This window comes from Dermacentor variabilis, chromosome 2 (genome assembly GCF_050947875.1).
Source record: "Dermacentor variabilis isolate Ectoservices chromosome 2, ASM5094787v1, whole genome shotgun sequence".
In the NCBI taxonomy this organism is placed as follows: Eukaryota; Metazoa; Arthropoda; class Arachnida; order Ixodida; family Ixodidae; genus Dermacentor; species Dermacentor variabilis.
Genome location: NC_134569.1, coordinates 24,195,945 through 24,265,800, shown reverse-complemented (window position 1 = coordinate 24,265,800; position 69,856 = coordinate 24,195,945). Strand labels below are relative to the sequence as shown.

At 42.8% G+C, this 69,856-nt stretch overlaps 1 protein-coding gene across 1 annotated transcript; it reads right to left on the bottom strand.

Annotated features, from left to right (window-relative positions):
• Nucleotides 1-14,133: 14,133 nt before the first annotated feature.
• Nucleotides 14,134-57,941, bottom strand: LOC142571517 (advillin-like). The gene is made up of 24 exons (XM_075679940.1): nt 57,786-57,941; nt 55,696-55,771; nt 55,531-55,605; nt 55,083-55,121; nt 54,907-54,972; nt 52,253-52,383; nt 45,326-45,428; nt 44,668-44,781; nt 44,219-44,320; nt 40,782-40,891; nt 39,158-39,236; nt 38,690-38,788; nt 38,047-38,200; nt 35,974-36,074; nt 35,477-35,614; nt 35,287-35,373; nt 34,844-34,915; nt 28,852-29,126; nt 21,054-21,147; nt 16,501-16,704; nt 15,339-15,461; nt 15,168-15,236; nt 14,970-15,086; nt 14,134-14,459 (listed from the first exon to the last, which is right to left on the bottom strand). The coding sequence occupies exons 2-24, from the start codon at nt 55,765-55,767 to the stop codon at nt 14,346-14,348; spliced, it is 2,538 nt and encodes an 845-aa protein (XP_075536055.1). The 5' UTR covers nt 55,768-55,771; nt 57,786-57,941; the 3' UTR covers nt 14,134-14,345.
• Between the last annotated feature and the right edge of the window lie 11,915 nt (nt 57,942-69,856).

Here is a 69,856-nt window from a genome sequence, read left to right as displayed (position 1 = left end):
CAGTTGCGCAACTAGTTGGCAACATCTTTGTTATCGCGTAGCGTGTCGCGTAATCACTAGTGACAGCGATCCACTTATTCGCTCTAGTTGTCGTCGGGAAAAGGGCCAAGCAGGTCAAGGCCTACGCGAAAGAGCGGTTCAGAGGGAACTTCAATTGGATGGAGTCGTCCGACAGGTGGCAGGGGAGGTTTCTTCCGGCGCTGACACAATTCGCAAGTTGAGACATAGCGACGCACGGAGTGGTAGAGACCCAGCCAGAAGAACTGGTGTCGGACGCAGTCGTATGTACGCAAAACTCCAAGGTGTTCCACCGTCGGTGCATCGTGAAGTTGTTCGAGAGCGATGGATCGCAGACGACGGGTTAGGACAAGGAGCAACTCAGGGCTGTCAGGGGTCATATTGTGGCGGTAGAAGATGCCGTCGTGCAGCACGAACATGCGGCACGTGCCGTCAGTGCTGCCAGATTGCACTCCGGCTATGATGGATTGTAAAGATTCGTCGCATTGTTGTTCAGTGCATATGCTGGTCATGTCAGTGAAAGTCATCACACAGGTCACCGGATCATGCACAGCAGGATCAGGGGGATCCATGGGATGACGAGAGAGGCAGTCAGCGTCCTTGTGGAGGCGTCCAGTCTTGTAACTGACAATAAATGAAAATTCCTGGAGCCGCGAAGCCCAGCAACCAAGCTGTCCTGTCAGGTCCTGTAGAGAAGACAGCCAGCAGAGTGCAGGGCGCTCTGTAAGGACCGAAAATGTGCGGCCCTACAAATATGGCCGGAACTTGGCGACAGCCCAAACTAAAGCCAAGCACTTCCGCTCGGTGACGGAGTAATTTCTCTCGGCAGGTGACAACAGGCTGCTGGCGTTAGCTATCACGCACTCAGTACCATTCTGGTGTTGGGCAAGGACAGCGTCGATGCCATTGCCGCTTTCGTCAATATGGACTTCAGTCGGTGCAGACGGATCAAAGTGGGCAAGTATGGGAGGGGTGGTCAGAAACCCGATGAGGGCGGCGAACGCATGAGCCTGCTCCGGGCCCCATGAGAATGGCGTGTTCTTCTTTAGAAGATCTGTCAAAGGCCGAGCAACGTCAGCAAAGTTTTTGACGAAACGGCGAAAGTAAGAACACAGGCCGACGAACCATCGCTCGTCAGAAGCAGAACGTGGCACAGCGAAACTGCGTACGGCACGAACTTTTTCCGGGTCTGGTTGAACATCGGATGCGTCAACCAGGTGTCCCAACACGGTAATCTGACGCCTGAATTGACACTTCGTGGAGTTCAGTTGGAGGCCGGCTTTTCGGAAGACTGCAAGAATGGCAGCGAGTCGTGTAATGTGGCTGCTGAATGTGGGAGAAAAAGCAATAACATCGTCAAGGTAACAAAGACAGGTGGTCCATTTGTAGCCTCGCAGAAGAGAGTCCATCATACGTTCAGATGTCGCAGTAGCATTGCATAGGCCAAAGGGCACGACTTTGAACTGATATAAGCCATCCGGCGTGATGAAGGCCGACTTCTTGCAGTCCATTTCATCAACTCAAATCTGCCAGAAGCTGAATCTAAGATCGATAGACAAGAAGTATTTAGCTCCGTGCAAGCAGTCCAAGGCATCATCAATGCGTGGTAGTGGGTAGACGTCTTTTCGCATGATCTTGTTTAAGTGGCGATAGTCGACGCAAAAATGCCAAGTACAATCTTTCTTTTTCGCAAGGACGACAGGCAAAGCCCAAGCGCTGGCTGATGGCTCGATGACCCCCTTTGCGGAGCATTTTGTCCACTTCTGATTGGATGACTCAACGTTCAGCATGCGATACACGATATGGACGCTGACGAATAGGATTTGTGTCTCCAGTGTTGATACGGTGGTGAACAACAGATGTTTGGCCTAAAGGCCTGTCGCCGATATCAAAGATGTCACTGTACGATTCAAGCAGGAGACATACGTCCGTGGCCTGTGCCAAGGTGAGGTCAGGTGCAATCATTTTCGCGAGGTCATCCGTTAAGGAACCAGAGCTGTGAGCTGCAATTGGCGCCAAGAAACCACTCTCGGCATTCAGACTCTCAAATGTCAAATTCGGAACCACTAGAAATTCTGGCCAAGAACGTGCTGGCTGGGATCACTTGAGAGCACAGGCTGAAATTCAGAAGCGGTAGAACGGCGTTGTTATTAGTAACCATGACCAGCATATGCGGAACACCAACGTTTTGGTTCAAAAGCGTGTCGACGATGGGGCGAAGCACATATTCACCATCAGGAACCTGTGGCTGAGCAGTCAAAGTGACGTAAGTAACTGCCTCGGGTGCCAGACGCACATCATGAAGCGAGCACAAGTGTGGTGGGGTGGTGCTCGGAGCAGCGGCGAGTTGGGGCAGTTCTAACTGAAGAACACCGGTCGCGCAGTCGATGAGAGCAGAATGAGTGGATAAAAAGTCTAATCCAAGGATAACGTCATGAGGGCAGTTGTCGATCACAGCAAACAGAACAGAAGTAGGGCGGCCGGCTATACTTAAACGCGCAGTACACATTCCAAGAACAACCAGCACACCGCCGTCGGCCACACGAAGCACTCAGGCAGCTGCTGGGGTGAGGACCTTCTTCAAACGTCTACGTAAGCTAGCACTCATCACAGAAACTTGGGCTCCAGCGTCGATGAGTGCTTGGACAGGTATGCCGTCTATTTTGACGTCAGTTATGCAGTAGTAGGCAATGCAGCACCACCTCCGAGGGCTGCATTTCTTAGTTTTCCGAAAAGTTGCGGCCAAAAGCCACGGGGGACGAAAGGCGACGTGGCTGCAGCGAACGGTAAGATGGGCAACGTGTTTGTGGTGAGCGCAACTAGTGGCCGTGCGGCGATGGTGAGCGACTGTATCATGTGTTCCTAGCAGTGTTGTCGCCGCTGTTGGATTTGGCGGTGGGCGAAACATTGCGGGCATTTCCATTAAAACGGCTCAGGTTGGTCAGCGTGCGAGGTGTTGAGGGCCACGAGTTGCAACAGTATCGGGCGACATGACCAATGTGGCGATAGGTGAAACATTTCGGCTGGTCGTCCGCAGTTCTCCACTCAGTTGAGTTGCGATAACGCGGAGAGAAGTGTCGGGGTCGAGCGAAAATAGTAGAAGGGCGTTTGTTATATCTGGGATTGGTGACAGCATAGACAGAATGTAATCCAATGTTTTCAAGTTCCTGGCGAACGATGGCTTGGACGAGGGGAAATGAAAAAGTGGTAGCATCAGGGCTACGCGAACAGAAAGCTGCGGGTGCCATCGCATCCAGTTCACGTTGAACGATTCGCACCACGTCCTCTGATGGCGACACATGCTGGTGTGCGGGTTGATCTTCACACGTCGACGTTGCAGCAGTATTGGAAAGTCTGGCGAATGGTTGCAAGACGCGTTGGCTTTTTGCCTGCTCGACTTGTCGGCACTGTTTAATGATGGGATCAACTGTAGAACAGCTTTTGCACATGCGCAGATTAAACGCGTCGTCAGCAATGCCCTTAAGCACGTGCCCAATATTTCAGCTTCTGTCGTGTTGCGATCGTTTTTACAACAAAATGCCAGCCTGTCCTCGATGCACAAGACATAGGACTCCGTGGAGGTTGGGCACAGGAGGCCAGTTCCTGCTTTGCGGAAATTTTACGGCCGGCTGGTTTGCCAAGCAACTCTGTCAACTTCTCTTTGCATTGGCCCCAGCTGGTGAGCTCCTCTCCGTGTTTTTCGTACCACACCTTTGCTGTGCCTCGTAGGTAGAACAACAGGTTGGCTAGCATAAGCGTAGGGTCCCATCTGTTGATTCCACTCACGCGTTCATACATAGCCACCCACTCTTCAACGTCGGCGCCATCGGTCCCGCAGAAAGTTCCAGGATCCTTGGGTTGCACAACCACAACCGAAGGTGACAGCGATGTAGGTGGTGACGTTGGAGGCGGCAACGACGTTGATCCTGCATGCTCACCGTCATTCATGGTGCGGATGGTGACGCGACGTCCGCTGCGGAGCTCCGTTTTCAGCCGTGGCACCCCGCACCTCCCACCAATATGTTACCGGGGATGTTAGGAGTATATAAAGACTGTATTTACAATATATATACAGGATGAGTCAGCGTAGACAAGATGGCTGACCACCAACAACACGCAGCAGCCAGCGTCTCGCGATCTTCTTCCTCTGTCTTCTTTCATCCTTCTGTAACAGTACTGTATGTGCTTATCAGCTCAAAATGGCCAGATCTAGTGAGGGGGCACCTTAAAGGGACACTAAAAGGAAAAATGATATAACTTGTATTAGTAAATTACCCTTCCACTATACCAAAAATGCCACTTTAACCGTGAGAGGAGGTTGTGGTAAGACGTGCAAAAGAAAGACTGACGGTGAGGCTGCCTTGAAAATCCTGCATCAGCTTGCTGGGATGTCATGTATTTTAACGGCATCTGCTAGGGCTTAGTTAATTGTTTAGAAGAAAAAATTGTCAACATTGTCTTCTAAAAAAGTCATAGGTGGAACATGTAAAGTTTAACTTGTATTGAGCCAATGTGGCCTAAATGCCAAAAGTTCCCTTGAAATTCTTGATGTCATACTTATTAACCACCTGCTAAAATTTTGCCGTGAAATTAAAAAAAAATAGACCTCAATTTTCTCTTAGTAACATACAGATTATGAGTTTTCAAATAGGTACTTTATGAGACTAAGCAGACTTAGTGTTTTTTTTTCTTTTCTCTTTAATGTAACTCTTCAAGGTTGGTATCTGACAAAGGTGCCAGAGAATAATTAAATGCCACTTCCTTGTTTGCTAGAAGAGTGGAGGGGTGTGCATGCATAATTCATGAACGATCACCCAATGGCTGGCACCTACGGGCTGTTGCGCTGGCTATGATATCGTTGATGGTGGCGAAAGAGAAGGAGCCTCAGGAGAGCAAGCAATCTATTTCGAAAAATTTTGAGTTCCCAACTGCATGCAGTGGAATAATATTTGGCTTGCATGTTCATCGCAGCATTGTCTAGAGATTGCAAACATTTTCTTATTTTGTTAAAATAGTGTTTGCTGCGCCTTTAGCAGCACCGAATGCATTTTCTTTGGACAGCCTCGGTGCTGGGACACGTCCGAAGTAGGTGCAGGTCTTCTGCAGATGCAGGGGCAGAACATCTTAGACATTGGACCAACCTTCATATGGTACACCCCAGGTCCAAGTGATGACAAGTGGGAGAGCCATCCCTGCTCACAAGTCTCCAGACAGAGAATCCCTCCACCTGAGGGATATTGTGGGGAAGGGAGCAAACGTGCAAAGGTACTGGGACATGTACGTTGCTAGAGGGGCTTGATCTTTTTGTTGGTTACAACCATATGTAGGAAACAGACAATTAAGCCAGAGAAACCATGGGGGAAATTAATTGTTAAATTTAATGGAAATGCAAAAACTTTTTTTAAATGCGAAATGAAAGTGGACAAAAGACCATGGGTGGGAGCCAAACCTATATCTTCTGCATGATGTGTGCAGTGCTTTACCATTAAGTTATAGAGGCATCCACCCTCCCACTATTTCTTTTTTTTTCTTGGGTATTTATGTTTGCGTAGAAGATTAATATAGGAGCATAGGCCACCACCACTCAATGGGCATGGCGGTGGATGTGGAACAATCTTTCAAATGCAAGCTTTGTATAGTATGTAAAGTTGGAACACAGCTGGCGAATAAACCTTTGTATGTTACCTCATGGCATCAGGGCTGCCAAAGTCAAGGACCTCACTGTGCAGTGAGCAAGAAGAGTAACTGAAACCAAGCTAGGGGCTCGATTTTGTAGGATAAAATTTTGTCTAATGAGGACAGTGAAACTCGGCTGCAGTGGTAATGGAGGGGCTCCCAGCAACAACTAAAGTGAGCATTGCTGTCCACGAGGTCATTTGATTGTTCCTCACCATGTGCCTGCACCAAGCATACTCTAATGGCAGCACACAACTTTTATGGTTTGATTATAAAATTTTCCATTTTGAGACCTTGTTTAGGATTGTTGTATTGATACCAACAGTTTTAAAAATTTTCATTTGCACCCAGTTCAGGGTTAAAAAAAAAAAAAAAACATGCAAACAGTTCCTCGGTCAGTTTATCGGTCTGATTTCTCAGACTTGCTAGATTATTTGGACCAACTCGCAGCAGTGCCCCTACTCATTGTGTATAAAGGCAACTCAATTTTCAGCCGCTGTTTATGTTTCTGAATAACCTTCATAGACATTTCCATGTGTCTGTGGCGAAGATCATTCTTGCTGGGATTATATAGAGATAAAGAGTCGATATAGACCAGCGTCCCTCTCAAAACACACTAATTTTTTTTTTTTTTTGTAGAACCAGCATCTCTGGCAGTAAATTAATGTTTAGCTGTTTTTCTTTTTCTAATTTTAGTACTTTTTCAGTTGTTAAAATTGCCAGGTCTGGTAACACATAAAGACTTGTTAAGCATATGAATTTGTTCACAGATGCCCAATTGCACTGAGTAATAGTCAAAATAAAAAGAAGATGCTTACCACAAACAAAAATGCATGAAAACGACGTTTCAGCTTCCACACAGGAGCCAAAAAGAGTTGCATGAGCATTCCTTGTCAAAAAAATATGATATTCACTGGGATAGGGCACACATGCTAGCCGTTGAAAGATATCTAAACTTGCATCTTCATCTTGAGTCAATACTGATCCAGACAACTGATACCACACTCCATCACAATGATGGCAGCTTTCCTTCTGTTTATGCCCTCTGCCTGTGCCATCTATTCATGCATACATAATCATTTGTGATTTCCTTATATTGTGAACAAGGTTTCCGTATGGAAGCTAAAACATCTTGTTTTTATTCATTTATGATTGTGGTTGGCTTTTGCTTTTTATTTTGACTATAATTAATCTCTACCAGACAAGTTTTTTGTCAAACACTGCATTGATCGAGCGGGTATACATAGATGTGAAGCTCGTTGGTCTAAGACAAGCTGAACAAAAAATCATGAGCCATTCCACTATATGAAGGTGGTTGACCAGCAAAGCTTCTTAGCACCTGACACGAAGGTGACACATAATTTTGAACAAAGGTACAATATCATTTTTTGTCTTGATCGGTGTTCATTATTTCACTCACAACTGCAGTCACATTCTTTGATAATGTCAAATTGATGCACGTACACTGCTGGGTGGTCGGTTTGCCTAGGTCGGTGTGGCATCGCAAGGGATATGTCTGCAACATGGAACGTGTAAACTGCTCCCTTTTTGTTACCGACACACATTTAGATCACCAACTATGACAACAGGGGTAGTGTCATTGCAGCTAATTCATACAAAGTGAGTAGCCATGAACCTTACGGAAGTATGAGTTGTTGCATTTTTTTGCTTGCTTACGGGGGTATGAGCCATTGCTCACGGGGGCATGAGCCATTGATAGCGACAGTTTTCGACATGCTGTATGCGTGATTAGAAAGAATGTAACACTGTTCACTTCACTTTGCTGAGTGCTCGTAGCCTCTGCCTTATGGGGCTGTGAGACATCACATTTTTTGCTTGCTTACGGGAGCATGAATCCTTCTGTGGGTATGAGCCATTGATGATGATAGTTTTTGTTAATGGAGAACAAAAATGCATGGAACCCTAGTCATATACAGCTTCGCTATAAAACAGTGCTCTTTAGCGGGACAAGTTGCCCTGTTAACATGCACTATTTTTGTTCTATATACCATGTACCAAACACCTTTACAGCAAGTTCTCTAAAAGGCGAGCTGACCACAATTTTAGTTGCATCGTCTATAGCTTGCAGCTGTAGATCCACATTGCATTATGTGCTGCTTGGTCTTGTAAAATGTATGTTCCACCCACTGTTTCATTTAACATTCAGGTTTTGTTTCATCTTGTGCTTAAGTTGCAGCATTTCTAAGCATGTAAGAAAGGAAACAATTAGTACACTTATAGTGTAGGCAGCATTTTCGGATGTCTTTTTGAATACAGTACAAAGCTAAACCTAACAAGTTTTCGGGAAATAAGCTAAGTGGACCTTAGCATTGTGCTGGTGTGATACACCATTTTAAAGTTGTAAGGTCTTTTTGATACTTGAGGTATCTACGTGGTTGATGACTGTACCAGTGAAGATGCTCATCTGCTTTTGGCAGCATTTTAAATTTGCTAAATGTTTGTTATAAATTTGCATTCCTTTATGCTTGTTATTTCCTGTTTGTGGGGGTCTTGAGCAAAGTGTGCATTTTAACCCAAGCGCACAGCAGCAGGAGATGTGATAATTCAGAAGGCTATGCAAGAAAAAGATTGTGGCTATGCACAGAAGAGATGTAATGGCAATCCCTTAGTTTCCTTTAGATCAATTGTGCACTGTGTAATGCTAAGTGGGCGTCAAAACCAGCATGCCACAACAACTTGACACACTGTACCTACAGCTGTTAAGGTTTGCAGAATAACACCAATAACCACGAGGACGTGTGAAAATAATGACATTGGAACGAGCTGCATACATCTTACGACACTGTTGATTAGACCTGTGATGCTAAATTTGTTTTAAGGCTAATATGTCCTAAAAAAGCTGGAAGACGGCAGAGTGCTTGTTGGCACTCTCTGGCCATGTAGCAAGGCAGTTAAAGCATTGCTTTATACCTAATGAATCTATCAAATTACTAACTTTAAAAGTGCACCGCAAGTGAAACAGCTAATTTTGCTTCTGTAGATTTAAATCTTTTTTGAGTTTAAGTGCAAAATTCATGTGAAACACTGTAAAAGTTATAATTTCTAGCCTGCTCTGTTTTGATGCTGTATGCTTTATAAGATTAGGAATTATTACAGAAATGTGATAAACAACTTTCTGCTAACTGGTGTCCAAAACTGCTGTGTGCAACATAAGGCACAAAGGCCTGCCTGTTAGAATCAAATTTTCACTTTCCTGCAGCCAATCTATAGTCTCACTGCTTTTGTCAGAAGCCTGGTCAAGTTTATTAGTATGGGCCATGTAGGCTTATGTCCACAATTTTCGCATAATAGTCCTTGGGCTATGCAAGATAGAGAAGTACATAGTTGGACTGTCATTGAAATAACTGTCAGTGCATGTGATCTCCCATTGAGCTTTCACACATTTACCGACAAGATGTGTCCCATTTGCATTTCAATTTGTGCCGATTCTACAGTAAATCTTTCCTGCCATGTGACTGGCATGAGTATAGGGTTGTTTGGAAAGTATAGAGATTTCCAAATCGATTAAGATGTTTATCTAAAAACCAAACTGTCTTCAGGATAATAAGAGTGAAACCCACACATTTTTCATTTTTAATAAGTACAAGGAAAAGGTCACATTGAGTTGTGTGATAAGCCTATTTATATCCTTTAATATGTGTAATATTGTTCAGTATTGAAAGTTGTGACTAGATGTGGAGCTTGGCATGCTACTAGTGTAATACTGAATAAGGCTGTCATTACCCAGAAGAGATAAGTACAGCATCATCTATTACATTAGTGGCACAAATTAGGAGATCAACCAATTAAAACTTATTTTGTAGGTGGCATCCGTAGGCATCCATATATGGCCCTTGATAAACTTGAAATTCATTGCTCAAAAGTATTGCTCAGGAGAACAGAACCATTCAATAGAGGCACTGCAGGAACATCTATGTATGCCTAGACAAGCTGGCTTAAAAAGGAGAAGTTAGAGAGGGTCTCCATTTCTTGGTTATCTGGTGTTTCAGCAACAACTGTCTCTAATTATTACTAAGGGATTCAAGACAACGAGTTGCTGCCGGCTGAAGCTCTCACCAGGTGCAGACAAAATGAAACTCCCTTAACAATGATTTGCTTACTAATGTTTGAATGATCAGTGTTAGGCTGTGAATGCCAAGGAACATTTGTAGCTAATGGTAAACGTGGCAAATATGGCCCTTTATTTCAGGATTTTGTTGTGCCCACAGGGTTCAATGGGATTCGCATGGTTCAAGTATCTTCCCCAGGGCAGTTCAGCCCTAAAGAAAGCTGGGTGTTGGGCTGGGCGATGCCTGTGCCCATTTGGATGGAAGCGTGGTTTTGAACTCGTGTCCTCCCTTGGACACTCAACCACAAGGTCACAGCAGCGGTGATATGGATACGAAACCATTATTTAAGCCATCTGCCCCAAAGAGTTTTGCCCAATTTCGCATGTGAAACGAGTGTGTCAGGAATGTACATTACCACAACGTAAGGTTACATCACATGGTGATGTGTTGCGACATGTGCCTTCCCATAGCACGTTGCCAAAGCACCAAGCTTATCTACTTTAGGTGACATGGCTTGCATGCCGCGGCTATGCTCAGTTTGCCCTTGTCATCCACGAGGAGGAACTCAAGAGTAATTGCTGCTGGTCGACAGCGGATTTCCCTGGCTGGGTATCATAAGGGCCCATTTTCCAGCTGCTGCAATGTTTTTTTTCGCTCTTCCTTCATAAGAAACAAACTACAAGTCAGGCTGGGTTCGGTGTTAAGAGACAGCCATAACACAGATAGTCGATGTCCTGTTCATCTGTGGATAGCTTTGCAGCACCCATCAATAATGGAATGATTTGTTTTTGTAAGTGAGAGTGACACAGTATAACCAGCAGCATTTGACTTCCCGCACTTTTGCCACGTGATGTATTTAGATGGTTATTACAATCCAAATGGGCTCGGTTTCATGCAAATGACTGACTGACTGAATAAACTTTATTGAAACCAGCAAGAGATGGTGGCTGGGCCTAGGCCTCCCACGTGGGGACGTCGAGGTGTTGCCTCTTCGCCGCCTCGCAGGCCTGCTGGGTCGCCCAGAGTTGGTCGTCAAGGTTGGGGCTACGCAGGGCAGCGTGCCATCTCGACGAGAGGGTCGTGGGGTTAGTGTCGGGGTATTGGTGTGTACAGTCCCAAAGCATGTGTGGAAGTGTGGCTGGCTGTGTCTTGCAGATATGGCACGTGGGATTGGGGTAAATGTCTGGGTAGATCTTGTTATAAAGTTGTAACGAGGGGTAAGTATTGGTTTGTAGCAGGCGGAAAGTTGTAGCCTGCGCTCGGGATAGTTTGTTGTGTGGGCCGGGGAAGGTTCTGCGCTCTAAGTAGAAGGACTTCACAAGATCATTGTAGTGTGTCAGGCGATCCCTACCGGTGGGGGCATCCTCCCCTTCTCCCGCGCGGTTAACTAGGCCTGGCGCTAGGGAGTGGGTAACCTCGTTGAGGTTGGGGAGGTGCGGGTGGACGGTGCCTGCATGAGCCGGGAACCAGACGAGTGTAACCTGATGGTCGGTTGAGTGGGGCGCTTGTTGCAAGATGCGCAAGGCTTGGTGTGAAATACGGCCGTTGATATAGTTGATAACGGCGGAGCGGGAGTCAGAGACGATGGTATGGCATGTTGGGTCTAGTGTGGCTAGCGCGATGGCCACTTCTTCAGCTTCCTCAGCGTGTGGGGTTACTAGGCTGATAGCATGGTGGAGAGAGCTTTCACGCGTGGTGACGGCTGCAAAGCGGGTACCGTGGGGATATTCGGCGGCGTCGACGAAACTCACACCGTCGTGGCGAGTAAGGGAGTTGGTGAGAACCGTGGCACGTGCTGTGCGACGTGCGTGGTTGTATTCGGGGTGCATGTTTCTGGGGATCGGCGTGAATCCAAGCTCGTATGGTGGAGGGGATCTGGTGCTTATGGCCGTGTTGATGGTGGTAGGTGATAGAGTGGAATCTTTTGTGCCAGCATGCTTTAAATAAGGGCTACTGAATGATCTGTCACAGAGCTTTGCTAACGCTTCTGGGAATCTTTGCCAGGAAGAACAAATCCCTTATTTTAACAGCAGAGCTGTTCTAGTCAAGCCTTTGCCGTCCGTTGTCACGGAGGGGCGCAGGGGGCAGAGCATGTGCCGGGGAAGAAGAGGGGTATAGGAGCAAGCGTTTCGCCGCTGCGCACCTTTTCGACCCATGGATTCCAATCTGTGCGAGTGTCAGAGGTAGCTTGCACGAGAGCAGCAGCAGGAGCTCAAACGAGAGCAGCAACACCAACATCGTGCAAATCCTGAGCTTCGAGAGCGAGAAGCGCCAGCAAAGCGCCAGTGGAGGGAAGCCGCTAACACCGAGGATCGAGAACGGGAAGCACAAGCCAAGCACCAGCAGAGGCAAGCTTGCTCCCCAACTTCGAGAGTAGGAGGCCAAGCAGAGACGTTGATGCAGAGATTCCTCCCAAGGAGGGTGCTGATGGACAGTTCAAGGGAGAATTCCTCGACTGTGAGTGCGGCCACAGCTGCAAGGTGTGTGGTAGACTATGGTTTGATCACAACCTCGCACAACTGAAGAGAGTGCGCAATCCACAACCGAAGCTCGAATCTAGCAAAACGACGTCAGTCTGAGAAAACGACCACCAGCTTAGCTGTCTTGACAGCTTTCACAATGTGAAACGGTCTTCATTTTTATTTCATGATTAAGGACAGCCGCTGCTGAAACATGTAGTATTTTGCCGTAACTGAATTTTACAAAATTGTCTAACTTCGAATCAGATATGGCCTGAACTTAATTATGCCCAGAATGATGTGGATGCAGCATCATTCATTCTGCAATTTATAGTGTTGGACAGGCACATACCCAGGATATTTTTTCGGGAGGAAGAGGGGGGCAATGCTGTAACTTTTCTAAAATGGGAATAATGCCCACCGTTCGCCATAAAGGCGTGTAAACCTGCAAAGGAGAAATAATATAAGGTGTATCTCACAGGTACACTTGTGAGATACACCTCTCCTTTACTTGGCAAACAAGGAACCACATCAAATGGACTCTCGCAGGAAAGAAAGGCAGGAATGATACTGCCAAGAACAAGTAAGCATGCAAAAGTATAAAATAAAAATTACTAGTAGCCTGTTTTGTGTTAGCTCTGAAAGAATTATAGAGAAAGATATATTTGCGGAACAATAACAGTTCTTTTGGATATCTTATTTACTGCTGCACCAAGTTAAATGCGGAAACCGATTAGTATTGTTATTTGGGAATTTGCGTAATGATGTGCGGCCGTCAGTCCCGCAACCACGTATAGCATAGGACGATGTGATTCTAGACACACTGAGCCCACCGCGGAAGGTTGGAAAAGCACCCACATAACTACAGTACTCGACTGTAGTTATGTGTAGTCGACTGTACGTAACTCAACTGATAACTGTAGGAGAGTCATTCAAAACAAATGGAGTCCTTCACCAGTTGCGGTAGTTTTTTCTCTGCTTCCTTCTTAAATAAGATTTTTATCTATAAATATTTTCACTAACATAAAGATTTTTGCTTTTCCTTCCTGTTTGGCTGTTGCCTCGGCTCTCTCCCTTAGTTGGTCGCTTAATTTCTTAACTCCTTGTGACTCTCATTTCCCATTGCCAATTTTGCACAAAAAGTGCTGTACAGTTATGTAAAATCCAGACGAAGTAACGGGTGACATTCATAATTCTTATGGGTTTAGCGGTTATTGCAGGGTATGATTGAAAATTTGAGAATTTTTGGGATGACTATTAAACGTAGATCATTGAAAAGATATCACTGGGGCCTTTCCAGTGGCAGCACCTTGAGATTTTGTAACAGAAATAATGAGAAAGGCGAAACATTTCCCTTTTTTTTTTTAGTGGGTCATGGTTTGAATCCCTCAGTTTAGGGTCCTTTCCCTTGACCAGATTCGCGATTTCTTCCACACCTCTACAATAATAGTACTATTATTGTGGAGGTGTGGAAGCAATCGCGAATCTACTATTATTACTGTAACGCAGCCTAGTGTTGACTGCCGAATAGCTATCAAGTCTTATGATTGATTTGGCAGCACTTTAAGAATGTGTGTGAGGAGCGGTGGCGTGGTGGTGAGGGGAGGGGGGGGGGCCCTCCCGGGCCCCTCCTCAGGTGTAAGAACATTAACCTGTGTACAAATTTGTGAGGTTACTGCTTAACATGCCGAAGAAATGCATGTGCAATTTCTAGTACAAGTTCAAATTTGAGTGTTATAGGAAATTGAAACTTGCACTAATGCTATGACGCCTGTTCTCTCTTTAACCAAACTAGCATCTGCGCAGACATGGTAAAATCAATCCATCCTTAAGTCGCCCTTGGTTGTAGTTCTGTAGTGTTACATTATATTGCATGCAAGGCCTCTTGCAGTTGGTTCAGTTCACGGTGGTAACTTGTGCTTGGAATCTGGCCTTTTATTAAAGCTTGATCTCAAAAATGTATGTCTGGTATAAAATATTCTCCGCATTTCTCCTGCAGCAAACTGCAAAAGACAATCTTGAGAGAAATGATGCTTCACAGCATCAATCTTTGGTTGTTGGCTTGAGGTTGTGTACAAGCTCTGCAGCCAATTTTGCGTTGGGCTTCCATATTGCTTTCTCCTCAGAAGAGCCCTACTTTCTTCTTCAGATCAAGTTTCTTCCATCGAGGCAGCACATCAAACTGTTCGTAGCTCATGGCAAAGATGCGTTGGAAGTCTTCATCATTCAGGTACAGCTGAAAAGCAAGACCAAGTAAATGAGCCTCTGTGCAATTATGCTATTCTCAAAGAAAAGATGTAATTAGCTGCAAATAGGTCGCACCTTGACTGATGGGCCTGCCAGTGTTCGAACCTTAAATGTTCTGGATGGCTCAGTGCAAGCAAGAGAGGCTGGTGATTAACTAACACTAACAAGCACTTATGTGTAACATTGTGCCCACTGGTGCTGGGTGCTTTGAAATTTTCCGCTGCACATACCAAGAGAAGATCCATACTGCTGTTCTGTTATTTGTAACACTGAATTATCGAAAGGCACTCACGCTTTCTAAACCTGGCTGAATGGGCATTATTAAAACAAGGGGAAACTAAACTTCACACCTCTCATTTTAGGTATGCTTTGATTAGTATGTGCCTTTCAGTCTAGAAGAGAATTTGGGTTCACTTTTTGTTCAGCTGTTGCGACAGTGTGGGGCGATGTGTGCTTGTTCTTAAAGTCGATAACAGCATTTGAAAGCACAGAAGGTTACCTCTTTGTTGGCAGGGTCAACACAAGCTGGCAGCTGCTCAGGATTTTTAACATGCAACTTGTCGAAGGGAAACTTCTCCACCTCCGACCTTGAGTTTCGGTACATTGCTGCTTGTTGCTGGAAGGTTTTTATTGGGATCATATTTAGTTCAGTACTGTTACAATGTTGCTGTGTGGCAAGAAGGAAAGGCATGTTTACCTGCATAGCCAGGGCTGTTTGGTTGCTTTCCTCAATTTCATTCTTGATGCTCTGATATGTAGGGAGTGTCTGAAGAAAAGGTAAGGTAAGAAAATTATGTTTTGTAAAAGGTTCACTGTACAACAGCAGTTTTGCCTTATGAGGATACACACAACAAATTTATGCAGTTACCTTCCAGAAGTTGTCGCTCCATGAGCTGAACAGACCAATGAAGTTCGGTGGCTCCATATTTTGCTTGACGCATGTAACTGGAGTGGTCATTGGACGCCCACTTGGATCGGTGCGCACATATTCCTAGGCAAGATGAAAGAGTTTATAGGTGATCAAGCTGACTGCTGGCGATGGAAGTGCAGCGCCACTTGATTGGTACAGCTCCAGTTAATGCTAAGAATAAGGCCTGGGCAAGTTATCAGTATGCATCAATATGCCATGTTCATTATCACCCTAAGCATAAATGACTAGAATATACAACAGGAGGCATGAGGTATTTGAGTTGAGATCACGATTGTAGGACTACATTTAAAGAAAATAAGATACTTAAACTATTTTTATGCACCTTTTGTTTTACTTCTGTTGTGAAGTAAAATTGCCTAATATAATTTAACTGATGCACCTTCAAAAGTGCCTAGATGCTGCCATCACATATTGTTCTTGACTATACTTGGTCATTGCATCCATAATGAAGAGGACTGTGTCGTCGGTTTCTCGGTTGATTACACAATTGACAGCAGATGAGAAACAACAATATGAACAGCTATACACAATTATGTATGCCATGCTGCAACCCGATTGATAGATCTAAGAAAAACATTACCTTGATCAATTTGTGCCACAGTATAATCTACACTGGCAGTACCTATATGTTGTGGCATATTTACACTGTCATTGATGTGATGTCCAAACAAGTAAATCGATGGCAAATGAGCCATAAGGTGATGGCTACAGCGAAGCTGCTTTATGTAAAATGCCAAGCAAGTGATTTGAAAGGAGCAATGAGACAACCTACTTAGTGTATTATGGTGCCCTTGCCCATTTATGGAGGGATTTAGCTACTGTGTTCCAAATTGGATTTGCCTTTGTCCATAATAAACATAGCAAGCAACAGAAATAATTGGGCTAGTAGATTATTCGCAATTTGAAGCCAGATCACGCGAACACCCCCTTTCTCTATGAATTCTTCATTAGATTCAAACCATGTGCTTGCTAAAATTTTTCCTCAGATCAACTGTTTGATTTTTTGTTGCACTAGAGAGGTCAGGATCAAATCCCACCAATTCAGCTACTGATGTTACCACTGACGCAGTCGCATAACAAGGCACTGTCATGGTCATACCTCTGCACTGTGGTATACCAGCTTGCGGTGTTCTTTCTTGGCATCGTAGCCTATCCAGATGAAGATTGTGTGCCAAGCATCCACCAGCATCACTTCATCCTCGAGCAGGTCACTTTGGTCGAAGTCCACGACCTCACGAGGAGCATAGTTACCTTTGATGTCCCATAGATGGAACAGACGGGCTGCCCTCATGCCTGACTCTTCCTGCATGAGGCCGTGCAGAAATGCATGTAACCAAGGCATGTATGTACCCGACGTGCTACCACATAAGCTGCACTTGTATGCACCAGGCTACGAGCTACCACAATGAACATGCGTGTTATCTGCGTCAAACTTGCTACAGAATGTAGATAAGGGTTAATGGAGTTATGGAACATTCAAACTGTGGTAGGTCATCTGGTCCCCTCCAAGCACCTTTCTTTCTTTCTTTCTTTCTTTCTTTCTTTCTTTCTTTCTTTCTTTCTTTCTTTCTTTCTTTCTTTCTTTCAAATATCACAGTGCAAGAATATAAGGAGCCATGTTAATTTTTAATGGTGAAGAGCAATGCTCTACTACTGTCATGTGCCAGCATGTGCTAATCTACAACTCAGTCCTTTAGTTTGCTTGTGTTTGTGGGGGGGGGGGGGGGGAGGGAGGCACATGCACAAGAACTGTAACAAACATATATGTTCACACTGGCACATGACTTAGTCCAAACTGCAATTGTGATGCATGTGCTTAGCCAAGATGGGGCTATTGTGTAAGGGCAAGATACCTGGTTACACAAAATAGTCTTCTCTCATTCCCTGATGCCACTTGGACAAGTTATCCCCTTTTCAAGTAATAAAATCTTTTGTTCAAACATTTTGCACACAGGTGTTTTCTCATCATTTTTCTGCTAGAAATGGTAGGCATTGCCATGCTTCCATCACCTTAAGCACATGACCTCCAGTTGCATTCAATTAAAGGCCATTCACATGAAGTACTTATCCAGAGGCTCAGGAGGTAGATTAACAATTCGATCAAATATCATCCCCACAAGCCGAATCCTGTGCACTTTCAAAAGCTTGGCAACTTGTGTGTTCCCTGTGGTGTGGCCTCTCGTGGTTCTTGATCTGAGAGTCTCGGCACATGGTGCACTCACAAGTTGTTTGCCGCACTGCCGAAGGTACGAGGTGTACATCTTGCACAGCGGAATGGAATTCTTGGCATAATTGCCTGATTATTGGTGGGATTAAGGTCTTATTTTTGCTTGGTACATAATACATCATTACAGCAATATGTGGCCTGTTAGGACCTTTGCACATACATGTTGTATGTACTATCGTGGTGTTGAGCAGATGACGCGGCATGGGTGAACACATCGAGAAGCATCTGGCCTTCCTATTGGCTAAGAAGTCCTGCAGGCTTCGACAGTGCTGTAAACAAGTTGTGAGATGTAGTAGAGAAGCAAGAGGCAGATCCTGCCCTCTTGTGAATATCTCGTTTAACTTTTTACTGCAAGCTTGTATCATGCAAGGCACAAGTGTGCTGGACAAAGTTATGCTTACCTATTATAAAACACAGGCCGCCATTGGAATATGAACCTGGCAACGTTTAACGCTAGAATGTTATCTAGTGAGGCGAGTCTAGCAGTGCTATTGGAGAAATTAGAGGGCAGTAAATGGGATATAATAGGGCTCAGTAAAGTTAGGAGGCCAAAAGAAGCACATACAGTGCTAAAAAGCGGGCACGTCCTGTGCTACCGGGGCTTAGCAGAGAGACGAGAACTAGGAGTCAGATTCCTGATTAATAAGAATATAGCTGGTAACATACAGGAATCCTATAGCATTAACGAGAGGGTGGCAGGTCTTGTTGTGAAACTTAATAAGAGGTACAAAATGAAGGTTGTACAGGTCTACGCCCCTAATCCAGTCATGATGACCAGGAAGTCGAAAGCTTCTATGAAGACGTGGAATCGGCGATGGGTAGAGTGAAAACAAAATACACTATACTGATGGGCGACTTCAATGCCAAGGTAGGCAAGAAGCAGGCTGGAGACAAGGCAGTAGGGGATATGGCATAGGCACTAGGAATAGCAGGGGAGAGTTATTAGTAGAGTTTGCGGAACAGAATAATATGCGGATAATGAATACCTTCTTCCGCAAGCGGGATAGCCGAAAGTGGACGTGGAGGAGCCTGAATGGCGAGACTAGAAATGAAATAGACTTCATACTCTGCGCTAACCCTGGCATCATACAAGATGTGGACGTGCTCAGAAAGGTGCACCGCAGTGACCATAGCATGGCAAGAACTTGAATTAGCCTAGACCTGAGGAGGGAACAGAAGAAACTGGTACATAAGAAGCCAATCAATGAGTTAGCAGTAAGAGGGAAAATAGAGGAATTCCAGATCAAGCTACAGAACAGGTATTCGGCTTTAACTCTGGAAGAGGACCTTAGTGTTGAAGCAATGAACGACAATCTTGTGGGCATCATTAAGGAGTGTGCAATAGAAGTCGGTGGTAACTCCGTTAGACAGCACACTAGTAAGCCATCTCGGGAGACGAAAGATCTGATCAAGAAACGCCAATGTATGAAAGCCTCTAACCCTACAGCTAGAACAGAACTGGCAGAACTTTCCAAGTTAATCAACAAGTGTAAGACAGCTGACATAAGGAAGTATAATATGGATAGAATTGAACATGCTCCCAGGAACGGAGCAAGCCTAAAAGCAGTGAAGAAGAAACTAGGAATAGGCAAGAATCAGATGTATGCGTTAAGAGACAAAGCCGGCAATATCATTACTAATATGGATGAGATCATTCAAGTGGCTGAGGAGTTCTATAGAGATTTATACAGCACCAGTGACACCCACGACGATAATGGAAGAGAAAATAGTCTAGAGGAATTCGAAATCCCACAAGTAACGCCGTAAGAAGTAAAGAAAGCCTTGGGAGCTATGCAAAGGGGGAAGACAGCTGGGGAGGATCAGGTAACAACAGCAGATTTGTTGGATGGTGGGCAGATTGTTCTAGAGAAACTGGCCACCCTGCGTACGCAATGCCTCATGACTTCGAGCGTACCGGAATCTTGGAAAAACTCTAACATAATCCTAATCCATAAGAAAGGGGACGCCAAAGACTTGAAAATTATAGACCGATCAGCTTACTGTCCGTTGCCTACAAAGTATTTACTAAGGTAATTGCAAATAGAATTGGGAACACCTTAGACTTCCGTCAACCAAAGGACCAGGCAGGATTCCGTGAAGGGTACTCAACAATAGACCATATTCACACTATCAATCGGGTGATAGAGAAATGTGCGGAATATAACCAACCCTTATATATAGCTTTCATTAATTATGAGAAAGCGTTTGATTCAGTCGAAACCTCAGCAGTCATGGAGGCATTGCGGAATCGGGGTATAGACGAGCCGTATGTAAAAATACTGAACGATATCTATAGCGGCTCCACAGCCACCGTAGTCCTCCATAAAGAAAGCAACAAAATCCCAATAAAGAAAGGCATCAGGCAGGGAGATATGATCTCTCCAATGCTATTCACAGCGTGTTTACAGGAGGTATTCAGAGACCTGGATTGGGAAGAATTGGGGATAAGAGTTAATGGAGAATACCTTAGTAACTTGCTATTCGCTGATGATATTGCCTTGCTTAGTAACTCAGGGGACCAATTGCAATGCATGCTCACTGACCTGGAGAGGCAAAGCAGAAGGGTGGGTCTAAAAATTAATCTGCAGAAAACTAAAGTAATGTTTAACAGTGTCGGAAGGGAACAGCAGTTTACGATAGGTAGCGAGGCACTGGAAGTGGTAAGGGAATACATCTACTCAGGGCAGGTAGTGACCGCGGATCCAGATCATGAGACTGAAATAATCAGAAGAATAAGAATGGTCTGGGGTGCGCTTGGCAGGCATTCTCAGATCATGAACAGCAAGTTGCCATTATCCCTCAAGAGCCAGCAATGTGTATAACATCTGTGTCTTACCAGTACTCACGTACGGAGCAGAAACCTGGAGGCTTGCGAAAAGAGTTCTTAAATTGAGGACGACGCAACGAGCTATGGAAGAAATAATGATGGCTGTAACGTTAAGAGGTAAGAAAAGAGCAGATTGGGTGAGGGAACAAACGCGAGTTAATGACATCTTAGTTGAAATCAAGAAAAAGAAATGGGGGGGGTGGGGGCATGGGCAGGACATGTATTGAGGAGGGAAGCTAACCGATGGTCATTAAGGGTTACGGTCTGGATTCCAAGGGAAGGGAAGCGTAGCAGAGGGCGGCAGAAAGTTAGGTGGGCGGATGAGATTAAGAAGTTTGCAGGGACAACATGGCCACAATTAGTACATGACCGGGATAGTTGGAGAAGTATGGGAGAGGCCTTTGCCCTGCAGTGGGCATAATCAGGCTGATGGTGATGATTATTATTATCATAAAACAATGGAATGCATAAAACATGTTGTTTGCCACTTGTGACAACCACAACAGAAAGGCCATTAAAGGCAGTCGTGGAATATGGAAAGTTCAATGCATGTTTATAGCATTCAATATAATACCTGCCAGTTGCACATAAAACTTACATGAACATTTTTCTCGCTGTTGTATGGCAGCTTTCCTCCAATGGCATCCCAGAATTCTTGCTTCTCCTGGCCCTCAGACACCAGTATTATTTCCCTGTAGATAAGAAGCACTTGTGTGAATCTACAACAATTGTATCAGTATGTTATATTAATGTGCTGTATGTATCAGCAACTTAAAGGGACACCTAAGAGAAATATGAAATCAGTTTAGATTGATAAAGTATCCTTGAAGAACATTAGTTTATTTTTGTGATAATAGATTGATTATTAAAAGAAAAAAATGAGTCAGATACATTTTTTGAAGTTACATTTTTGAATAGAACACTCGTGCTTTTCATTATTGTAGCAGATGTTTCACGCACTGAATAATAAATCAGAATCTAGCAGTTGAGCATTTCATAGCCAAAAAATTTTCGCTGGGTTCACGTAGCTTTTTATCATTTACAGAATACCAGAGATGGCACATGCGTGCAGCAGTGCTGGAAATGCTTCGTGTGATGCTGCATTGAACCAGGGCATGTTTAACTGTTACTACACTGGTCAGCCAAATTATGCTTAGCTACTGCAACGATGACACTGGCAGGAACACCACATTCCAGCTTCTTTTTGTTCTTTTTTATGTTTTTTTCTTTCCAGATTGCCCCTCCCCCCTTTTTATTAAGTACAATATTTGGCATGAGAAAGTGATGACTAACTTTTAACTAATAACTTTCTGACACATTGTAATTTGCAAATTGGAGCCAGCAAGTTCAAGAGGCATAGCCCCTTGGAAGAATTCTAAAGCTGGCACCAGTTTTAAAGCATTCATTCCCAACACAAGTGATGGAATGCATCTGTGTTCTAGTTCAACTTGTCTTGACTGCTTGAAAAGGCACTTTATTCAAGAACTAATTGCTAGTTGCAAAATTCGTTACAAGTGGACCATTCCTTCCAAATTCAATGAGGCTTCATTTTATCAGTTGCAACATGTGCCGTGAAGTGATCAGTTCAAAAAGTTAATAAGATTATACGATAGGATCTGGGCTGAGGAGACACCTCACATCCCTTCTCCAAATAATTTGCTGAAACAAATCCACAGAGGCATTCTCCTCAGCATTCCCTTCAAGGCTGCCGTGAACCGAAGTACAAGAAAAAATCAGCACGAACTACTGGCCATTGCAGTATCAGCAAAGCATATGCGCATGGGCTTTAAACGTGCCGAGGTCAGCATAGCAGATATACCATGGGCAATTTTTAAATAGCATGTTTCCAATTCAAAAATAAATACACAGTATAATGTATCTAAGTATAATGTAATGTATACTGTAACAAAGCGTCATAAGAGGTCACTACCAGCACTGCTGCCACCAGCTACTTTTGGAGTGTCAGTATTCTGTGAACTGTAGTAGCACGATATGGACAGGCTGTCCTTGTTGCCGTCGTTACGCATTCTACTTGCATCTTGTGAGATTTGTTTACAGGTTCCAAAACCTTCATAAAATAAACAATTATCACTGGGACCATTTCAATATTACATCATTTCTGTGGCTTGATCACCAGCACCAGTATAGAGACCATTTCAAAGTGCCCACAGATGCATGGCACTACTTACGCTATAGGTGTAATAGAAATAATCAAGAAAATATGCGGATTATCCTTATGTGCAAAAATAAAATTGTTGGCAGAATTGGAAACATTTTTTTTTTCTTTACCATACAAGTCATTCCATGCTGAGCGCATTGGCTGGAAACTCGAACCTGGACAAATTTATTTCTTTGATTATAGGCATTTCGTAGGTTTAAATAAATGCATCCTGAAATCTGTGTAAAAGATTTTTCTCTGCCCGAGTGCCATTTGAATTTCACCATAAAAAGCACAATATGATGCATATGTGCACATGAAAAACTTTAAAAAATGAACCTTAATTCAGAGAAAGTGAACATTTCATCACAACATGGGATTGTGTTTACTATGCAGTCTCTCCCTTGTAGGCCCCAACTTCAGCTCTGATGTACTCATAATGCTGGTAAAAAGGCCAGTTTATGGCACCTTTGAGATTTCTAATGAAAATTTTAGATTTATTCGTAGTTCTATTATGAAGCATTCTTGGAAGTTAAGTATCGAAATAATTTTTAAGAATATTTTGGCATGCAACAACCACTTAAATATAGAAGAAAAATGACCTCGAGGTTGCAAAAATTATATTTGTGTCATGTGTTCAGCTGTTCTGCATTGTGGCGGCCCGCATTAAAATATGCAAGATTGGGTATTTCATGGAACGCCTGAAATCAAGTGGTAATTGTAGAAGGCGTTCGATGTGTCCATGAAAAAGACTTCCAGGATATATTTGCAAAGTGGCAGAAGCACTGGGAGCACTTGTACGTGGTATTTGCCGCATGTTATCAGCACCATGTGGCATGGAGACCATGTCGACGCTGAGACTATTTCAGTGTACATAAAACAATTATTTTATTTAAGATAGAGCTATTCTCGAAACTTGTTTATACCACCTAATATTGGTCTTGGAAAAATTCTCCCAGCAACACTTGTGGAAGCAGTGTGCACAATCCAAGGTATTATTCAAGTGATAAAGTGTTCCAGGGCGTCTTACAGCTTGGCAAGACAGACAAAATTCTACATATGATAACTGCATCACAATCTAAATTGGCGCCAGTCGCTGATGGAGTAAAGATATATTGACCGTTTGTATGTGGAAGCCTCTTTTTTGCACTGTCATGGTGAAACACTATGGAGGTGTGGTGACTTGCACAATTTTCAGGCTCTTGAATCCGAAAGTGTTGATTACTTCTGGGCCATTTAACAGAAGCATACTTGTGATTGCAAATGGCTAAGTGTTTAATATGTACATTTATCTGGTACGTGTCTCATTCACTATTTTTTATATATATATAGCACCTTACAATTGCATCGAGCATGTATTTGCGGAGGGGGTGGCTAACAGAGTCACAAGGGCTATTTAAACCAAACAGCTGGGAACATAATGCTAGAACAGACCATTAGACCACATACAGCACTACTGGAATAATTTGCAGCAGCACCCCACCACCCCTTTCCATAGCATTGCTTTGCTGCACCAGCATAGTGCTTAACCCTCTATGAAAAAGTGTTGTCTACAAACAACAAACCAAAAAAATATACCTTATTCTTGCCGAGTTTCAGATTTGAGTGCCAAGCTTGTGGCTAAATGTCTCCAGCCAACACAATGATTAAAGGATGGACAGAAGAGAAATATTGGTGTTCATGGCTGCAGTGGTATCGCGCAGGTAATGCAGAAAAAATGCATTGTACACCTCTCTTTCACATCTGACGAGAACTGTCTGCACAAGTTCCACATGAAACTATGGGTGGCTTAGAGTGCAGCTCACTTTAGGTGTTGTCCACAGGCATTGGTGGGCCAGCGGGGGTTGAAACCCCCCCCTCCCCCCCTCTTTGAAAATTTCCCATAGAACAATATGTTTCAGGAGGCAGGCTCAGAAAGGGCAACACGGATGAAATGGAAAGAATGTGAAAGCATGCCGAAAACTAGTGGTAGTGGCTGTCATCAAAGGGCGATCCTCTGTCCCAAGCAAACACACTAAACGTCCTCGTCATTGCACCAAGAACAAATAGGCAAAAGGTGCAGCTTACTTTGCATCAGCTCACGTCTGATTGTGGAAAAAGCGACTACATTTGTGCGTGTTGGAAGAAAGAGAATTTTGCTTGCTGCACTAGTGATGGCTAACAGTTGACTGAACATTGACCAGCAAGGAGGGTTTTCCAATGAAGAGGGAACAAAATAGAAGAAAGCACCAAGTGAGGAGCAGAAAAATAAAGAGGGCCTATTTACAGTATTTACAATAGTGAATATTGACATATGCTCTTTATCTGTAGAGTAGAACAGAGTAGAACTTGTTGCTGGGCGAGTTGGTTGGGATCTGAAGAATACATTGTTGCGCCAAAAAAGGAAAATAAAGACTTGAGAAGGAAGAGTACGAAAAGACAGATACAGAAAAGACATGTACTTTATTGACAGATGTACCTGTGACAGGCACATGACTGCATTTCACCCACTAACAAGTTCCAGTGAAAGATCACCTGCATAATTTGGAAATTACTCAAATATTGTTGATTCTGTTTGTTCTGTATGATCTCGCCGAGCCTTGTGTAATCAGACTGTATGCATGACATGAATTATGTAGTACTTTCTGGAATGCATGTGGGCACCAGCGATTACGCTGAAACCTTTGAATAGTCGCAATAAAAGCAGACGTGCTTGGACTGCAGATCCGATTTCGACAATCCCCGACTGTGCTCGCCACTATCATCTTAGAGTGTCACTTGCATTTGTGGGCACAGGTTCGCTCTATAAAAAGTTAGTTTTTTAATTCACAGTTTAGCTACTGTGTTCTTCACCATCACTACAATGTGACAATATCAAACATTTCACCTCCCACGCCGGGGGCATACTGGCTAGTGGGCATGAACAGGGTGAGCAGACAATGAAGAGAGCCCATTTCAAGAGGCGGAAGTCGAGGGGTTATTGTATCCAGTAAAATTCCAGAAATTTTCGGGAGCCTTGGCTTCGTTCACAGCTGTTATCGAGGTGTTTTAAAAGTGAGCACAAGTTCATCCACATCACTGCTCCCCTCAGGCACGTATGCCTATGACAGGCACATAGTGATTGCGAGAGCAGACACAAAGAACTTTATTGAAAGGAAAATGCACGAGTATGCAAAAAGCTGTCCGAACCGCACATTTTTACTTGAAAGAATGATGACTGTCATTCTCTGAAGAACGACCAACCTTTGCTTTGTGCCTGTCACCGGTTGTGCACATAAGTGCACCACTGATGAGATCCTCCATGGTTAAGAGATTCGTAGCCTGACTGTGCTGCTTTTAAGCCTATTTGAGGCATGAACAGAGAACTCACAAAAAAAGATTTTTTCTGCAGTAGAACTCCCCCTCCTATGAATCCAATGTTTAAGACTGATGTGTTTAGGAATACACTTCTTGTGCCAAATGGACGCAAGGAGTGTGCTGTAAAGGTGTTGCCTGGCACCTGTAGCAACAGAAAAATTGCAGCCCCCACTAGAGGTGTGCCTCTAGATTACAAACACAGAGAAAGATGGGATGAGCACGTGCTTAAAACTTGGGGGGTATTGTTGCTCCCTACCAGGCCTTCGTGTCACAGAAGATCTCATTTCTGTTACTTGACAGAATCGTCGACCATGCTGCGCAGAAGAAAAGCACTCTGAAAATATTTCGACTTGCTTGTCTAGGAAATGCAGAACAAGCAGCCCCCCCCCCCCCTTCTTATTTCTTTTCCTTGTCTCTGACTTTAATTATGTAAATAAACTTGGAGTGCTTGGCACTAGACTACTTTGTACACATTGTTAAGAATGAAAACAGTGCAATAAATGGCACAAGAAGGAAAGACCTACAGAATGCTGATTTACAGACTGCAAAATATATAAGGACGGGAGTCCAGAACCAGGGAAGCTAAGAAACAAAAAATAAACAGGTGGGAGGGGAGGTAAGGAATGCAACGTCCACCATGCAGTGGTACCACTGCTGCATGGACGTGGGTAAACAGAAAAGAAGGTAAACAGAAATATGAAGGTGTTAAGGGCTGCCACACTGTGATTGATGAAAAAGAGCATTAAGGAGAAGAGTGTGGTGATGATACGAGGAGGAGAAGGGGGGGGGGGGGCGACGCCCATAGACGGTGTGAAGAACAAAGGTGAAGAAAAATTATGGATGTAGGGAGAGCGTCTTGTCACTGCTCAATCCCTTGTCACCAGACAGCCGTGGCCAGTCGCCTAGTTGAGGTTCACCTACACCACCGTAACACGTGCTGATTGCTGCTGAGAGCCTATCCTAACAAAAGGCCTCTGCAGTCTTCAGAACAACCAGGTGTCAGGAGACATGACACTTCCAAATCTCTCGGAGCTGCTAGCCCTTATTTTACTGCAAACTACGGATGCCATAATTTTGACAAAGGCTTCTAAAAAATCCTTGTTTCTGACCATCTGTCTCATCGATTAACGAGTGTGATCAAATAATGATATGCATTGTGTGATGAGGACCACAATACCATAATCGAAGTTCCCTCCAAACATCTCTTCAAACAAGTCGGACAGCAGGTCACTCAAAGTGAGGGAAACTTGCATCATATACTATCAACTCAAAGGCTTGGTCCTGTATTTTAAATATAAAAGAATATAGCATGCCCATAATGCAGGAAGCATGACAGTAACTTGCAAAATAGTGCTCGCCCTCCTCCATGCACAGCCATGGCTGAACCACTCACTAGAAGATCTTTTCGGAAAACAATGCTTATCTCCACTGTTACCTGGGCTACAACAGGTCTATTTTTGTTCCTTGCCTCTCTCTCCAGCACCTTTCTTTCTCCTTACTTTTTCTGTGTAAAGTGTTAAGTACAGATTAAAGAAAATGCCAATCCTTTTTCCATTCATGAAAAGCTGATAGACAGAGGATCTTTATACAACATCTGCAAAAATACAAGTTTTCTGTCATGTCCAGCTCTTGGCATTTTATTTATTTAATAGCTACTGCCAATCCCAATGGCGATTCTAGCTCTTCTCCACAGACTCTATTCCTCCCTCTAAGTGTGATCTCTCAAGGGGAGAAGCACAAGTTCAAAGGCTTTAGAATTTCTGGAGAAATTTGTTGTCCTCATGGTTCGCGACCCCACACCTAGCCGCCAAGAGGAAATGTATTGTTGCAATTCGTGCTTTTGCCATCACGGAAAGCTATAAGATCAAGTAGGGTGTGGAGTGGTAAAGGCAAAGCTGTTCAATGGCAAGAATACATTGTTCTGCTAGTCTGTGGACGAGAATATTACGGTTGGAAAGTACATCTCTCGGACATGCACAGAAAATATCTGCAAAGGGCGGACCACAATGGACTGCATTGTTCACTATGGATTTTTAAATGCTGCTGCTTATATAAATGCTTGGAAAAACAAACAGTGCTAAAGACGGGGCTAACTAAGACAAGACAGTGTGCTGTCTTGCTTGTTTGGTCTCATTTGTGTGCTGTTCATTTTTTCAAGTCATGTACCAACTAGGTAATTGCCATATGTTATATAAATGCATCAATTTGCAAATGAAATGTTAGTTTATTATTTTTAGTATTGTCATTTTTAGAAATAGCATAAGAATATATAATAATTTGATGCGAAGTGGCTGCATGCCTTAGCAATGAAAAACTTTTGTCAAAAGTTAAGCATAGTGTTGTTTTGCCAACGTAAAAATGTGAATGCTTGCTATTAAAAGCATGCCTTTGCGGGGAGTGTTAGGAGTTTGTCTTTGCATGGTGTACGACAGCGCTCTTTTTCTCTCCCCTCCTCACATTAGATTTCTGGCTACACCACTGCCTACAGGCAACAAACCTATGCTGAAAAACCTTGTGCAATGTATTTTTTTTCTTTGGTGTATATATTGGTGTATTGTGTGCATTTTCTTTCTTCAGGTACTATTTTGATACCTCATCTTTAAAATGTACTTTAGGCATCTGTACTGGTTCGTGTATATGCCACTAAACAGCTGGATTTACAATTTGAGGTTAATTAACATGTATAGAAAAGGACATCGTACTGAAACAGCGCACTCAATATACAGATCATGAGATGTGATAGGTACAGTGCTTGATTACATCCTTTGTTGTAGTCCGTATTTTGTGCCCACTGCTTCAATACGAACATATACCAGCTTGTCCAGATTCCATTCTTCTACATGGAAATGGCGTTGACAGCCAGTGCCCTGGGCCTAACTCTTTCTAGGAAGGGTGACCTTGCCTTTCAGATTTCGTAGCAATCTTTTTGGCCATTTCACGCTCGTCACCAGTGCTCTTGCGTCCTGCCCAGAGGTACACGGTGGAACCAGAGAAGAGCAGGAACACATCACCCGAGTTGAGTGAGGCAGCTGTGAAGGGCACTTGCACAGCCTTGGTGTTGTGCTCTGTGGTCCCATGCACTTGCAGAAGGTACATGTTGGTTGCATAGCCCGCCCAATCCGAGGCACCATTGCCATTGTGCACACCGCCCCCATTGTAATGGCTGCTGTCACCGTCCTTGGGAGCAGGGAAAGAAAGAAAGTAGTACACAGCGTGAGCATTTCATTGGTCAGCTAGCTGGTAGGAATTGGCGCCTTGGTAAAGGTGCAACATGGTGAGCGGGTGGAGAAATGTCTTGCATATATCTAGTGCCAGTATAGTTTTAAACTTTAACTGATCAGGCAGCCTTCATACAGTAAGTATATCTATTAGCAATTTGTCTGGTCATGGGAACACACAATTGCATGTGGAACCGACAGTTTCGATGGATTTGCTATGTTCACCATCATGCACCCAAAAGAAAAAAAAGAAACTACACAACCTAGGCCCTGAATCCATGAGTAAATTATTCTCTAATTTATTCAATTTATTCATTTAGTTTTAATAAAGACATTTCATCACTCACTCGCACCCTTTGGAGAAGTTATCTTGTTCCATAACAAATTGCCAATATTGCATGTGTTTCCTTTCTTTAATGTTGTGTGCCGAGCAGTGGCGTAGCTAGGTCATCTGGCACCTGGGGCCCCTAGGTCTTCTGTCACCACACCCCCCCCTGGGTGTAGTCGAGGAAGTCGAGGATATCAACAATTTCCAGGTGTCTTCAGATGTATATGACACCGCCCCACTGATCCCTTGCACCCGGGGCACACGCCTCCCCCCCCCCCCCTTGCTATGCCACTGATGCCGAGTACTTTCTTGCAGGAATGGCATGCAAATCCCGACATACTGTGGCATTCCTGGCAGGAAAGTAGAGAGCACAGAACATTAAAGGAATTGTACACAAGATTGATTACAATGTGTCCAAAGAGTGCATAATTTTATTCTGTGGGCCAGATTGGCTCACATCCTCTAGGCTAGGTGACATCCATGTACATGACTACTTAAGAAGCTGCATGGGGGATAGCTGTTGCTACAGCTAAATTGGTCATCTGTAATGTGGGTTCAGCCAACAGCGGCTTGTTTTTTTTTCTTCTGCACTTATCACGAATACAATGAAAAGATATGTAATGCACCCTCGGTTATTAAAGGAACTGACAACAGATTTGAAGGACCTAGTTTTTTTTTTTTTTTTATGGCACAATGCAAAGCTCACCCTCGGTAGTGTTTACACCTGCAGCGCTTACTTCCAGAAGTGCATGGATATTTATTAAGCAGAAGTTGTCATTTGCGCAGTTTTTAAAAAAGGGAGTCCCTCCTTCAGCAATGCTGAGAATTGAGAGCAATGCCAATAGTCCACCTCACAAATTGTAAAAGCCGCCCATCCTTCTTTCACAGGAGTGAGTGCAACTGTGGTTAACCACCTACATTTTCAGCCCACGACCTCTTCAGCCACTTTTGAAAACGAAAAGCTGGTACATTGTTCGGTTCTGTTCCAGAACTAAGAAAGCTGATTTTGTGAGCAAATCGCGTAAAGCCAAACTCTGTCTCAGTGACATTGAATTTTCTGGCTCATTTAATACTCCCATCTTTGTAAACGAGCATCTGACCCCATCTAACAAGGCTCTCTTTTCCAAAGCCCTAACTTTGAAGAAAGAAAGGAACTGGATGTTCCTCTGGATGGACAACTGCCAAATCAAGGCTAGGAAGACCACTAACAGCAAAGTTCTCTGCATTCGAGACGAATCTGACCTAACCACAATAGACTAGAGCTCATTGTTTAACCAATTGACATAACAATTATGGCTTCCCTACTGGAACCCCCATCAAGTGAATTCCTTTTTAAGTGGATTTCATTCCATCATTCACTTTAACGTGAGGAGTCTTCGTAAACACTTCGACGCAATGGATAATTTCCTCGCATTGCTAACTAGTACGTTTTCACTAATTGCCATTATTGAAATTTGGTTATCTGATGACTAAAAAAAATTTGTATTGCTTCCCTAACTGCACTAACCTAGCTATAATTCGGAATACTGCAATAGGTTAATGAGCTGTCACGATGGTGCGGCCATATATGTTTCTCCTAATATCGCTCATTGAAAAAGACACGACCTTTCCTTAACCATTACTAATTGTGAATCTGTTTGGATTTAATTCAGTAACTGCTTTCTTGCTCAGGACAACAAGAATTTCATATTTGGCTGCATTTAGCGTTCTACTTCATCGTCAGTTAATGATTTCTGTACCAATCTTGATCATATCTTACACACTATATCACTAGAAAATAAAAATGTTGTTATAATGGGTGATATAAATATTAATTTACTTGATGAAACATCACCCATATATATTCACTATACTAGTTTGTTCCATGGCCATGGATATGATTGTTTAATTGACGTCCCTACATGCGAAGTTTCTAACGGCACAGGTACGCTTATTGATAGTGCTCTTTCTAACCTTCTTCATTCACCAGAGGCAAAAGTTTTGCACATTGACATCACTGATCTTTATCCCCTGCTCTTGCGCTTCAATTCCAACGTACGACCTTGCCCACCTTCACATACTAAAGATGTTCTGGATAAAGTCGGCTTCATAACTGCTGTAGCTAATACAAATTGGTCTGAAATTAAATCACTAAACAACCCACAGAAAGCTTTTTCCGCATTTTTTTTCACATATTATATCATACGACAGTTCACCTCCAAGAAGAAATGTAAAAAAAATGTAGCATTTTCTCAAAATTCATGGATATTGCAGCAGTTATTAACAGCATTGCACAAACGGGATAACTTATATAAGAAAACCTAAAGGCAACCGTTTAACATGAACTTACGTGCCCAATGTAAAAACTTCTGTAACACTCTTACCTGTAAACTAAAATCAGCTAAACGATTGTATTTCAAGCAAAAAATTTTACAGGCGGCTAATAACACTAAAAAAAATGGGAGATTGTCAACTCCTTCTTAAACATGAACACACAACTAAACCAAGTATCCAGGAATTTTAATTGATGGAGTGAAGCTCAATTCTCCTGCTAATATAGCTGAGGCTTTTAGTAGTTTTTTTCTTTCTTAACATTTTACCTTCTCCTACACAGACTATCAGCATGAACCGTCTACCTCATTCATTCTTTTTATTTCCTACAACGCCAGAAGAAAACTGCTGTTATAAATAATCTAAAAATGACAAGCGCTAGAATTGATTAATTGTGCACTTAATTTCAGATATACTTTCATTTATTGTTAATTTATTATTCAAGACTGGTTTATTTCCTTCTGAACGTAAGCGTGGCAAAATCATCCCAGTTTTTTAAAAAGGCGATAGCTCATTATGAAATAACTACAGACCTATTTGCATTCTACCATTCTTTAGGAAAGTTATTGAGAAACTAATTGAAATTCGGCTAACGAAATACCTTTCTAAAATATCCTCTCTTCATGCCAGTTTGGTTTTCACTATGGATATACCACAGAGCTGGCACTCATTCATCTTACTGACCAACTAAAAAATTAATTGACGAACGATTTCTTCCCGTCTCAGTTTTTATCGATCTAACGCAAGCATTTGATAGCATAAATCATAATATCCTTTTCTCTAAGCTCGAAGCAATTGGCATTTGTAGGCCTGCTCTCTCACTACTAAAAGCTACTTATATAACAGAGTTCAAGTTGTTCCTATTTCCAATGCTTATTCTCGACAGCGAGTTACTAACGTTGGTGTGCCTTAGGGATCTATTCTGGGGCCACTTCTGTTTTTGGTTTATATTAATGATTTACCTGTCTTTCTTCCACAAATGCATTCTGTACGCAGATGACACCACTATATTCACCTTTCATAAAGATATCTCATCTCTCGTTAATAAGCTAAATGCTGACTTAGAAAATATCCTAAGGTGGTGTAATGTTAACATGTTATCTATTAATGCAAATAAGAATAAATTTGTTTTATTCTGTCCACATTAGCGAAACATACCATCAATTCCACCTATCAGTTTTGTTCCTCACCGCATTTCTCCTTGTTCATGTTCATCTTTCCTTGGTATTCTACTTGATTGTAATTTGAAATATCACAATCACATTGCTCACATAAAAAGAAAATAGCTTATGGTATACACATCTTAATTAAAACACGCCATTAAAACATGTACCACATTACTCTCACTTTACCACTCTTTTGTCCACTCTCCCATTATGGCATAATATGTTTGGTAAACACCTATAATACTCATATTGTGTCTCTCCAGACAGTTCAGAACCGAGCTATAAGAATCACTACTTACAGTCCACGCTTGTCTAATGCCACTTCCCTACTACACGAGAATAACATCCTTACCATTTATGGACTCACTAAATACAATCTAGGTATTTTTTTCTACAGATTTGTGAATAATGTGCTACCATCGATCCCATTTTCACCATCTAACCTGATTATACATAGCACCACCAGATTTGCGTTGAATAACAATTTTCTTTTACCAAGAATTTACACTAACTATGGTAAACAGACTGTAGAATTCACTTCCATATCATTATGGAACACTCTTCCTTTCATAATGAAAATCGCAAGATCTTTATTACAATTTAAAAATGAACTAAAAATGCATTTTTTATTGACAGATTAACAACAAGGGTTACTGTAGTTTGGCTTTGTTTGCTTCGTTTTTTTCTATTTTTTTTTTCTCTTTTGTTGTTGTAAATAAACTGTTTGTATTTTGTTCCCGCACAATTTTTCCTGCCACCATTAGATATGCTAAACCTTGTTATTATTTGTAATCAATTCGGTATTTTATTCTGCAACCGTTCTTTCCTTGTTGCTTGTATACTTCCTTATTTTATGCTACTGATGCTTTGAGATGTTAACTGTAATAACTGTTCTTGTACAGGATGTCCCGATACAGTCTTTGACTATGGGACCTCCTTCTGCATACTAAATACTTGTAATGTGACCCAACTTCTAATAATAAAATCTGATTCTGATTAAGTCTACGTTGTTGTACAGACCTTTCTTATACTTGTACAGCATTTTTCCCCAAGTGCACGCCTACCTTGTGGCTGGCTGGCCCTCGTCGTCATTGTTCTGTCGATAGACGAGCCAAGCCAACTCACCGAAGGCGAAGGCAGCGCCACTTTTCTACTCACTACAAACAAAGGCCTATCTCCACATTCTAAGTTAGAAAAAACTTATAACAGAAAAAGACGTATTGCATATTAATACTAATAACAAGACCAGGGAATCGTGTACACTAATAGGAGGTCATGTGATAGGTGGTTTATGCATCTTTATATTTTTATCGCGTGGGGCACCAAAGGTCATTTTTCGTTATCTAGTGAAAAATAAAGATATAAATCATGTTTAATGAGAAAAACACTGCTCATTTTGACCAACACAATAGGCAATCTTTTCATCAGCGGGGTTATCTCGATTCATGTACTGAGCTGTTGTCTGTCCCTTTAAAGCACTTCACTTGCATCATGATTTCAATTACTTCAGCAATTGTATGCTCCTCTAGTAGCTGCTAAGTTGTGCATTTTTGCCATAATACATCAGTCAGCTGGGTGAGTTTGTATGGTGTCATTTTTGACACCAGCTAAATGACTACATTCTGTCTGTGCACCTGTTCGTTCTTTTGCATTGCACAAAAATGCAAATCTACTCTGGGTTGAAAGTTTCAGGGTCTAGACTGCAATGCTCATTAAACCCAGAGTAAATGACTGCTGGTTTTTTTCATTACTCCTGCGCATCAAATTTTAACAAACAGCTTGCATTTTAATGAACACCTTGTCTTTAGTCTCCTTGAGATATAGTGCTACTTCTAACAGCATTGATAAAAGCAAGCAGGCTTTGGCACTTACCTCAAAAACAATCATCTGTCCTGAAAATATCATCATGAAGTGCGGAGTTTCATGCCCCTGGGCTAGTCTCACCTGAGGGCCAAAAGGTACGAGCACAGTAAGATTCTTTTGTTAAGCAGAGCTTACATTACCAGTAGAACTGTTGCATTACTTTCATTACTTCTTAGCAGCATTGTTTCACATCAGCAAGGCGACTGAGCTTTACGGTCCACTTAGTTGTCAACAAGAAATACAGTTTTGTCACAGCTGAAACTTTTGCATGTCACTTGAGGCTCCTCAAACTGGGCCACACCTAAACTTTAAGGAACCTAATTATTGATTCCTTAGCCATGTTGGCATGCTTTACCAGCAGCTTGACTGCTATGTAGCAAAATATCAGGCCTGCCTGGTCTGTTCAAATATAAAACTGCAGTGCAGCACAGATGTATTGGCAAAAGATGTACCATTGTGGCGTGTCCATTGAAGCGGTCATCCAATTCCAGAGCCTTGGCCTCTGCTGTCACATGCTCATCATTTACTGAATTTTTCCCCTGATATTAAAAAAGAAAAGAAAAAGACATTATCACACATGACAACAACTGAAGTTTATGCTAATGTTGCTTCACAAGTGGTGCTTGCTCTTGTGTTTCTCACCAGCCAGCTGTAGATGATGCACTCCTCTTTTGTTCCTGTCTCATATACGTAAGCAATAACATAACAACAGCTCGAGAAAAACTTTCCATGCTCTCGTACATCAATAGGCACCAGCTCCAAGTTCTTGACCCGGAAAACCTGTAACAAACATTTTGTTCCATCATCACTTGCCAGAGTCATTCAAACAGTTGTTTTTATTTTTACTCTTAAATATTTCCTAGCCTCTGTATGTAGCAAAAGTGTTCACTGTATAACAGCACTTAATATGAGTCTTTTTCTTGGTGCATACCTAGTACTATTTCAAGAGCGCAGTGACCAGCATAAAGAAGTTGAAAGATGTGGTAGCTGAGCAACCAGCCGATAATAAAATCATCAGCTTGCACATGGAATAAACAAAATCCATTCAGGCCATAGGCACTGCTGCAGCAGCTTCTAGGGTTATGCTTTGCCAATTATGGCTCGCTTTAGGTGACACAGAACAAACGCTATGTACTCACCTCTTTTCTGCCAGTTCCATCATCCACCATCTGCATCTGAGCAGCCAGGCTTGGGTTGCTTTGCAGTGTGCAGGCATCAAATTTGGTCTGTACTGTCTTTGCTGGACACAAATAAATGATGTGAAATGTATACTTTGTCTGATCACTGCATTGCACCAGGTTCATAACTTCCTGCGTAATGTTGTACTTTCATTAAACCATTACATTTTCTTAAGGCTTGCATTGCATGGCCAAAATCCCATTGGAGTTTATGTTCTCCTCAAATTTAGGTCTACGCTTGAGTGGTCTTACAGTGTAAACAAAGTGCTATTCTGGAAGACGAGTTTTGTTGTACAACTATAACCAATGATGAATAGAAAATATGCATGGAATTTTATTAAAAGAAACTAAAGTGAGATCCCAATAATGTGAAATCTCTTAATTCGAACTGACAGGTAATTAAAACTGCTCTGTTGGTCTCGGCGGGGCCCTATGTAAATGGATAGAGAAAAACTCCTGTAAACTCAACTCCAAAAACCACGTAACTGTTATTTCGAATAAAAGTGCTCACTCCCATGCACTGGTTTTCGGACATAATTGAGCCAAACGCTAAGGTTCAATGCGTCACTAGCTACCGTAATGTTGTGTGCCATAAAAATGATGAGAAAGGACATGCAGAAAGCAAGACCAAACCAGAGCAAGCAGAGCAGCGCACACCTTCCTTTTCCATCCATGCTAAAAGGAGCAGGAAGGATCCCCCAGCACATGCTCGGTCACCTTACCCTAATGCGCGGTCATCTACGCCTCCCCTCCTAGCATGCTTGATCACGTTACCATGCGCTTGGTCACCTAATCTCCAACATTGGGCACGCAGGGTACGGTGCGCGTCAAGCCACCAACATTCTTGACTTGCCCTCGACCTGCCATGGTGGCTTAGCATCTATGGTGGTGTGCTGGTAAGCACGGGGTCCCAGGATCAAATCCCATCCATAGCAGCCACATTTCGACTGGGGCGAAATGCAAAAATGTCCCGTGCATTCGGGGCATGTTAAAGAACCCCAGATGGTCAAAATTGTTCTGGAGTCCCCAACTACAGCGTTTCTCATAATATATTGTAGTTTTGGCAAGTAATACCCCAGAATTTAATTTAATTTAATTTGATTTAATTTGACTCATCCTTGCACATTTTTTCTCGCACCTACAGCAAACGGCACCTGAAGAACCATCTTATTGTACTTGGACTCTATATAGAACCTAGGCTTCTTCCGGCACATGTCGCATGCTGATAGAGGAAAGATAAAGCTCCTTCAATGCAAACCAGTGACGGTTTTGGTTTTGCATACTGTACCACACAATTGATTGGGCACTATATTTAAAGGGGTTCTCCTGAGCTCTAACTCCATTTTATCTGAATAAATTTCCGGTTCCCTTCGGAGTTAGAATTAATGAAATTCTACTGTAATAATGTAGTAATGATTACTGTGAATCAAAAGCTCGCCTACATAGCTGTGCTCAAATCCATCAAAATTTTCATAAACAAAAGTGGAATTTAGGCAGAACGTCGAAAGAAGACAAATATATTACCAATTAAACAATGTCATTAGAGAGGAAAATGCATTGATACCCCCTTTCCCATGATGGTAATGTGATGTGGATTTCATGGTACTTTTCATGTATTTGGGCTATTTGTGTGCAGGCAGTCGTGGTCGTGAGTGAGGCTCGCCAACACTGCCAGGGCTAACCTTGTGCCCATACACGAATATCCAGGAATGTGGACTGGAGGATGGCTCCCACAATAGCTTAACTGATAGAGCACAGCACACATCACACGGTCTGGCTCCCACCTGCGGCAAGTTGTCTTTTCGTCCATCTTCATTTACATTTTTCTTATTGTTCTTACATTTCAAACATAACAATTGATTTTTTGAATGCTCTCTCTGGGTTTATTGTCTGGTTTATCCATATGCTTGCTGGCATTGTATTTTTCTTCAGTTTTCGTGTTAAAAAAAAAAGAATATGTATGCTCACTTTAATTCTTAGAGTGAAGCCATTTCAGAGAATGTGGAGGTTGCCAAACTTAAAGTACACACTCACCAATTTTTGTTGCAGAGTGTGCTTTCCCAACGCCAACAGGGTGATCTGTTTCATTCCACGATCGAAAAAGGCACTTGAATTCTGTAGGTTCCCCTCCTTCAACAACACGGGCAACTTGCGTGCAGTGTGGGTATCCTTTCTTCTTGATAAAGCCCTGTGTAGCACAGATGATGCGGAGCCTTCGCGATGCACTGTGATTGCTGCTTATTTTGCAATGTTTGTTTGTGAATGTCTGTTTAAGGGCTGTTCTTTCACTTATATATTTAGTGGCCTACTATAAGAAAGTAAGTTTTAGTGTGCTAAAAAAAGGAAGGTCACTTTAAGCCACTTCATTTCAGTGTAATGACAAAAATTATCTAACGATACAATCTTGTTTGAAATGTGATTTCTACTTTTATTTGCACAATATATTCTGTTTTAGAATTAAATGCAAAATAAAGCCATCCTGTAAGAATTAGTACTTGTAAATGATTTATTTAAAGTGGTCAACTTTGAGAAAGCCAGCCCTCGCACAGATTACTCAGACATCCATCGGAAGAGTTTATGCATATTTCACTGCTGGAAATCTGGAGTGCTTCAGGGCACAGAACACAATTTGCTTTTAACTCTAGAGGACAGTTATGTAGAGAAATCAGAATTGAACCTGGGCATTTCTCATGGCTTCTGTGCGCTCCTTGTGGCTAGCTTTCTTGCCAACCCAGACCCAAATTCCGGCCTCTGCATTGTCAACGATGTAAGAGTCCTGCCGAGGAAAGGAAAAGGTTCATAAAGGCACAATCATTGCATCATGTAGAATATGTCTAATAATTGTTTTGTCTTTTTCTATCCACGATGTAACAGTTTTGCACACTACATTTGCCATTATTTCAGGGCAAGATGTTGGCTGATGTATATGGCTATGTACATTATAATTGGCACCAATAAAGCAATTATAATATCCTTACAACAGCTGCAAACAAAATTTTTTTCAACATTTAAGTGTATGCTTTACATCCAATATTTCGCCTGAGTATATTAATTGCATACTGATGGCAATACCACACATACAGTGGTTGCTGACGAAGCAAGAAACTTAGCTTTATTGCACACCGTTATGGCTACAATAACTTACCTGAGTATTAAGATCTTTCTGGTCAAGTGGTCCTGCTTTTACCTCTGTGACCCTCAGCGTGCCACCTTCATCTGAGCACCTAGATGTTAGGGGTAAAGGTGGAAGTAGTGGAGTGAAATGAGAATTGAAATCTGGAGCAGAGTACAGTAATTTTATTTACAAGGGACCAACATATTTACTTTTGCCAATTTGTTTGTTTATTCTGAATACCCCTAAAGGCTCTCATTTGACGGTATTACATGGTGGGACATAGGCTGAACAAATGATTCCGTAGTACAAAAAGCACAACAAAAACAAGCAAAATGATTACAGAATATTAGTGCTCCAGTAAAACAAGAAGGACAGGGTAACACGTCAAGATATAATCACACAATAACTATTATTGAAAGCAATAGTAAATATTACTGGGAGCAGTATAACAGCATACAACATACATAAACATATTAAAGTACACATACATCAGATAGGCTAAGCTTCTGTAGTACTATGGCACGACTGCTTAATAATTTTGAAATTTAGTAATGTCTGATTCAGTTACAATGTGTGATGGTAGATTATTCCAGTCAATTAAAAAAAAAACATTATGTTTTGGCATCTGGAACAGTTTAAAGGGACACTAAAGTGAAATAATAAATCAGTTTAGACTAAAAAAAGCATTGTTTGAGAACCCTGCAGGCAGACATTTCAAAAAAATTGTTTTATTATTAGATGAGAAAATGACGGTACAAGTATCAGTATTTGAATTTCGTGCCGAAACCCCAGCGCTGGTACGTGAGCGTGACGTCAGGGGTTCCAAAGTGTGTTTTCACATTTGGGCCGCGTTGGCTGAATAAAGGTTCCTGAAACTTGCCATGTTTAATATTTGGTTCCTTTAGAACACAATGTAGTCAATCTGTACCGCTATATATAGTTAGTAGGCCCTAGAACATGCCATCAGAATCCAAGACGTCACAGCCCCCAGGTGTGGGAACTAAAGTAGGCGTCGCCACCAGTATTTCGTTCTTGCACTTTTTCTGGCTTACCAAACGTCTTATCGTTGTAAGAGTGGAGTTTTTGGTGTTGTAGAATGTTAATTTACTGATGCAGAAGAAATCATTTTTCACTTTAGTGTCCCTTTAATAGCTATGCTCCAAAGTTAGAAGTATCAATGTAAGTTCAATTCAGCTTTATATCTGATATAGGCCTAAGATGAAACGTTCAAGTTAAAAAACCATACAGGTCCAACACACATGTTGGAATCTGCGGATGAAAGCTTTTGTAAAGCGGTTATTTAAATGTTACAATATACCAATGCATGTCAGTGTCTTTATTTTCATCCTATGCAATCTGTAATGTCATGATGTCTATACACTTCACCATTCACAAGCCATGCCGAAATATAAATCTTTGCACTTTAAAGAACCAGAAGGTGTCCTAAAAAAGTTTTGTCTTTATACGCGTCACACAAGAACAGCTGAGCAGGAAGAGGTGAAGCTTGGCAGCATCTTTATATAATCTCACGACGTTGAGCAGGAGAGCTAGTACTGTAACATTGAGAATAACTGCCACTGCACATATTCCATGGTGTCATCTGACTTCCTTTATTTGTGTAACCAATGCCAAGCCAATTGAGTTCAAAGCTTGCCTGTAAAGCTTAACATCTCCACGGTGCTGGCTCTCAGCAGCTTCATCCTTGAGCACTTCTCGGTGGCTCTTGACCAACTTGTCTTCCAGTGGCAGCAGGTGGTTGAAATACTGAATGCACAAGGCAAAGAAAAAGAAATACAAGTTGGCCTTCTGTAGCTTCTTTGAAAAAGGGAGACTAAGCACTAGAGTAAACAAATAATTCTGTGCTAGATGCATCACAGTGTAAATTCTGTAGCAAGTGCCAGTAATCTCCAGGGTCTTCCATTGCATTCTATGATGGCCCACTGAAACAAATAACGTTCATCCTTGCTTGCACTCTCGTTGAACCACCACATGCGCTGCTGTACATTCTTCTGTAAATATACAGAAATTTAGTACATACATAAAAATAAAGGCTATTGTAGTTTCACCCAAACTACAAGGCAGTAACAGTGATAAGTGGCAGAGCATTTCACATACTAGATGCAGAAACAACCATGGCTTCAGCTGTACCCACTTAAAGTATGGCTTTGTATGTGGCTTATCCATTAGACAAGACAGTAATAATTTAAGCTGGGAGCACTCAGCCTAATAGGACCTGTTGAGTGAACAAGATCACTCAGAACCACTCAAAAAGTCCCCTGACCAATGTTTCAGGTAGTCTCAGCAGCACTGGTAAGGCTGGTGGAAGCCCTCGTGTGAGAGAGAGTGTGTGGAGTAGTTCCAAGTGGCCCCTTTTGCTCACTGGAAACTGCCAAGACAAAGGAGAGTATGACATCTCACTTATTTCCTGTTAGTATGATTGGGTGGCTCAGTCTGAGCCTGTGCAGACTTGCAATACAGACAACCGAAAACTGCAATGTCGCATCACTCTCTCTAGTGCCTCCCCTTGCTCTAGTCATGCTACCATCACATGTTCGCTTACATCTAGTGTTACCTTTACTTGCCATCATGCTATTTGCCTTCTTTACCCAAATTAATAAGTGGCCGCCTGCCAAGTTTGGTGGCCAATGGCAGCATAACTTTTGGATTCATAACCACCCTAAAACAGCATTTGAGTGCATGCGCGTGCAACTGTGCATGTGCATGCATGCATGCGTGCGTGTGTGCGAAGGTTTCTTAACAATTACGGGTTCTCAGTGCCACCTATGAGGAGACAAAACAAACTGCTTGGTGCTTTTTATTTACGTCTTGCAGTGCCCCTAGGGCTTTCTTTCATTACAATGATTGGTGGTGCCAAGTGAAAATTTGTCAAGTCAGTAATCTTCCACCGAAAGAGTTGTGCAATGTGCCACACTTGGTTCTCTCTATGTGGTCCTTTTTGTAGGGTCATCACAAAAAATATGGATTTATTTCGTCAGATACATCTGCATTTTCCAAAACTTGTGTCATATGATTCACCCACATTGTTGGCACGAGAGTCATGAAGATTTCTCATACATAGAGCTGTTTAAGTATACCATTAAGAATTTCTGAACATTCCTCATCACTAAAAGAGCAGTGCTTTTTATGCTTTCTGCATTTGGTTTGATGAAGAAATGTGCATTTTTTAACTTGTACCAGTCAACGCCATGACATAACATGTGTCAATATGCTGTAACAGAAATCATGATTAGGCTGATAAAAAAAGATCAAGGAAGTAGAGGTTGTGCTGTAGCGCAGTTGTTGCCATTGGAAATAATAATAATAAAATAAAGCCAGGATTATATTTGTTTGGAACAGATATGTAGAGCAACAAGAGTTGCACCATTCGAGCCTGCTAATTAATAGAGAGTTGAACTGGTGAGAAGCAAAGATGGCTGAAAAGGATTAAGGTGGCAACCCCTCCGCAGTCCTCTACTACATCTAAGCAAATAGTTTGAGAAAATAGTTGGTGAGTTTACATCTGAACTTGATGCTGACATTATTTTCTTGCTTAATACATTGCTGTTTGCTGTTATCCTGTAAATATGTTTGTGCTTCACTTGAGTTTTATAGGCCCTCTAAGTATGCTTGCACCTGCGACTCAAATCTTTCCATAGCATGCTGTAGGCTCGAGTTCAATAAAACTGAAACAGTCAGGTAAACAGAAATCGGGCACTGACTTTGGTTGACCACCTGTAGGCATAATGGTTACATACTATGCGTCAATTAAATGGAAACAATCTATTTGTAAACTTCATTTAAAAGGAATTAGTACTGAAACTATCCTGGCTCTCACCTGCTGGCAGAATGCATTTGATATGAAAACAGTTGGAAAGACATGTTGGGAGGTAACTCATATGGCTAAAGAAATCAACTCCTTGGACAATTCCCTTGCAGTTACCTGAACGACTCCGCCGCAGCGTCGACTTTCTCAGCTTATTAATGTGCCTTTTGTTGCACATCATTAAAGAAACAAATAGCAACTGCACAATGTGCTGATATGCACACTACGATAATGGACTTGAATGTGATTGAGTTGAAGTTTAACAAACGAAATTGTGAAAAAGGGTACAAGTGTTAACACTGTCACGAGTATGGTTTTGATTCTATGTGTGTTACAATATTGAGCCACGAATAAAAATATTTAGAAAATCTACAGTGATCTACAGCGTCACATTTAACATGACGTGTGCAGAATTTCTAGCCAGCCAGGTACAGGTGTGTACATTTCTCTTTTGCAAAAATGTCACTGAATTTGCAACACAATACAGTTGTATCTTTTTTTGCACCTTAATAGCATTAGAGAGCTTTAGCTGAGAATTTATGGTCTCCTCTGCTTGGACCAGTATATCCTAGCGATTTTCAGCCAGCAATCCACTTGGCTTTGGTGTCATTTTGCAGCCAAGTTCACTACCTGTCGCTGACATGTGTGGGAGATGCACTTATCAAAGATGTGAAATCAACACAGTTCTCTGCAGTGGCTCTGTGTGTGAAATCATAGTGGAGTGGAGTATTAAGCATTGCTCAACTAAAATTGTCTATTAACACTACATATTTTAAAACAGTATTGTGAGTTCTCCCTGCCCTTCACCTAAGCGAAACTTAAAATAAGCAGAACAACTTTTCCTTCCTAAAGTGTCAAGATGTAACAGCAAATAGCTGTCACGTTATTACACAGTGAGATATGCACTGTGTTGCATGGTATCAGTTGCAGAAAGCATTTCTAGTAGCGCACAAGCAATCTGCTTTGGAGAGTGTTTGCTCCCACCTGTTTCCGGCCCCCCATTTCACTTATATTTACATTTGCTTAGCTTTATTTCATTTGGTGCAGCTTTGTTATTATCTCCAGCACCGTGGTATGCACCAAAACCAGTGCCTCACAAGGTGACACCACATTTTAACACTTGCTAGATAATCAATATGGCCAGTATAATGTCAACATGACTGGACAGTTCGAGAGTATGGAAAAGAGAGTTGGAAGAAATATTCATAGCTTTGGCACTTTGGTCTTGCTAGAGACTTGAAAACCAGACAGAGATTCAGATGACTTACCTCTTTCTCTGGTGAGCTGAGAAGCTTCTCCTGAGCATCTTCAACAATAACAATTGTGCCCTCACCATGCTCGGCTTTGAGTTGCTGTGCTGTGACTGCACCCTAGTGGAACATCATATATGACAGATATAAAGAACATAAAGCAAGTTGGATAATGCAGTAGCCTAAATCACAAGCTCATCAACTTGTTACCTGCATGCTGGCAAAAGATTCAGTTGCTTATTTTGCTATGAAACCTGCAGTAGCTAGTTCTTCACAAATTTAAAAGAGCTATTTACGTGCACATTTGCCTTGGCACTGACGTGCTAGTGTCATAGGCTGTTTTTTGTTAGGCTACAAGTGAAAGCACTATTGCTATGTAACTAAAGATTAAGTACATTGTAACATGCAAAACATTTAACTTAAAGCAGTCATTTTATGACTTGAAAAAGGTCAATGGGCTGACGTACCTGAATTTTCTCAACATGGTTGGCATAGCGACCAGTCCACACAAAGATGATTGTCCGTGCATCAATTATGAAGACATCCCCATCATTCATATGACTCCAGCTGACGCCTGGCAACTGAAATAAAATTACATAATGACTGAAAATTAGCATAACTTGTTCATTATTATATGTGGAAGTGCTGCGAGCAAGTCACATCAGGCAGCTGACAATTAAGAAGTTGTTAAATCCTAATTCCAGACTATGTATATGACACTTTGTTTGACTTGAAACTCTTAAGGCAATTTCATATGGTATTATGACGCACAAATGACCTGATGAAACATGTCTGTGGTGTCACATTGATGATGATGCTTAAGCTGATGCAGTCATAACTTCACAGAAATTTACCTTAAAGAGAATAGCATTAAGAACCTCAAGTTTAATCAACACTAACACGGATAAATGATAACATGTGTAGTGCTAGTGACAGACACCGCCCATCACAAAATTAGCTGGAAAGTACATTACTACGCTGATCGTCTTGTTTCTTGTAAGTTCTTTACATTATAAAGCACCGGCTGCTCAACAATTCTTTTTATTGCGTAAGTGTTTGCTCTATGGTACCTTTGTGAATCTACTGGTGCGTTCTATAGTACTATAGTCAGTTGCATGTGCTTACCTCTTTCACAATGGGCCGACGTTTACCCTTCACATGGTACATACGCGCTACGGTTTGATCTTCGACATGCGTGAGACCACTTGCGACCCCTCCATTTTGAATCCTGGGAGCATTTTTGAGTGAAAGGAATAATCAGGTTTGCATGCAAAGACACAGATTTATCATACTTCGCATTTCATCAAAAATTTACAAAAATTGCTGAAGAGAGCAAAAAAGGAAATGGTGTCAATTCTTTTTGGCAACTTATTATTTAAGGCAGGAAACATCAGTAATCGTGCGACAAGCACAAATAAACTTCTTAACCAGAATGTACTCATTGACTTCTTAAAAAAAACTTTTCTCCTGTTGTCACGCCTTTATGTGGTTTTGGTCTTGATACGTTTCTCCATAATGGAAAGAAAGTTGCCTCCTCCCAGGATGGCCACATTATTTCTCCTTCGACAGGAGTCAATGCATGTTAAAGAACCCCAGATTATCAAAACTAGCCAGGAGTCCCCCCCACTACAGCGTGCCTCATAATTAGACCGTAGTTTTGGCATGTGAAAAGTCAAAATTTGATTTTTAGTTGAGCCTTGAAGGCAGTGACTTCTCAAGGCAGGTCCTTCTTCTGGAACAATCAGAACCAGTTTGTAGAGACTCATAATGGTGCATAAAAAAACGCAATTGTGTCTCACACATTTTTGACAAGAGCCTTCCTTGTGCAAATTAGGACAGCGTTACATAAAACATTAATATTTTCACTGCATTTTTGGGGAAAACCTCATATGAAAGATTCTTCATATATGGACTTGCCTAGGCACTAGCTGGCTTGTTTGAATGATTTAAGTTACTACTAATTAACCTTTAATTCATTAGCTAACAAACTTATTGACAGCTTTGGCTACCACTGCACCATTTGTATGGCTGGAAAAAATTGGCTCTGTCCGCACTTATTTTTTTATTTGTTTTGTCAGCCTTCCCTGAAACAACCCTATAATATAGGGCTGTTATCTGGAGAAAAACATTCGTGATGCAGGCTAAAATCAAGAAAAATATCAGTAATCCTAAATACCAAGTTTTATAAGAAGCTTTCTAAGTGGGTAACTATTACCTCACATTAACGTTAGAATATGTTTTATTGCTACTTCTCTGTAGTAAGCAACTGGATAGAATTAACTTCTATTGTAACAGCATACACCACTTGAGCTTAGTTGTGATTACTGCACAATTGTCTGTACTAACTACAAAAGGAATCCGCAGTGTAGAGCACAGTTTTACCAGGCAAATAGCATCATAATTTACAGTCGAACACCTTTATAACAAAGTGCCCAAGACCTGCAAAATCTTTCATTATACAGGTCACTTCGTTGTAAAGGTCACATATTGTACCACTCACACTAGAGCAGGGCAAGCACATTCAATGAAAGAAAACTTTTATTTAACATGAGTTCAGGAGAGACTTAGTGGAATAAGTAGCTAACTTCTTTATGTACTCTTTGACAGAATGTGCGACTGCAGACAACCCTATTTCACTGCATTTAGTTCTCAGCATGCTCTGCAGCGAAACGCAGGAGCTACGGAAAGTAAAGCTGTAGATAGTTGGATGCTGGATATTGCATCCCTTGCCATGAAAATCCTTGGTTCATTTACAGATTTTTATCACTATTGCCTTCTGTGACATTCACGTTTTCCATCCTAGCTGGTTTTGACGACATAATCGGTCTCCAGTTACAATTATATAATCACGTCGTCATCAACTGCGACGTACTCGTCAGCCATCACACCTGATGATCCTCTAAAACATGTAGCGCATGAGTGGAGCAATTCGTGGAGCAGTGCAGCAGGACAACTTCAGACATCAACGTGCTGTTTAATTGTGTCACTAGTGCTGCTTTTAAAGCTAGTGCAGAGTGCACACATCTTGGCGACATCTGTAGACGGCAGTGGCAGCACCATTACGTGGCATTCATTACAAAGCAAGAAATTAGCCGCCGTGGACACCTAAATTTCTTAATTGTACAAGTAAATTCATTGTAGTAGTCTCCGTTTGGAGGCATTCAGAATATATACAAAAGATAGGAATGCAGTCGGGACCTAGTCTTTCATTATACAGGCCATTTTGCTGTAGAAGTATTTATTGTAGAGGTGTTCGACTGTGTAATGGACAGAGGGACTTTCAAATGTGATGTGGGAATCCATGTGTTGTGCAATGCAAGGAAGTACTGACAGGAGGGGAGCACAGCACAATAATATAGCGGGTCATTATGAGAACCAGAGAAGCTGGAAAGCTTTCCCATTTTTGCTGCCTCTAAAGTAACAGGAGCATTTATGCAAAATATTGGTCAGAATATTGTTCCTTCTGACGACATATATTTCATTATGTGCCACATAGCTGCTATAAAAGCATAAATTTCCTTTCACTTAGATTTCATATACATATATGTGGCTTTATGGCCATGAATTTGCGACGACAAGCAACATACCAAATTTACAGCATTACACAACACATTCATAGTTACATGCATATAACACAAGCATAGCTGCATGTTTAGATTTTGCTTGAAGTTATATAGGTATTCATATTCAAGTACTCCATAATGAGTACAGCTACCTGCACTCCAGTTCCTTTGTTTCATTATATTACTGTCATGACTGTACCTTGTGCAATCACTTTTCATTCCTCACACCTACAAGCTGCCCGACTGACATTTCCAGCATCAGCAGCTTCACATATATTGGAATTAATATTATTTGGAACATAGGGTCTGCGCATCCCTTCTTTCATACTTACTTAAAATAAAGTGAGGAAATATTGAATATCTGATTCATGATTTGATTAATCAGTTTTAACATTGCAAGGTTATGCAGGGGCTATGGGAGATGCCACAGTGAAGGGCTGAGGATGAATATTGACTAACGGGAGTTCTTTAATATGCACCCAAAGAACACAACACAAATGTTCTGCCTTCATTGGAATGCGGCTGCCAGAACCGAGAATCGAACCTGCTATCTCGTGCTCTATGGCAGAATGTCATTGCCACTGAGCCATCATTGCAGACAATATTCAACATTGGAAGCCAGTTTTTCGAATAGTTTATTTGAATTTGAATTTGAGTTTATTTGCAACAATATTGAGGGAGACCAGGAGTAAAAGCTGTTTAAACAGCTTGAGAGGACCTAGCCACCCTACACACACGTCAGCATAAGGGTAGTTGCAGCAGGAAAAAATAAATAAAAAGGAAATGTACAGTGCAGTGTACGTGGCTCACGTACAGGCAAAACATACTTGCATATGCCACGCATCAGAAAACTTACACAAACACTATTTCGATAAACAGCAAAATGAAAATGAAGACATTGGCAAGAACTTCGTACAAACGTGTATGAGTTTATTGGAAAGATGCTACTTCCAGTAATACTATCCGTACTTGTTTGAATGAGAGTTGTGCAATGTCAAAGAGCTGTTCTCTGCTAATTGTATTTAGTAATGTGAGTAGCAAGAATTGTAACATGTGCTTGCCATAATTTGTGTGGCATTTTTTTTTTGCCATTCTTCCGGTCTGCATGTATTACATTTTGTAATGTTTGCTTCTAGTCCAGCTAATATTGCTAGCGCATTAGTATTGTTGACTATACCAAATTTGTACTGGCGACACAAATTATAAGTGTACATAGAACTGACCTTAGTAATACTATGTTTTCTGAAAAGGTTCCCAATGTGAAAATGATATCAAACCTTACATATTAATCGAACCACATGCTTTTGCAACACTTCAAGCTTGTTGATATATTTGTCAGTGGTTGCACCCCAAACTAGTAAACCATAGTTAATTACTGGTAAAAAGAGAGCGTTTTAAAGAAGCATGTTGACAGGTACGGGGCTATCAAAAGAAATATGGCGTATCACACCAATCATTCTAGACAACTTACTAATATGGTTTACGTCATCATCCCATGTCATGTGTTCACCAAAGTAGACTCCCGTGGTTTTTATTGATGGCACTAGTTCTATTTCTATGTCACTTAATTGGAGCGAGCTGGACAGGTTTGTGCTGAGGTTGAAATAAAACTGCCTTTGTTTTATTAATGTTAACTTTTAGGTGGTTTTGAGTAGCCCAGTCATTCATTTTAGATAGCGCTTCGTTATCTCTATATACTATGTCTGTGCCTGAATTTCCTGCAAAAAATAAACTGGTATCATCTGCATATATTATAAATTTAGCTGTATTATCAGTGGTTTGGATCTCATTAATATATAGTAAATATAAAAATGGTCCCAGAATGCTTCCCAGGGGAACACCATATTTGACCAGTTTCTCAAATGACCTTTCTCCTGCAATAATTACATACTGAGTTCTACATTATGAATAGGAAGAAATTAAAGAGTGTGCAACGCTTCTATTACCATAATGTTCCAGCTTTCTTAACAAAATGCTGCAATTAACAAGGCCAAATGCCTCGGAGAAATCTAAAAAGCTGAGTACCATTTCCTGACATTCGAATTTCTCTAATGTGCACTCCTTTTGGGCTAGAAGGGCAAGTTCAGTGGAATTCTGCTTTCGGAAGCCGTATGTGCAGAATGTATAAGATTATGGCGATCTACAAAAGATGACAGGTGCAGCAAGATTATTTTTTCAAAACCTTTAGCAAAGACTGGTAATATAGATATCGGCCTGTAATTGCTCATTTCATTTTTCTCCCCTTATTTAAATACTGCAGTCACCTTGGCAGTCTACATGTCACGCGGAAAAATTCCTCATTATAAGCTTTGGTAAAATATATGAGTTAGAAAGGGCACCAGAACATCGATTACATGTTTCACTGGTTGTATTTGGATACCTGACACATCAGTCGCTTTACTGTTACTTAATGCCATAACAGACGAGACAACTTCATTCTCGGAAACTGCCGTAAGAAATGTGTGTTCAGTGTGAGAAATTGTATAATTATAATCTGGATCAATGTTTGAAGACTGACTGAGTGAAAGAAAGAAGTCATGGAAACTGTTTGCCAACTTGCTACATGCTAATTCTATGCCATCTTGTAAAATCATAATCATTTGTTCTGGCAATTTTTCTAGCATTGTATAAGCGTCTTCCAAAAGTTAGCATTATGTCGTACAGACGTATTAAATTTGTTGAATAGATATTCACTCTTAGCCCTCCATAGTTGTTTGGTAACAGAGTTTCTAAATTGCTTAAGCACTTTAAGTGCCTCAGGCATTATAGTTTTGATGAATGTTTTGTACAATTGGTCATAGTTTCTAATTTGGTGGAGAAATTCCCTTGTCATCCATGGTTCCCAGCATTTTTTTTAGTGTCTAACTGTCTTTAAGAGAAACAAAGAATGATAGGCATCCAGGAATACATTAAGAAATATCTTATATGCAGTGTGAGGGTTAAATTTTTCTAGCACAGTACCAATGTTAATACGTAGTAGTTGTTCTCGGAAGAATAAAATATTTTTATTTATCATGCACCCCTTCTAATTAGATGATATGGCACTTGACTCTTTCCTTACCGCTACAAATGTGCTCATTTCAGTGCTTTTATGTTATGTTTTATTTTAGCACATATTAGTAGCAATATATGTCATGATACATTAAATTGTATTCTGATCACTGGTGTTTTGAATGGAAGTAAAACAGAAATAATTACTCTGATAGTTTTTCAGGATTCTGTTAAATTTCAAAGAAGTAGTCCAAGATATATGAATGAAATTAATAATTTGCTATTTTCAGTATAAGTACTGAGAGGGGAAAAAATTCAGACATGTACAAAATGTGTACCTCTCCTAATTCCCAATATCTGTAAGTTATACCACCAAAAAAGAAATAGGCAGATTTGGTGGTATGAATTTTAGCCATAGTGATGCCCATGCTTTGCAGTAAAGCCTTGGCTTTGCAAATGTGACAATGGGTGAACACCTATGGTGCAGAAAGCATTTGTTTTTTGTAATGACAGCAAACACATGGTTCCTTTTTACATATTTAAGTTCTTGAAGCAATGTTTGTCAGGTGTGGAAACATGCACAAGCCTTCTCATACTTGATTAAATTGTTTGATCAGCTTTTTTGTGCAAGCAATCTGGTCTAGTCATGTATACCTTGAACTGGCACTAGAGCCTTCACATGCATTGCATAGTACTTGTACAGTACTGTTCAGTAATGTACAGCATTGCCCTATATTGTACAGTAATGAATGAAGGCGTTTGCACAGGAGGTGTCCAAAAAGTGAGAGCTTAGACTGCTAGTCAAGAACCTGCTGAAGGTCGGCCTGAAATCCACTGCATGCTCTTATGTGAGTGAAAACTCCAAATGATGGGAAGGATTACTCATAATACATTGCAAATGAGCTGTGGAAACATTGATGGTTAAAAGCAACCCAGGGCAAGAAAAATATAAAGTTGCATTTGATATTACTCTAACACAATTACCGAACAACACACTCTCCTGAGCATGTACCGATGTTTGAGACATCGTTAAAATAGCATAGGCATTGGATTGTCATATTAGACAGCCTGACAGAAGCTTCTGTGTCTTGACCGTTGCTGTCATTTAAAATAATTTTGCTGCATTGATGGGAGCGTAAATTTTGTGTTGTTTGATTAGGGAAGTGTTAAGAGCACTGGAGGCTAGCTTTAAAGATATCTCCTATAAAAGTTTTATTTTTACAGGCTCCCCATCGTGTCAGAAATTGTCAAATCTTAGCAATAGTTAAAAACCAACCGTCATTTTATAAGGTGCATGGCACTGCTTGTGGAAGAATTCCGATGATAAAGCTTGTTGATGTGCCAAAAAGCAGCCGATCACATCGATTTATTGACCTATTTCTTTGGGCCTGTTAAGGAAAGAGCTAACTACTTCAAAATGAGAATATCAAGTATCCTTTTTGGTACTGTAAGAAATAAAGCAGTAATGTCAAATCAATGTTTTGGAAAAGGTAGTCACCTTATTCCACGGGGGAAGTAGGACAAAAATCTCTGCGACTCAAAGCCCTGCACTTCCCGGTGCTGTACAGGGGAGCCACCAAGGAAGTCATCCAGTTCCACAGTCTTGTAAGCAGCCACACCAGCTTCATCCTGAAAATTGTAATGCAATTATTTCTCAAGGATGGGAGCTGAGAGAGCTGGTTGGTGCACTGGAAAATTGGCAAAAAAAAATTGTCACAGAATGAGATGCAAACGGAAAGGGCCCAATACTTTGAGCATGTCCCATTCAGCACTTTAAAGGTTTCCCGTAAACAGAATATAGTGCTATGGAATCAATTTGAACAACAAGGCCTGACTCAGTTATTCAGAATGCTACATTCCGAGTATCATTAGTCAACTTATGTGCCATCGGTGCCTATAAGGAAACTGTGAAGCTGCACAGAATACCATAGCACTGACAGAGAAAGTCATGACAGAGAAGTCTTCTTTTTTTTTTTAATTTCTGTAATCTGTGATTCTAGTTGCAATACATAAAGAAGTAAAACAAACACTTTTGTCAGAAGTTCACGAGCCACACTGCAGGTGACTGAGCACTAAATATATAACAACTGAGCAAGAAATCTGAAGCAATGAAATTACCAGTTGGGGAGACATGAACATCAACTTGTACTATTCCACCACATTCAAAACAAAGCTGTCTGTATCCTTAGCACCTCCAACTCCTCCAATACAGATTCCATACTGTGCATTAACCAAATCTTCGCTTCTGTTTTGTTTTAACCTAGCTCTTTCAAACAACTTAACCCTTGAATGCTTACATGCTTAAGTTGCAGCTTACTGTGTCACATGGCTCCAAGCTGTGCATCGTAACATGGCACGCTTAGCTTCACATTTGTTAGCGAACAGTGACCAGTGGTCTTTGTCAGCAGAGTGGCCTCATCTTGGTTTGAAGCAATGCTGTCACCTCAAGTAATGGTGAAGCCATGACAGAAGCTGCAAGCACTAAAAGGTGTCAATATGAATGCTGTTAAGGTGGCTTGAATTAAAATTTGAGATGGAACTAAATTGCTAACAAAATACAAAAATGACTAAGTTTCAACTAAGTTCCAAAAAACAACACAGCTATCAATGAGGCTACACATTCCAGAATCTTCAAGTTTGCTCTTTTTCTACAGCATACTATTGCTACTGCCATATGCAGTACCACTTTACCCTGCTTCACCTGCATGCACATGTGTTTTCATTATTATGCCTAATTTGATCATGGTAGTCACTCAGGTTATTACACAAATATAGCCAGTTGGCACAGTCATACAGCTTTTCTATATACAGAAATGCAGAGGTCCAGTGTTCTATCCCCAAGCAATACACTCAGGTTCACAAATGAAAAGGAAAATACACCAAGAGACTACATAGGCAGTGTAATTTCTATGAAAAAAAGAAAGCGTGAAGCACAAATGAGAAAACAATATATTTGACAAATAATTCATGCCTTTGTGAAAGTGAGGGCAGAATATGTAGCCATATTATTGAAACAAAATACAGAAAGCATGGCATAATTTACCAGAATTGGTGTACGTTCAACACATAATATTTAATGACACAAGCGTGTTTGCTTAGAATTAGTAATATAGAAAGCATCTGAAATGTTATGTTTGCATAAGGCATCAAAAATAACTCTCTGACACAGGTCATCTCAGTGCTTAATGCGTAAGTGGATGTGTTTCATGTAGTTCCAGGGAAGATGCTTGTCAGAGTTTTTAAAATCAGATATGTTAATTTTATGATGGGTTGCTAAATTATAGTGCCATATAAGCACCAATATTTAGAAAAGAACTTTCTTCTCATTTTGTTTGTTAAGGCTTTAGTGCAACTCTTTGCCTAGCTCTTCCTTGTTTTTTGGTATTAGTTGGCCATGGCTGTCTTGCACAATATGCCACGTGTTTCTTCAATACGCTTCATTTTTCCTGCAATTCACAGAATTTCCTACAAAAGTTACTAGAGGAAACTCTGGCGTTAGTGCCTTTGGGAGCTACAAGTGTGGTGGTTTGACTACCAACGGAATGATGGTTAGTACATGGATTTGCCAGAACTTCGTCCTTCTGGCTTCAAATGGCCTTGTGACTTTGAATATAATTCATTTGCGACAAAATATTGCATTATAAATGCAACAATTTACATTGATTATGAATGTACATATATAGAGCCTTATTACCTTCTTCATTTAGAAAAGTAGAATATTTAGGACAATAGAGGCAGATAAAGTGCAGCAAATAAAGTCATAAGCATGCAGATTATGCAAATTCATGTAGTAACTATGATTCCCATGACTGGTGAACGATCACAGCGCCAGAGTACCTCATAGTAATTTCGGCAGGAAACTATGCTGCAATCCACTCTTGTATGTTGTATGGTGCTTCAGCACTTTACATGGCATGAAAAAAAAGGGGGGGAGATGAAACCATGAAGCAGTAGAAGAGGAATACAGCATTTACAATTTAGAAAAACAAACAAAGAAGAAAGTTTCAGGTGATGTACAGAATGTCACTATTCTTGCAGCCAAGCTGCAGAGTTTGCTTATAAAAAATGAATACGAAAAGAACAGGCATACCTATAATTTGTTTACTGCATTACATTATGCAGAGATCTACTGGAGAATTCTAGGAAGCTTACCTGAGATGTTTGTGCTCCAAGCCAAAAGTGAATGTGAATGTCAAGGTTTCCAACTGCTTTCTTGCTCTACACAAATAGAGGGCAGACATGCATCACTGTCCCACATTTCAAGCTATCTTAGCAAAACTCTGAATTACAGAGCCTGGTGCATAGATAGTAAATAAGATATCACTTACTTTCATGTAGCAGTTCGGTTTCTCAGTGCTGTCCGATGCCTTAAAGTGAAAGAACAGAAGGTTGCTACACATTATCAAAACTATACATGTGTTGTCAATTCACTACACAAGGCAATTGTATGTGAGGAACATGAATAATAAAATTATCCAGTTTCTCTAACAAGCTTCACACATATTGTACTTCTTGTACTGATTAGAACTGCAAAAAGCAATATGCACTTTCTTTTCTGCTGCAGGCAATATGAGTACACATAGACAAAACTTTATTGCATAGTGTAATATTTCACTGTACTTTAGAAAGAGGAGCAGTGAAGCTAAAAAAATGTATTGTTTAGTGCACTTTTATAGCACTGTCACATCCAGTTGTCACTGTGTTACTGTTACTGCTTAATCAGCCACGAAAAGTTGGCAAAATTTGTCTTGTGACTAAATCCTTACTATATCTTACCACTGCCACAATGTATGAATCTCCATTGAAGAAATATCCATAATTGTCCTTAGGAAGCTGCACAAGTTGCATTTTCTGAAAGTTACAAAATGGCACTTTAGTGGGCTTACTTGGGCAGCAGCAACACATGAGTGCAAAAGGAAAGGTAATTGAAATAAAACTTGCCTCAATTCGCCAAATGGTAAAGAATGTGCTGTTTTTGGGCAGCGACTTGAACATTGGATCTACAGAAGACATGATGCTGCAAAAACGCGCAAATTTACACGTAGTTGAAACTGACATATTTATTACATGCGCCCTAAACTGAAGTGCACTTTTAATAAACACGCATCCGCACCACTTTTACATTCGGTTCAATCTAGAATCACTTGAGCTTGCCGATAACGTGCATTACAAATGTCGTAAACTTGACTTGTAAGCAAATGGACATACAGGAACTTCCTCGAGCAGCATGCACTAAACAAGGAATAAACGATCGAGAACCGAAAGTGCATGCTTTATTTATCGATTTACTTATGTTGAGTCGATTGTGTGTGTTCTTGTGATCTGAGGAAAGAATAAGGCATGGTTAATCGTTTGGAAAGAAATTGAGTCCGGTACGAGGGGCGCGCAGCTCCAAGTTAAATGCGCCGTCGGCGAAACGACGCGAACGCTTTTCCCGCGCGGAAAGTGGGCGCTCATGCAAAAGCAAAGAAACCGACACGTTTGATCGTTTTCGCGATAATCTCCTGAATCGCATTTCCCGCTTCGCGCAGCGGATTTCAACCGGATACAATGTCTCGCTGGGGAGCACGCAAAGCGGAGCACACTCGGGCGATATGCGCGTTTTTGTTTGTTCGTACAGAGAACAATTGTGGAATCCGGCCTCGTGGACAAGCGATGACCAGGATTGTCTGGCAGCGAGAACACTTTCCTCCAAGTTCCGCGTTGCAGTCTCGATCCCTTCCGCCTCTTTATTGTAATGATCTTTGTGCCCGGCCACTACTGCGCCTTTCCTGCATGCTATACGCTCTACAATATATGTGCTAGCGCAATTCAGAGGCGCGAAATGTTTTTGATCATGCGGCCAATGGCGTTTCAAAATATTACCTGAGTATACGTGCATGTTTTGTTGTGCAGTCAATTTCCTCTGATACATTTTTTTTTTTAAATCGCTTTTCCATCGAAGCTGCAGGCATATACGGTTCGTACAATTAGATTAGCAATAATTTAATTAGGCTTTCAGTTTGCCGCTTTCCCTTCGGTGTGACCGCAGTAGAAAGGCTACACGGCGCCTGCGTATCCGCGTTCTTGAAGAAGCCTCCGATTCGCGTGCACGTACGAACTACCGGCGCTCGATATATTCGGGACGCAGATGACTGCGCCGTCGCGTGTCCGAGGCCAACTATGCAAGCGAAAGGTTGTGTTTGGAAAACAAAGAACAACAAGAGAGAGCACGGGGACGAGCTGGCCGGGAAGGAAGAATGGGAGAAAACCGGATGCGAGAGCCGCACGATGCCACAGGCAGCGATGACACGCATGGCTGGCTGGCGCCGCGGGAACAGTTGTTCAAGAGCACGCGGAGAGGCCCGCAAACAGAGCTTTTATCTGATTTCTCTGCTGCCGCTGTCCTGCGTCAGCGCGCCACCTTGTCCACTACAAGCGCTTGCGGTCGTTCTTTCGGATGCGACACTGAACTGAATGTCTGTGTAGCGCTGCAAGCGTTATTTCAGTCAAAATATATTACACGCTTCGTATGACGTTTTACGGCGCCTCTTTTTCCGTTATAAAGCGGACATGGACTTATATTCATCCATATGATACAAAAGACGCCAGAACAAATTGCCGCGCGCTAACTGCGTGCGCGTTCAGAACCGAAACCCATTGAAATCCGACGGCGAAACTTCAACCTCTGACTCCCTCCCTTCTCATCGCGCAGCAAACGAAACAGCCAAAATAAGGACCTTCGAACGCTACGCTAGCAATCATCAGCTACGATAGAGTAGACAGGTGCTATACCAACAGCGAACTACCTCTTCACGGGACGCTTAGGAGATGTATGCGATACAAACATACAAAAAGAGCGCCGCCTCAGCCGGCAACACCTGCCGCACTTTCAGCAGCAGACGACAGAGGAGCGGGCGCACGGCGGCCGCTAGGCCTGAGAGGCGAGGTGCCGTTCCAATGCGCGACCAAGATTGTTGTGCACCTCTCGAAATCCTCGACGTGTCCCGAGGGGCGCGACCCATTGGCGACGAGGTTGGAAAATTGCTTACCTTTTATGGTGCTGCTTACGAAGATTAACTCCAGATAAACAGACGAAAAGCAAAAGTCTCTGCAGAAACAACGAACGCGGCCGTATCACACCTCGCCGCTGGTTTCCATTTCGCCGCAGAACATCTACCGTTCGAAGAGACTCCCTGACAGGAAGTAGTGCGCTGCCAACACCTTCAAGTATCACTCGCCACAAACTGTCTTCTACCTATGAGTTTAACGAAAGGGGTTTTTAACGACTGGTAAAGTGCTCATCTGCATGTTTTCTGGCAGTGTGGCCTTTATCTTGTCATGTTGCTAGCGAAAAGAATGAAGTGCGTGTGTTCCTCCGCTGTCTCGAAACAGAAACCTGTTGTGCGCGCGACGGCGTTTCTGCTTTTGTGTTGCGCGTTCTTTCCCCTTCCCGACGCCGGCCCGGCCCGTCAGCGCGCACAATGCGCTTCTCACCCTAATTCCAGGGCACAAGAGCAATCATAAGCCACCCACTCTATTCTCCCTCTTCTAACGCATCTCAGTGTGTCGCAGGTTCGGTTTTCATCGGTTTAGACGCCTTTTTTTCACAACTTCGTTCTCTTTCGCATGCGAGACATGCGAAACTGACCAGAACGTGCGCTTGGTTTCGCTTTGACTGGCCTGCGTAACGTGGGACGGAACGTGGGTCACCCGCCGCACCGCACCCGCTTAGTGCCAGTGTCCCCTTTTCATTCTCTTTGCTTCCTTTCTTTGAAGTGCTTGTCCGACAATGGCAAAGAGGAACAAAGCCTGCGAGCGAATGGCATTTTAATCGGAGAACGAGGTCGCCGTCGTAGTTGCACTTTGGTAGCACTCTGGTTGCGGGATCCGGACAGGCGATAATCGGTTGCGGGACGTATTCCTCATATTTGTGCAGTTAGTCCGGAACAGCCGCTTAATTTCGTTAACTTATTGCGATAGTAAAGGCTGCCAGTGCGTAAATACCCGCTCAAGAACCATTGAAGCCGGCTTCCAGTACAATACGGGACAAGACGCATGAAGGTTAGCAGAGAATAGAGCGTACGCAATGTGCGTACATTCAGCCGCGCATAAAGCAAACAGCACGTCCGCTCTTCGAATGACTAAACATGGTACGCGCAGCAGTCTCCTGCTCCAATTTTCATTGCTGGCAGCAATGCCTCGGGAGTCATATTTTGTCTTCTGCTGCACTTAAAGAGGGCAGGTGACGCGTCTGTACAGCGATGGACTACAGCGGGCCTCATAATTGCAGCGCGAAGCAGGTCGCGAAAGAAAAGACCCACCTCAAAGAGAGAGGACGACGTGAGCGTGGATGTCTGCTACTGGAGTTCTGCTAACGTGTCGGTCCTCTATATTTTCTTTGTTATTTTGCCTTCCTTTCTTTCTCGTCTCGACTCTCGTCCCGTCTGCCGGGCCTGCTTTCCTGCTGCGCTGCTGAAGCAAACGTTTGCCCAGCCGCGCCTCGGCTTCCGCGGCTATCCTCTCTGTGTTGGGCATCATTTTCCTTTCCTACTTCTATTTCTATATTCTTCAATTCGTGTCTTTCGTTTAATGGAGTGATATGTCTTCTCTTTGCGAGGGTTACCTAAAGAAAATGCGCAAATAGTCGGAAGCAGCGAAAGGCGGCGTTCGTGAGCAGTATAATCTCTCCAGAGATCTGTGCGTAATACGTTTACGCTCCTTGGCTGTGGACTGTCTTACGCCGCACGTCTCTTATCTCTCCTACACTTGCCGCTGGAATGGGAATCGATGCGGAGAATTCCCTCGGACCGTTCGTGCTTTAGCGCGTTCTCACGAACGGGCGCCCGGCTAAGATTATAAACGCCAGAGGCGTCGATCGGGAGTTAAAAAGAATGATGCTGTCTGCGGGCCGTGCTGCTCACACATGTGCTTTTTAGACCGCAACGGACACTCGATCATGCCGCTGTTTCCCGATCGCTTCTGACAATCCGTCCTAGTCATGAATACTTTGTTAAGCGCAAAAAGACAGACACAAGAAAGACGACAGGACAAGGCGCTTTTTCTTGTGTCTGTCTTTTTGCGCTTAACAAAGTATTCATGGATTCGCACCAACTAGCCCGCCAACGCATTGTGCCGTCCTAGTCATGTTGCGGATTACGATGTTTGCCGACAAACTTATTGACATGGTCGAATGGTTGAAACCGCCGCGAGACAATTCCAGCGTGCACATAGCCTGCAAGACTAGCCGATCGTGAAGGTGCCAATGGTGCCTTGGGAAATGGATGAGTTTGATGAAACGTCACTCAGCGTGGAGATATATAGTTGACGTTCTGGAGGGAGTTGCCTTCCTATAACAGCAAGTACTGTGCAGTAACGAAATCCGTCCATCTATAGTAACCCCAATGTCTATCACGTTTTCAGTCGCTATAAGCAGCTAGGAAGCTAATGTGGACGAGCCACAGCTTACATACGAAAATTATGCTCTTCAACCATGAGCGATTGGCAATCAAAGGACGAGAGAGAAAAAAATCCGCTATAGCTTTATTTCCGCAGAAATACGCCTTTTCTCCACATCGCATTGTTTAGTGTTCGCACACAAACCCGCGCTTGTTTCGAACCCTGCGGAGTCAACTTGCAGTGTAGAGCTGTGCCGCTTCGTGAGGCTGGGTTGTAAGAAGCAAGAAGTGCACATGTACACGTACGTATCGCCGCCAGCGAAATTTCGCACTGTACGATGCGTAATCTCGTTACAAAAGGGTCCCGAGTTTTTGGTTAGGTTTCGGAAAATGCTGGCGTAAAACGGCAAAGCATTTATGATTGTAGTGATAAAGCTCAATGCTTCGGCTGAAGAAAAAGCGTACGCGCAGATTATCCGACAGGGGCTCCGTATGCGCCTGCAATATCCCTTTACTTGCAGTGAAAAAGGGCCCTTAATTATAGCTTAAAACTACCGGTTTTCTTTGGGTTGACACGTTTTCGCTATTATTTACATTACTTCCACTTTTGCTTAGCATTTACCTTGCGTTTCTTTCTTTCTTTCTTTCTTTCTTTCTTTCTTTCTTTCTTTCTTTCTTTCTTTCTTTCTTTCTTTCTTTCTTTCTTTCTTTCTTTCTTTTTTTTAATCCTTGCGCTCCCTTTTGACCGATTTCCCGTGGTGGGTATGTGCCATTAATTGGGAGCAAACAAGCTTCATGTTCTGCGCTACCGGCTTCCTCGTTGTCGAGATCGAAACTGCGGCCAGGATAATTGCGAAATGCAGACCCTCATAGCATCGTGAGTGCCGGGCGGCCGGGCGCAACTCTAAAGCACGAGAAACGGACGTTGTGCACGTTCCGAATATTCCCGCAGGGCCGCAGGAAGCGTAGCGTAGTTATACTGAACAAACGGCGCGAACATATTGTCACGTGGTAGTGACGATGAAGAAAGCAGCAAAACTGTGAATAGCGGAACTAGTGTTTTATTGGGCGAACCTGTGCCCTCTATAACAGGCTACACTCAAATCACAACAAGAGCGGCGAACATGGTCGTCGGTCGTCGAAATCTGCCGGTCAAGCGCGTCGGCTTTTATACACGGACCATCGGAAGTTCCAGAGTAATCGCTGGTGCCCGCGTGTATTCCAGAAAGTTCTACACCATTTGCGTCGCGCATACATGCAATCAGATTGCACAAGGTTCGGTGACAACAGAAAGCGGATAGAACCATCGATAGCATTCCAGAAACTTCCGATACATGCAGGCGCGTCCGGAGCTGTGCGATAACGTTTCTTAGGCGGTGAAATGTGGTCAGTCGATAAACAAGTACACCTGTCAATATCGCCAACGTCAGCAGAGCATGTTCTTCAACAGCAGGCGCGCACAACAAGAAGGTGACCACAACGATGATCACAGCTACGACAAATAATAATAATAATAATAATAATAATAATAATAATAATAATAATAATAATAATAATTAGGATGCACTATGTAGCAGGGCGAGTTCCGAATACATCTCAGCCATTCAACTCTCGGTGCACCGTTGGTCCCCACGTGAGCTTTTGCTGACACTTTGAAGATGTGCGAATAAACATAGCACAGAAATATGTCTACTGTCACGTTGCTACTGATGGTCGCAGGCTAACGCCATGGCGCCTGGGCTACACGAGGGCCGAAGGTTCGGCACAACCGACCGTGACCTCGCGAATACGGGTGTTATGCCGACGCGCCTCCGTGAAGCTCGGAAGCACACTGAGCAATGCGAGCAGCCCTCCGTTGCTGTGACACATTAAGAGGCACGCCTGGCCCGTTTCTGTCATGTCCGAGGACAGCTTGAGATGGCGACAGGCCGCAGGCGCGCTTGCCGGTGGCAGTTCCCTCAGTTCGCCTGAGCAGACGGCGCCTGGACATGCAAGGCGGTTGCAAATCTCGATGAGCCTGCTCGCACCGCCAAGAAGTGAACCTGTCTTGAGGACGTGTTGGCATTCTCATTCGACATTGTGTCCTCCCCGTAAAAGAGAAGCGTGCGCAGTGACCACCGTCGAAACGAAAGAGAGTGCTTCGCTCCAGAGTCATCGGATTCGTTACGAAACTGCGGCTTGCTTTTGAATGCTATGCACGCTTGGCGGCTGGGATATCTATCTATCTATCTATCTATCTATCTACATGTATGTATGTATGTATGTATGTATGTATGTATGTATGTATGTATGTATGTATGTATGTATGTATGTATGTATGTATGTATGTATGTATGTATGTATGTATGTACATCGCTTAGGTAGCCATACATTACAGGTTATACAAAGATCTTTCGCCCTCTCTGAAGAGTTCTGTGCATGCGAAGAAACTATTCGTTTGTTCCCAATTAATGCTCCATTTGTGCTTTTAATAAACAATGCTTCATCTTGAACTATGTAATCACAGAAACTTGCTAACTGTAAGAATATCAGGATGTCTTCTAAGTTTCTAACATTCGCCAACTCCTTGTTGCGACTTACACAAGCACGCACGCATATGTTTGAAGTCGACGTTGAAAAACGCAAACTTTTTTCGGCGTTTCGGAAAAGAAAGGTGCGTGTTTGTGTGTGTGTGTGTGCGTGCGTGCGTGTGTGTGTGTGTTTGTGCGTGTGTATGTGAAGAGAGAGAGGGAGAGAGACTAGAGCATTGCAGGGGCTCGAGCCCGAAAGTACCATGCGTTGGCCCGTCCGAGCCCGAGCCGGTGATATCAAACCTGGCCCGGCCGTACCAGTCTCGGGCCCGAAAGATTTCGGCCCGCGGCCCGATCCGGTACGGTTCTGTTCGACCCACCAGCCCTTGAGCATATGCACGAATCTAGGTCGATTTCTCGGTTATTGTGAAGATATACTGTCATGTGATCAAAGAGCGCCGGGCGGTCTTCAAGCTGTGTGTGTGTGCATATATTCCCTCGTAATTACATAACATGTTCGCGTAGGTTACGTACAGCCTTTTTATGACATTTTTTTTCTTACTCACGACACGACGTAAAAAAAAGTAACAATAAACAGGTGGCAGATATCGAAATTTTCTCCGCTTCAGCCAAACTACTTCTGGAGATTACATGCACGACAAATCTCAATGGGCAGTTAGCTGAATAACAAAGCGTCGTTAATTACTTTTGCACTTCATTATCTCAGGCCGCACGCTTCAATTGCGCAATTAAAGCAATTTCAAGTATGTTCATTTCCTTGACTCGCGCGCAGGGCACCTGAGAGTCTCAGTGACCTACACGTAAGGTCCTGATCAGGTTAAACCGGATGATCAGGTTAAACCGGATCATCCCCAAAGTTTTGCCCCCTTTCATATCGGATAATATCCATTGCAGGTGTTGCAGAACTAATGAACGCTGCCCACCTTTTGTGAGTAAGGGGTCAAGATGTCTATTTTTCATATTATTATATTTATCGGCTCATGCCTGTTATATCTGTTACATCTTGATTACTGTGGATTACAACTGATAAGAGAAAGGACAAAGGACGCCATGGTGAGCGGGTTGAATCAGCACTGACCTATCCCCCAGTTGGGAGTGGCGTTTATTGCGTAACTAGCAGAGGGAAACGTAGGGGGCGCTAGCGATTACATAACACGCCGCCACACAAGAACTGACAACAAAAGACAAAAAAGAAACACACACATACAAGACGTTCACAGGAGAAATCTTGAAGGAATTCTCACTGGTCTTCCCGAGCGCGTCTTTGTCGGGAATGATTGCGTTGGCACCGTTCTCGGGTCTGAGGATCGGTAGGCGGAAGACTGGCGTGAAAAATGGTGTGGCTCACTTTCTCCTGTTGACTCAACGGGATAATAGTCTTCAGGTGTTTCCTGGGGATCCCTTGAGTGGCGTCGCACTCGTAGGTGGTGTCGGTTGCGCATGTACGCTTGACAATTGGCTGCTGTGACTGTGTACCTCCGTGGCTCTGGGCCTACTTGGGTTATGACTGCTTTTTCCCATTTCTTTCCATGCCAGAACCACACTGGTAGGTTCTTGCCTAATGGTGGCAGGTCTCGAGCATGCTGGTCTGCGTACTTGTGCTGTGCCTGCTGCCTTGTTTGAAGCTTCTTCTGGAGCACCTTATGGTGGTAGTGTGGTAACAAGGTTCTGGGATGGGCTGGAATAAACGTTCTTATCCTTCTTCCCATAAGCATCTCTGCTGGGGATAGGAGGCCATTCATCGGAGTTGCTCTGTGGTTCGTGAGTTCCATTGAGAGTTCCTTGCCCTCAGAAAGCGCTTTAGTCATTGTTGCTTTTATGGTCTGGACCGTTCTCTCAACTTGTCCATTTGAGCGAAAAGAGGTGATGTTGGTTTGTGGACGATGTCCCATTCCTTGTTGAAGTTTCTAAACTCAGTGGAGTCAAATGGAGGTCCTTGATCAGTCACGACTTCTGAAGGTACGCCAAACCGTGCATAGATGTCCTTGAGCACTGAGATCACAGGTGAGGCTGCAGTTGTTGACATTTTCTTGACCTCTACAAACTTGGAGTAGTAGTCCACTAACAGCAAATACGTGGCACCATTGTGGTGGAAAAAATCCATTGCCACTTTTCCCACGGACGTGTCGGCAGTTCTCTGTCAAGGAGCGGTTCTCGCTGATTAGCTCGCTGATGGCGTTGGCAGAGCTCACAACCAGACACCATCTCCTCAATGTCCTGGCTTATTCGAGGCCAATAGACACTCTGACGAGCTGTATTCTTACACGAGACTATGCCACGATGGGTCATGTGGATCCTTGAGAGTACGCCCTTTTGGCATGCCTGGGGCACAACAAGTCGTTCACCGTAACAGAGAAATCCATCAGTTGTGTACAGTTCACTCCTGATTGAATAGTAGGGCTTCACTGTTGGTGGAACTTTTGAGATTTTGTCAGGCCAGCCTTTCCCAGGTAGCACAAAAGAGATACGTAACGTTTTCGTAGCGTTTATCCAAGACGATAAAAACGGGTTAAAGAAGACACGAATGAGAGAACTTCGGCGGGAAAACGTCGGATATTTCTGCTAATGTCCGGCTTAATTGCTTTCTTGAGACGATCTAGAACAGGTCTGCAAGACGTATTCGAAAAGCTGGTCTAGAAATAGGATTGGGAAAGACACAAGTAATCCCTTTGCCAAAACTATTCGTAACCAATTTCTAAACGTTTTTAGGACGTTATCAAAAAGCTGGTCTAGAAGCGGTCTTGAAAGGTTTACGATCATCTGAAGCTAATTTTCGCGGGTGACGGGCGCGATGAGACATCGTTGTTCAAAACACGCGTTTAGTTTCGCCTCACGCGACTGACCTATGCCGCGCAGACGTCGTCAGCCGCACCCGTTGGCACGGCCTAGGCCAATCGCGTGAGGTGAAACTGATCGGGTGTTTCGAACAACGATCTCCAAATCGCGCCCCAGATGAGTCGAAGCGTCCGTGTTGACTGTAAGAGCCATGGCGCAGTGCCAAGCACTGTTCCCCGCATGGCCGGCGCATCGTCTACCAAGTCGCACGAAAATGAGCCTGTTAGGAATAATAAATCCTTAATACAGCCTTTAGTAAGCTACGATGCTTACAACCACAATGGCAATGACATCCTGCAAAGAAAAAATGGTCACGTCTTGGCAGGTGGCCAGACCAAGCCCTTCATGCCAAGAGTGCATGAAATGAGAACATTGTGACAAAGCAAGAACACTTTATTAAAATGTAATGCTTATGCAAGGTTCGAACAAACTGTGTGAGAAATGCAAATAGAAATAAAACTACATCAACAATGACAAAAGTCGCAGAAAGGATTCGTAATGAACTCGAAAGTGAACATTCACTAGCACATAAACAAAATTCCAAGTACACATACAAAAATGAACAGAAAAACCTGGAGTGTACTAAAGTGTCTAATTTATCATAGTAAAGTGCGCGTGCTATTAGATGGACTAGAGTTATGCAGAAGTGACATCGGAGCGAATGGAAGAAGTAGACTGAAAAATGCAAGAGTATGAATTGGATGGTAACTGCCTCCAAGCAATGTTATCAATCATCTAGAAGCTTGAAAAGAGCACAAAAAGAAATACCACCGCATACCATCATAAAACAATCCTGTGACAGAAATAAAAAAAAATGGGAACAATGCAAAAATGGAAATATTGCCTTTAGGATATATCAAAGAAGGTAATGGCGAGAAAAAAATAACCATACAACAAAAAAGCAATCAAGTGAAATTAGTACAGAATACTTAAACGGGGGATTCAGTGTAACAATTAAGTGAACACTACTGTACTACCCCCGCAGGGGCGTCTGCGTCAGCAGGCGTTTGGTGTGTTGCGACACCACGTACCCGAGCACACGAGGGTTGGACGCTCCCGCGTGTAGCCGTGCGCGGCTTAGCCGTGTCTGGGGAAAAGGGGATCCTGGGGGTTGAGCCGATGCTGGGTGTCTGGACCTTTAAGGCCCCCCGGCGGAGGCAACACACCTCTTCGGCCTCGGCTTCACATAGACGGCACCTCCAGGCTGACCCACCTGGAGGACATCGGCAGTCGCCTTTTCCTGTCTCTCCCTCCTCGAATCTTCGTCTTTATCTCTCACTTTTTGACCTTTCCTGTCTCCTTCTCTCTTCTTTTTACTTCCTTTCTCCTGGCGGCACGGGTTAACCCTGTGTGGCTATCCAACCTTGGGTACACCATATTCGGTTATAGTGATGGCGTACGACTGGCGTCGTGCAGACTTGTACGCAAGCTCTGCCGCGTCCCCTCGTTGGGCTCCGTGGTGGGCGGTCGGCGCTGTTGCCGAAAGCATACATTTTTTCATGGAAACTTCTTTCCCCTCCCTTACTGATCGCCCTCAGAAACGAGGGCGCACCGAAGATGTCTTCAAGTTTTTTGGACGCCAAACCCAGAACTTTCCCCGCTTCCATGTTATTCATTCCGAAAAGCCAAACAAAGCAGTGCGATACATCTCACCATTCCTTGTTTCAAAGTCCCTAACTGATATTTTTGGTCCAGGTTACAAAGTGTCGAGGATGGCAAGCGGCGACCTCCTCTTGGAGCTCCGCGATGTAAAACAGTATGAGAAACTACCGCAACTAGTATCATTTGGAGAGACCCCCATAACAGTAACCCCGCACCGTACAATGAACACCACCCGTGGTGTTGTGTCAGATGATGATTTGCTTGAGCTCACTGAGGCTGAACTCTTGGAGGGCTTCAGTGATCAAAATGTCATAAATGTCAAAAGAATCAAGATAAGGCGCGAGGGTAAAGAAATTGCGACCAAGCACCTAATCCTCACCTTCAATTCAAGTGTCCTGCCCGAATCAGTCGAGGCCGGGTACATCAAGCTCCGTGTAAGACCGTATGTGCCAAATCCCTTGAGATGTTTCAAATGCCAACGTTTTGGCCACAGCTCGCAGAGCTGCCGAGGCCGCCAAACATGTGCGAAATGCAGTGCCCTTGAACATGCAACAGAAGAATGTAATAACTCTCTACACTGTGTAAACTGTGATGGGAATCACGCCGCGTACTCACGGTCGTGCCCCTCCTGGAAGAAGGAAAAAGAAATTGTAACCATAAAAGTAAAAGAGAATATATCGTTCAAAGAGGCACGAAGGCGGGTAGCATACCTGCCAAAGAAAAGCTTTGCCGAAGTGGCGCGTCAGGGGGCAGCGTCACAACGGCCTCCGGCGGCTGTCCGACCCACAAGCAGTGAGTCGGCAGTCACGCCATCTGCCCCCGCGACGGTTGCAGCTAGCGCTGCTCCGTCAACCGAGGAGAAGGAACCATCGACCCCGAAGGTGGGCGCAGCCGAGGCTGCCTCAACTTCCCAGGTCCCTTCCTGCGCTGGCAACAGCCGGCGCAGCCAAATCTCTCGGGGAGCCCCATCGACCTCCGGGCTGGTGGGCGCAGGGGTCTTGCCCTCCAAGGCGGGACCCTCTCTAGTAACTTCTCGCTCGCAAGAGCATGTGTCCGGCACCTCACAAGAGGCAATGGACACTACACCTATTCCCAAGGCGCACCAAGCGCCTAAGGAGCGGCGAGGCTCACTCGAACGCTCCAGAAAGGGCAGAACCCCTGTTACAGGGCCTCGAAAGAGCTCTGTAACCTAAGGCATCACCTGTTTCCATACACACAGCACTTATTAACCTTCAATATGGATACACAAATTATTCAATGGAACGTTAGAGGTCTTCTTAGGAACCTTGATGACGTACAAGAACTCATACACAAACACAATCCAAAAGTGCTGTGTCTACAGGAAACACACCTAAAAACACAACACACCAACTTTCTCCGACAGTATGTTACTTTTCGTAAAGATCGCGATGATGCAATCGCATCATCGGGAGGTGTTGCAATTGTAATCCAAAAGAGCATAGCATGTCAACATTTACAGCTACGAACGGCCCTTGAAGCAGTGGCGGTTCGAATAGTTTTGCTAAACAAACTTATCACTATTTGCTCGATTTATATACCCCCACACTACAAACTAAGCAAACATGAATTTCAGTCCTTCATAGATGAATTGCCAGAACCTTATGTTGTTCTTGGCGATTTCAATGCACACAGCACCTTGTGGGGAGACTCTCGTATCGATGCGCGAGGTCGCCTCGTTGAACAGTTCCTTTTCTCTTCTGGAGCGTGCCTTCTAAATAAGAAAGAACCCACATATTACTCTCTTGCGAACAGAACCTTTTCGTCAATAGATCTTAGTATAGTTTCCGCCTCTTTACTGCTCGAACTCTAATGGGAAATTACGAGAAACCCTTACGGGAGCGATCACTTCCCCGTATTGCTAAGAACATCTAAAGAAAATGAACTTCCTCCACGAGCTCCTAGGTGGAAGATAGATACAGCCGACTGGGAGAAATATCGAACTCTCACTAACATCTCATGGGCCGATATGTCTTCTTTAGAAATTGATGCGGCTGTGGAATATCTTACATCCCTCATAATAGATGCCGCATCAAAATGCATATCCGAAGTGAGTGGTCTGGCATGCAAACGACGTGTGCCGTGGTGGAACAGCGAATGTAGGATCGCCCGTAAGAATCAGAACAAGGCGTGGGGGTTGCTACGCGCTTCTCCCACAGCGGAAAATCTTATGAACTTTAAAAAAGTAAAGTCCCAAGGCAGGCGAACCCGCCGACAGGCCAGAAGAGAAAGCTGGCACAAGTTTTTATCAAGTATTAACTCGTTCAGGGATGAGGCCAAAGCCTGGGACAGAGTAAATAGGATTAGAGGGCGGCAAACACATGCTCTCCCCCTGGTAAACACACAGGGACATACACTGCAAGACCAGGCAGACTCACTTGGGGAATATTTTGAGAGCGTGTCAAGTCCAACAAATTATACACAATCCTTTCTCAAATACAAAGAAACAGAAGAACGTAAGCCATTAACAAGAAAAGGTCGAGAGAATGAGCCTTACAACCGTCCCTTTAGCATTGCCGAGCTAAGAGCTGCCTTGATCACATGCAAGAGCTCTGCTCCAGGACCTGACAGAATTATGTACGACATAATTAAGAACGTACACACTGATACACAATTGACTTTACTTGCACTTTTTAACACTATTTGGGCTGCTGGGTATCTTCCACTTGCATGGAGAGAAGCGATTGCGATTCCCATTCTGAAGCAAGGTAAAGATCCTTCGTTGGCGTCAAGTTACCG

Excerpts from the sequence above, each read along its gene's own strand:
- LOC142571517 (XM_075679940.1), bottom strand. The coding sequence starts at position 55,767 with ATGTCTTCTGTAGATCCAATGTTCAAGTCGCTGCCCAAAAACAGCACA. Across the intron at positions 52,384-54,906 it reads TTGGAGCACAAACATCTCAG|GATGAAGCTGGTGTGGCTGC; the intron begins GTAAGCTTCCTA and ends TACAATTTTCAG. Across the intron at positions 15,237-15,338 it reads GGAGCGACAACTTCTGGAAG|ACACTCCCTACATATCAGAG; the intron begins GTAACTGCATAA and ends CCTTTTCTTCAG.